At 41.4% G+C, this 72,089-nt stretch overlaps 1 protein-coding gene across 1 annotated transcript; it reads right to left on the bottom strand.

Moving 5' to 3' along the window:
* Positions 1-12,710: 12,710 nt before the first annotated feature.
* Positions 12,711-48,692, bottom strand: LOC124043836 (fidgetin-like). The gene is given in 5 exon segments (XM_046362862.1): positions 12,711-17,964; positions 17,966-18,355; positions 18,357-18,772; positions 47,694-47,728; positions 48,544-48,692. Coding segments are annotated over 4 exon segments (2,256 nt in total). The 5' UTR covers positions 47,719-47,728; positions 48,544-48,692; the 3' UTR covers positions 12,711-16,539.
* Positions 48,693-72,089: the final 23,397 nt, after the last annotated feature.

Raw genomic sequence — 72,089 nt, forward strand, 5'->3', positions numbered from 1 at the left:
GAAATCAATATTGAATTAAAACACCCGAAGCTCATGAATAACAAACTGAAAGGAAAAAAAAAAGAAAAGGTTTGAGTAGCAGGCTGCTAGTGTTGTAGGAGTATACAGTGTGCTAATGAATCTGATGTTGCATGGCAGAATTCAGTAATTGCCACACGCACAATGAGGTATTAGACAGGATGTAGCTAATGGAAAACAATCACATTTAACATGGCTGCTTGGTTCTAGCTGTTCAATAAGTGAGCAGCAGGCTAGCTTACAGCAAACAGGAGCCCGGGGATTTGCTGTGGTGCCTGGCTGCGAGGAGGTAGCAGGGTTTTAATACGATCGGACTCTAACAGACCATCTATTTACAGTGTGCTCTGGGGAGCTAATAAACAAATGTTGAGTAATTTCAGCCAGCAGTAATTACCCTTGCAGCTGACAAGGAGAGTGTGATACTTTCTCTTTCACCTCCAGCTCAGGCCAGGAGGCAGAGCTAGCACGGCCAGGCAGCAGCCTCTTCATCCTGGTCTTTCTTTCGCTGCTCCTCACATGGTCATGGCTCCTGGCCAGCAGTCACTCCTGCAGGATCACTTACAGCCTCCCTGGTGTCTCCCTCTGTACTTGTGTCAGACACAACAAGGTACCATTATGCCACGGCCACAGCCCGACATGTAACGAGCCATAATCACATTTAATTGCGTAATCTATAGAACGCAAAAGCAGTGATTCGCCATTTCTCACCATTATATACCGACGATGGGAATGTGTTGGGACCATTTAGGACCCTGCAAATGTAATTAAAGAGAGAAGAAAAAAAATGAGCGACCAAGTTTGGTCGTTCGTATGTCATTCTTGTAAGATGCCCCTCCCCCTCAAACGCATTTGCTTGCACTTGAAAGGGGGATGTGAAAATCTCTGGAGAAAGAACACCAATATTAAGTTTAGGAATCAAACAAACGCCTGAGCAGGTAAGACAGGAGACAAGGCCAAAGGCATCCTGATCCAGGAGGCTCAATCTCCCTCCTGCTGTTTGCGGTGAAATAGATTTTTATGCAGCTATGTTTCTATCGATCGTATAGTCTTTCGTCGACAGAATGGGATGTCAAAATCTCCATGTAATTGGATAGAGATAATCATTACAGAATAGACATGGAAAAAGAGAGAGAGCGAGAGAGCGAGAGAGAGAGAGAGAGAGAGAGAGAGAGAGAGAGAGAGAGAGAGAGAGAGAGAGAGAGAGAGAGAGAGAGAGAGAGAGAGAGAGAGAGAGAGAGAGAGAGAGAGACATAATGAGGGAACGAGAAAGAGAGGCCACCTGTTTCCAGCGTGAGGTACTGCATATGGCTTTGATTTAGGGATTTCCTGTTTTTATATTTGACCAGGGATCTCCCAGCCCATAGCTGACACTAAAATCATTTTTTTATAATAGAAATGATACATGTTTGAAATACACGTAATATTATGTGAGAGCAGTCATGACCTCCCGAACCATATCTCAACTATGTCTACCAGGTCAATCTGGCAAGGTTGTAGCTAGCTACCCTCTGTCTTTTTTTCTGGACAGTCTGGCACAAGGCACAAACAAAAGCCCATATCAAATACATTTTTATGTGAATAATAAGGAGTCGGAGAGATGACCTGCCCAATACGATCCTGTGACAGACGGACAGCGGGCCAGTCTGTCCCTTATCCTCTGACAAGCAGATGTCCTCTCTCTGTCCCCGAGCCGAGGGGCTGCTGACCAGGGGAGGGACCAGGGGGAGAGCAGAGCGGCTGCTGAAATGAAGAAACTTGAGAGCTCCTCAGGGGGTCGGCTGGTCATTTGATGTCCAGCACAAGGGCAGGGTGGGATGCTGAATGAGCTTATGGAGAGAGGCAGCCTCTCTCTGCAGTCTGTTACAAAGGCCTGGCAGGCAGGCAGGGAAGAGTATAAATACTCCGCACAGACAGACCATTACTGTATTTCAGAGACTTAGTGAGGGAAAAATAAGGCTTTGATAACCAGCTACATGTGAGCACAACAAAGTGGGGAATTGTACTGTACGGTATATATGTACTGTAGCCATGTCCGTGTTTTGAAACCGGTGGAAATCAATGTCAATCCGTAAGCTCCATTTCTGTTCCATTTGTTCCATCTGTTACACATTTTTTTGTAATATTGTATCATCTCTGGAGCAAAAACCGAAAACCTAGTGGTGTGCCACTACTAGTTGAAGGAAACCATTAAGTGACCTATTGCATGTATTAGAGATGTCTAATGGTGAGAACACACTGTCTTATTTAGGAGTATGAAGTATGAAATCATGCAACTGATAAATTCCTGTTCAAATACTAGAGTGAAATAACACAGCTTTGCCCGGCACAGGTTGACACAGTCACTGGCAGCCAGGCAATACAAAGATCCTTGATAGCTGCAGAGAGGCTGAGATGAGAGGCAGCTAGGCCTGCCTGCAGAGAGATCATTGATGCCTTGGTGCCGGCACCACAGCTAGCACTGAAATTAAGCACACTCAGTCCTGCAGCCTTGCACAACTTTCTCCCTCACGACAGACCCCGCGGTCAGGAGATGTTAGGCAACATTAACTGCCTGTGTCATTTCAGGAGGGTGGGGGAGAGGAGGGTTAGGGTTAGGTCTGTAGACAGAGGACTTCCACAGGGGGCTCCGGCGAGGGGAGCGACGGTGCACAAGCCATGGCTATGTGGCTTTCATCTTGGAAGAGATTTGGAGAGGGTTCAGACCACAGAGACTTTTAAATTCTCACTAATTCATCTGTGTTCCAGATTCGCTGGGCCTGGGATGACCTGCGAATGATAATGAACTCGCAAGGAGAGTGCACGGTCCCTTGCCTTTGAATGTGCTCAGAATAGCTTCAGATAATCTCTCCCTGAGAATCTGTCAGGATGAGAAGTGTCTTACTAGGGGCTGATTGCTTGTCATGAGAGAGACGTCCACTGCGTTTTCCAGATGTAACTTCTTATATGCACCCAGTTTGTCATCATAAGAAACGCATTGGACAAACTATCTGGTCTTATTGAAACAGAAAATAAAGTTTCAATATAAGTGCCAGGAAACAGATCCATCCCCACTTCGATTTCAAAATCATATTCTATGATGAATATTTATTACCTGCAAGCTGCAAGAATCCTCAATCAATATATTCTACCCACCAGCTTTAAAAAAAAAAAAGTGTTTTTTTTTGTTCTCCCTCAAAATCAACTTACATCCAAACATTATCATCACAAATGAGGGGAAGAGGTATTTGCATTTATAGATTGAAATGCCACATTTCACGTACCCTTACTCAAGCAAGAACATATCCACCCTCCTCTTCACTCCTCTCAGTTTAAGTGTGAGAATGCAGCAAAAAACCTCCACATCCAGTTTACTGATCAATAAACAGCTGAGTAGTATGGAAATATATATCCCAGTTTGGACACGTTTTTTCACAGTTGAATTCGCGAGTAAGATTTGAGTGAATGCCAGTATTAATTTGAAAAAGCATTTGTTATGTGTCTATCTAATAGCAACGTCCAAGACAGGGACACCAAAATCTGAAATGAAAAGACCTCTGTTTTGGCAATACATTAATGCCTCTGTCCTACAGTTGGGGTTCAATATCTTTTTTCTAATCCTTCATGACTTTTGTCAATAGAAATCGTAAGATAAACACGTAAATACAGTAAAGTACTTACCTTTTCTCCCTGTCACCTTTCCACTCCTGCACTGTACACTGAAATTGAGCTGGGAGGACTAGAGCTTCTCACTTCTGGGCTGGGTCTCATCTTCGGGTCAAATAGAAGTGAGCTTAATTTGTGGTTCTGCCTGGAGAATTTAAAAAAAGAAAACCTTTTTCCAGTCACGCCAAACCTAGACTCCCTGATGTCAGGCAGATGAATGAAACCAGGGTTCAAAGGCTCTATGCCTGCTTAACACTCCTCAACTGACACCTCCTTTACGTTTTCATCACAGTGATTGTATAGGAAATTGGCCAATGCACTACTGCAGGGGGCCTTACCATAACATAAACTAGTCTCCACTGGCCCTTCATTTGACAGTCTTTGAAAAAAATGACTAAAGCTCAACCATGCTTACAATATCACAAATACATTTTTTTTAAAGTGACATGAAGCTCTATGAATAAAATATGATATAATACTTTGACACACAAATATAATGATAGCAGAGTCAACAGGGTAGCCATGTTGTTGGATTCCCTACATGGGTTCTGCATAAAAAATAAAAATAAAGATTTGTTTCTGTAAATGCAGATTATTGAGACTGATTTCAACGATTACAGTAAATCAATTCACTGACAGGATCCCAATGCAGCTTTTGAAATTAGAGCAATGTATTCTAGTGATCTGGTGCTCAATTCTTTTTTCACATACTGTTGGACTTGTGTGGCTCAGACTGGCCTTGATAGAGAGCCCTGAAATTTGGACAGGAGAGAATATACAGCGTCTCTTTATTCTGTGGAAAACACACTAGACGGAGACGTGGAAGTGGCTTTAATCAATACAAATGTGACTGTGCTGAGGGATTGAGTAGAGTCAATGGTTTTATGTACCAAGAAAGCGCAGACATTGCCATAAGTAGGAGTCACAATGTGACCCTCTCAATCTCCACAGAATGATTCTGGTGTCACGGTTGGTACACCACTGTTCAAAAGTGCTATCTGATCAGCCTCCGAGACATCCCATCGAGACAGATGATTAGAGAATGCAAACGAGCCTCATAACCAATGGAAGTTGATGACTCAATACAGGATGACAGACAAGTCCATTTGAATCAGATAAAACGTTGACAGTTTTGCATCAATCATAATTGAGTTATTATTGAGCATAAAGAAAGCCGTTTGTAATGTCATTAAATCCAGATATGCTTCTCTTCACATCTGGCAGTCAGCCATGCGTGTGCAAGAGAGCGAGGGAGGGAGTAGAGGGGAGTGAGAGAGGCAACAAAGAGAAAACACTCGGGGCAATCATTCCTGGCAGTATGATGGCAGCTGCAGTGTTTTTTGTAATTTCAATATGTTTCTCTGCACCTCAAGCATGGCGCAATAACAGTTTACAGATTGCTTATGTCATCACATTTTGACAAACTTCTCAATCGGATTTGACCTTCATCGTTAGCCATCTGCTTTCCACTATTTCGTTACCCTCTGTTTTCCTTCCACTGCTATCAGATCCTTTGAGACGAACTCTGCAGTATCCCTTAACTCAAAAGTGCTTGCAAGGGATGGTCGGCACCTTTAAAAAAAGTCACTGCCTCCTATTTATAAAACATACACATAGTACTTGCCAGTTCGGAATTGAAATAAGTGCAGTTCATTATACCATAACATACAGACGCCTTCGACAGAGCATTTGCAAATGATTAGGAAGTTGAACCAACCTGAAAACCAGTTTTAATTGAACATCTCTCATTGAATAGCTCCCGATGTATCTGTCACTTAGTGTACTATCCTTTGACAAAAAAAAGTATTTTCAAAGCAACTTAATTGGATGAACCACAACAACAAATGCACTATATTATTTTCCATAAGTCTGGATGTCTGTTGGCAGGCACTCCAGTCAGCTAGGGTGCATGTGAGAAACCCACTCTTAGTGAGATTCAAGAAATCGGGGAGACTGTGCCATGAAACATCACAAAGTGTATTGTTCCACTAGCTGATGATCACAGTTAAACACAGACCCCAGGACACAGAGTCCTCCCATGCATCTGAAATGTCCTTATGATTTTCATATCCAGGTCCTGGAATTGACAGTACGTGTGACATTCGAAGCCTTAAAAATGCCATTGCAGATATGAAATCAATTTGCATTTCCCTAGTGCCTGGATAACATAGCCCCTGTCAAAAGAGCCAGCAGATCTGGTGCAGATAATGACATTAGAGAGGGGAGGCTTGCCGGTGGAAAAAGGATGAAATTGAAAGAGTGACGCTCTGTGTTTCCAATGATCGCCTTGGATACAGGATGTGTGGTTATTGGACATGTTCTCCTATGTCTTTGCTCCCCATTAGCACCACTTGTTCTCAGTCAAGGGTTAAGACAGACTAAAGAGAAGCCCGGGTCCTAGAGCCAAGAGCTGGTCAGCCACAGCCCGTGGTATTTCAGCTGGAAGGAAAATATTATATTTTGTGTAAAACTATATTTGTGATGACCTACAGTAAATAACAGCTCTGAGAATAAGTCAATTAGGGATTCCCAAATAGTAATTAAGATATTAACGAGAAATCAAGCAGTCAGAATTCCGTGCCACTCCGGTTTAACATCTTAATTTATTGTTGTTAATTAAAATGTTACTTGGATATTCAACCCTCCCCCCAAAAAAGGTAATTGCCACCAAATTAGAACATGAATATGATGTTATTACTCTGATAGCCCAAAATTAATGATTAAAACATTGCTTTTAAATAATGGCTTATTCTTGCTGACATTAATGAGGCTATTTATTGCATAGGAGCAGCAGTGCAGGTATCCTCTCTGATCACCACATCATTAAATCTCTCTTCAGAGCCACATTTCACCACAGTAAAGGGTAACTACATGACACTTTAGGCACTTTGTGGAAATGTGGAGCCAGTGAAGGATGATGATCTGGGGTATTATATAGGTGTATATAGGTATACATTTAGGCTATATCATGGCGTCCAAACCCAGAATATCCTATAAGTATAGGAAATACTGTATATAGGAAATGGCAGGTGGTGGGAGCTGACCTCTAGACATTTGCCTTTGGATGGGTATGATCACCTGCTTGTTATCGAACCAGAGAAACAGGGACATTCCCATTCCTGCAGCCAGAGAAAAAAGACTGACCCTCAGCAGAGCTTAGATCAAATCAAATCAAATTGTATTGGTCCCATACACACGGTTAGCAGATGTTATTGCGAGTGTAGCGAAATGCTTGTGCTTCTAGTTCCGCCAGTGCAGTAACATCTAACATGCAATCGAACAATTCCACAACAACTACCTAATACACACAAATCTAAGTCAAGGGATGGAATTAGAATATGTATATGTATATATTGCAAGATGCAAGATGCAATAGATGGTATAAAATACAACATATACATATGAGATGAGTATTGCAAGATATGTAAACATGATCAAAGTGCCATTATTAAAGTTAGTGTTCCATTTATCAAAGTGGCCAATGATTTCAAGTTCATATATATGCAGCAGCCTCTCTGTGCTAGTGATGGCTGTTTAACAGTCTGATGGCCTTGAGCTAGAAGCTGTTTTTCAGTCTCTCTGTCCCATATTTGATGTACCTGTACTGATCTCACCTTCTGGATGTTAGCGGGGTGAACAGGCAGTGGCTCGTGTGGTTGTTGCTCTTGATGATCTTTTTGGCCTTCCTGTGACATCAGGTGCTGTAGGTGTCCTGGAGGGCAGGTAGTTTGCCCCCGGTGATGCGTTGTGCAGTCCGCACCATCCTCTGGAGAGCCTTGCGGTTGTGGGCGGTGCAGTTGTCGTACCAGGCTGTGATACAGTCCGACAGCATGCTCTCAATTGTGCATCTGTAAAAGTTTGTGAGGGTTTTAGATGACAAGACAAATTTCTTCAGTCTCCTGAGGTTGAAGAGGCGCTGTTGGGCCTTCTTCACCACACTGTCTGTGTGGGTGGACTATTTCAGTTTGTCTGTGATGGGTACGCAGACGGTATGCCAAGGAACTTAAAACGTTATGCCTTCTCCTCTGCTGTCCCATCGATGTGGTTCAGGGGTGCTCCATCTGCTGTTTCCTGAAGTCCACGATCATCTCCTTTGTTTTGTTGACGTTGAGTGAGAGGTTGTTTTCCTGACACCACACTCCGAGTGCCCTCACCTCCTTCCTGTGGGCTGTCTCGTCGTTGTTGGTAATCAAGCCCACTACTGTTGTGTTGTCTGCAAACTTGCTGATTGAGTTGGAGGTGTGCATGGCCACGCAGTCATTGGTGAACAGGGAGTACAGAAGGGAGCTGAGCACACACCCTTGTGGAGCCCCAGTGTTGAGGATCAGCGGGGTGGAGATGTTGTTTCCTATCTTCACCATCTGGGGGCGACCCGAGTGTCACCTGTAGCTTAGATAAACTACAGGTGATACTTAAAGATTCCCCTCACTTTCCCCTATCCCGGGCTGCTAAACCTGGCTTTGCTGACCCCTGGAGCACTAGTCAGACAGTTATCCTCCTTGGTGATGGGCAGATGGAGAGGGAAAAGTTGTGGATCCTTAACTGGTTGCGGCTCAGCTGACTGTTAATTGGAGGTGGGCAGTGGCAGGCAAGTTGGAGGCTATCAAAGTCTCAAAGTCTCATCAAGACTCTGTGATTCTCTCTCCATCTAGCCTGGAGTCAGAAGAGAACCGGGCTATAGAGTTCTATAGCTCCAAGGGCTCAGCTCAACTCACATATCATACAGTAGGTGGTAGAAGCAGCTGGGCTGTATCGATTGGTTTGGGAATTGTTTGAATACATATAAATGCTGGGTTGAATTGAAAATGTGTAAATACATTATTTTCCTTTGTTGGAGTTAAGAAACAGTGAACGTGTGGCCCTTTCAAAAGTTTAGGTTTCAAATCTAATTTAACGCATTGCAAAAGGCATGTTTACTGATACCGTTATTATTAAATTATTCGTGTTTTTTTTTTTACTAAGTGATCATCCTCAGTTTTTGCTGTCTCCAAAAATGACCTCGGTATTTCTGATCACTGATGCGTTTTGTTTCTTCTCATCTGATTACTTTTTCAAATCAAGATTTGCTCTACTTGTATTGGCAAAACAAGCTTAATCTCATTCTGGTTTTAAAATCTGAGGAAATACACATATTATATTTAGGACATGTTTATATATATATATATCTGTAGGAAATGTCAGATATTATTAGCCAATAATATTAATGTACACTGAGTGAACAAAACATTAGGATCTTCTGCTCTTTCCATGACATAGACTGACCAGGTGAATCCAGGTGAAAGCTATGATCCCTTGTTGATGTCACCTGTTAAATCCACTTCAATCAGTGTAGATGAAGGGCAGGTGACGGGTTAAAGAAGGATTTTTAAGACTTGAGACTATTGACACATGGATTGTGTATGTGTGCCATTCAGAGGGTGAATGTGCAAGTCAAAGATTGAAGTGCCTTTGAACAGAGTATGGTAGTAGGTGCCAGGCGTTTAAGTCAAAAAACTGCAACGCTGCTGGGTTTTTCATGCTCTACAGTATCCTGTGTGTATCAAGAGTGGTCCACCACCCAAAGGACATCCAGTCAACTTGACACAACTGTGGGAAGCATCAGAGTCAACATGGGCCAGCATCCCTGTGGAACACTTTCGACTCCTTGTGGTCCGTGCCCCGACAAATTGAGGCTGTTGAAAGGGGGTGTAACTCAATATTAGGAAGGTGTACCTAACGTTTTGCACACTCAGTGTATACGGACTATGAAAAAACGTATAGTCTGTGTTTGTCGTGGTACAGTAGACTACTGTGTTTAATACCACCTCAATGAAAGCAAAGCTGTATAGAGTACACACACTAGGTAATCCCTAGTAAAACAAAGGGTGTTATTTTAATGCACGGTTGAGACACCGATAATGAGACAGTCTAGTTCTAATCAACCACACAGAGCTCTAAAGAGGATCGGTAATCTGTCTGCTGCACACACAACACCACTTACAATTTTCAATTAATACAAATGTAATTTTGCCTGGTCCCTTAGGATAGGGATTAAATATGACTTCAGGGCCAACTCACACACGACACCACATTGTGGACAACACTTACTACACACACACACACACAAAAACACACACAGAAAACGCAGACCCATCATTGGAACTGTCTGTACGGTTTGTTAGCACTTGAGAGATAAAACTTTACATGCTGCTCCCAATTAGCACAGCAGTGACCATGCACTGTCTCATCTGCTGAACGCTCCTCCTGAAGAGGAGCTAGTTATGTGGGGGGGGGCTCGTGAGAGTGGAAAGAGAGAGATGAGATACGGACTGTGGATGTTGGAGAGGGAGGGTGGAGAGAACTAGAGCGAGGGGGGAGCGATGAAATGGTTTAAGCATTCATTTTGAGTAGAAAGACAGGTCCTATTAACATTTAACAGCATTTGTGCAACTTGGTGCGGAGGTTATGATGCAAATGAGGAGGAATTAAAAGTGGCCAGGGGTTTGGCATTGATGGATTGCAGTCTGGCAGTGCTCACACTTCCCAGTGTCCATCAGAGACGATTACTGTGTAATTAAACCTTATTTCTGGACTCTCCAGCGCATAATTACTTTGTGAATGTAACCATCATGTAAAAGCTACCAAAATAATTTTTTGCATTTATAGTCTAGCAGTCATTTCCATGGGCTTGTGTCAGATATAGCCATCAGGCAGTGCAAAAGAACTGTCATTTTTAATAAGAGGCAAAATATTAAATGAAACAGTATGCTTATTACAAAAAAATTAGGCTTTCAAGAGTCCTTTATGTTATTTGCATAATTTATTCATCCCTCCCCCCCACACACCAAAAGCTTTAGGCAATTTCCCTCACATTTAAATAGATTGCACATTTAAGGCTACTTAAGGAAAATTATCACTTTGCATATTTTAATTGTTATGAAGGAAGTGATTTGAGAGAGGTCCGTGGCTCATCCTCTCGAGCCATGTGGTTGCTGGGCTGTCTGATTCGGCTGCTCAGCGCTGCAGCACCGAAGATAACCCCGGAGTTCACACACATCCACTTCAGTTTCATCAGAATGCAAATGAACCACTGAACACTGGGACAAGTGGATCTTTGATATTTACAAAATAGCCACTAATAACTTGAGTGTAATTTGTTTGACACAACTTTATTCCCCTCTTATCAGCATTGAGTTTCTTTCCTCATCAAATGCTCCGGTTTAAAAAGAAAAATGATGGAGGGGGGGGGGAACAAAAGAGCAGAAGGCAAAATGTCTGTTCAAATGTCTGATAAAAGGAGGTAGGTGAGATATACTGCACAGTATATGTCAAAAATGAAAACAAAAGGTTATTTAAAACAAAATAAAAAAAAGAGTGTCTACCAACATGTGAATGTGTAAACGGATCAATAATGATTGAAAGAAACCATTCATCTGATGAATGGCAACATTGGAGGTCTTGCAGCAGATGAACAGGAAACTATGTTTGCTAACCAGGTGCTAGTGTTGCATCAGACAGGGGAATGGCTCGAGAAGCACAGTGGATGACAAACAGGAGAAAGAAACGGACCATTATTTAGGTTGATTAAGTTGTGAAAAAAATTGCGATGGAAAATAATATTGACATTTTTTTAAATACTCAATTATTACTACTATAATTACTATTTGTACAGAAGAATTAACAAGCAATTGCCTAGCTACAGTATGGAGGACAATGGTCTGATCCTACATGTTTATTGTAGCAATATTGACACTTACCCATTTCAAGATAGGCAAAGTGGGAGATTCCACATTGACTTAGCTTAGCACAGTTGCCCAAGGAAAATGTGTAGCCAATAGGTTGTGACTTAACATAGAGAATGATGCATTATAAACGGGATGATCGTTTTCTCCCCAAGAAAGATCTGCAGTAGCACTGTGAGTACAGAAGCATAGGGGTTCTATGTTGTCAAATTGGAAGCTCATCTTCAAGACTTTCTTGAACCCAAAAGACAATCATGGTGGTCAACAGAACAGGTAGGTAGCAATAATTTCCCACATCATCTAGGTTAGGGATGATTCACTTTGATCGGTGTGGGGCCGCAGTACCCACATCCATACCCACGTATGTAATCAGAGCTGGCCCTAGCCTTTTTGTCCCCCCAAAATTCTTCACATTTTGCCATGGGGTGGAGAAAAGGTTTAGCAATTTTCTAACACATTTTATTTATTTTTTTACAAATGCACTAATTTTTCAATGGGGCGGGAAAGAAAATTGAGCAGTTTTACAGCTAGTTCCCTGCAATTCCACACATTTTGCCATAAGGTGGAGAGAAATGTTCAACGTTTTTAATATGATATCTGAGTGAGAGTGATTAACAAAATAAATGGGGAGATTTCCCCGATAGCTGGCTAGACTAACTTGCATAAAAAAAAAAATGTTTTAGCCGACATGGGCTAATTGAGTGACACTCATTGACTGACATAACAAGAGAAAAACTGCTGAAGCGCAACCACATTTGGAAAGGGCACCTTGTGTATTCTACTATTCTGACTCTCAAGAGTTAAGTTGAGACCCCGACGAGTAAAACCCCCCAAAATGAAGGAAGAAATGATCCGCGGGCTGCCAGTTGCCCATCCCTGATCTAGGTTATTCAGTAACATTTCACACACATTTACTACCACAATAGACCATACAACTGTCGGTAAAAGTTTGAATTCAGACTTTTATTTGAGGTATGCTTGTTCTCTCTGTCCATAATTAGTACTAAAGACATAAATTGCAAATGTCAACACACGGAAACAGCTAATACACATATTTAACTTTTTTTCCTGCTTTTGATAATCGCCATTGTTCTGATTAGGCCCAGGTTTGTTTCCTGTATAAATGGAGGAAAATCCGGTTGAAATGCGTCCATTAGCGCGGCTTGTTTTCATGTGCCCACTGCAGAAAAAAAGAGACACAGCATTACAAATGAAACAGCACGGGGCACACTTTTTCCCTTAATGTTAATTGTAAAGCAGCTTCCTACGCACATACCATCAACTATATAATGATACCATCAAAAAAAAAAATACATAGAAAATCGACGCATAAATGTGCAATTTACATAAAGAGACACAGTGTGGAGCTACGAACCGAGGGGTGTGATTGTATAATCCCTCTCCTTTCCTGTGATCATAACATTTTAATGACTGAAAAACAACACATTTGGTTAATGGAAGGATTACAATTACACAGTCGAGGCAATTTTCTATTAAGACACAGAAACCTTGAAAATAAATAGAGACGAATTGCCTCAAGAGAGCTTCGCGTGTTGTGCATTGTATGGGTGTTATACAATAAATAACTGACGTTTCCAAAATGTCATGTCTCTTGACTAACATTATCAATGTCAGAACTGAAATTGTCAACACACATCGCGAACATGGACACGTCCGCACATCTAATCAATCGAGTCTAACCAATGAGAGAGTGGAGACAAAAGAAAACACATTTGGTTTCCAGAAAAAAAAAACATCTTTATTCAATATTTTATGTTTTTTTTGTTGTTGTTGTACTGTACCTTGGAATAGATGAAAATACATTGACGTTTACTGTAGGTATGGCAATACATACACACATATAAACATGTACTGTACTGTATGTGGTGCATTTTAATATGTATATATCAATAGCAAATGTACATTGAGTACACATATGTGCAAGTTTATTTCCTGTACATATGTATGAAATGTATAAATTTGTAATTTCACATATCTAAATATGTTAACCCAACACACTTACACATTGAATTGTAAGTGCACACAAAGACACATTAACATGCGCACTACAACAGTTCACAAAATATTAAAGCAAAGTACATTCTAGTTTAAAAACGGAATTTGCATTGGAGACCCTAGAGAAAGACCTATACAGCCCACAATATACTTGCAGAAATGTGGCATTATGAGTGCCTATATATCCCATAGAAGTCAGTATCTCATGTATGCATCAGCGTCAACTTCACACTCACTAATGTGTCTTCTCAGTTCTGCTGATAATACTGTTCTGGTGTAAGGACTGTCTTTCGGAGGTAAAGCTGTTCATTTTTTGGTCCATTTCTTTTTCTTTTAGCGTTTTGTTGTTGTTGTTGTTGTTGTTGTCGCCGCCGTTGTTTTTGTTTCTTTATTTTTGTACAAATGCATGACATTCAAAAAAGACAGAACGTAAGTACTACATGTACAATATGTAGCAATGAGGTAGAAATGGTTATAAAGAACAAACGTTTAAATAGGATAACGGATAAGAACGACATAAAGATGAAGCCGACGTCTAGAGCAGCTCGGGAAACAAGAACCCACCCAGAGGGACAAGTGATACAGGCTGGAAAGCAACATTCAAGTGATTAACGTTGTCAGACGCGAAGGAGAATAGATGTGCTTATCAACCTTTTCGTAGCCAGTTCGTTGTACTTAAAGGCCTATCCTTTACATTGTTGCCCTCCAAACGAAATGACTTTGAGAAACTGTATTTGTTTGGATGTTAGTGAAGTTTTTCTTCTCATCCCTTCGTTTTTCCTGTTCTACTGCTCGTATAATTAGTGTAATGTAGTGTATTGTAATGTATAAATAACTTGTTGAACAGCTCGTTTCAATATGTTTAATTGCTTTGCCTTAAATTCATGAATAAACATGCCCTATTGGCATAAGCAAAATTGCTTAACTCGCTATTAAAGAAAGTAATTGCCAGTTTCGGTTTAAATATCTTATGTCAAAATAAAACTGTTGATTTCACTTTGGCTTCAAGTGGAGACTTGACAACAAATTGTTGTATGACAAAACAAAGCTTCAAAAGCGCATTTGGTTAACTACACTTTAACTTTAGGGGACTTTTATCCCATCTATCTATGGCAATAAAAGCCATATAGCAAAATAGGATACAAAGAACAAATGAAAGACATGTTGGGGCCCTTCATCAACGTAGGTGCTTTGTTGAAGTGCTGTTTCTTGTGCAGCCGTTATTCTTTATAATTGTGTAACTGAAAAAGCAGCTGTTGCCAGCTTAACGTTTGTCATAAGACTACACTAGAACATGAAACAGTCATAGACAGCCAGTGATTCTACAGCCTCCTGTTGCCCAGTAAGTGCCGCCATTGGAGGTGAACAATATATATGTTGTCATTGTAAACACAATAAGCTGAGTAAGAGTCAAAACAATTTAAGACGTATGTAAATATAAGACGTATGAGACACAAATTGGGAAAATATCACGTTGGAATGCGGGTGAACTAAAACGCAGTGCAGTTGCGCTGTACTGATAATACTTTCAGTGGTACTGTAGGGGGGGGGACAAAAAACAAAAAACAAATGCAAGGCTTTTTCATGCATTCATCAGGCCTTGTGTCTCCATTGCCCCTTTTCTGGCACATTACTAAACACTGATAGTTAGTAACAACATAGCTTTGCTGTAAGAAAGGACCCTAAGAACAAGGGCTTAAAGATAGGGATAACGGCCACACGTCTCCAGACCCCTTTTCAAGACCACCCTGCTCATGTTCCGAGAAATGAATACTCCATGTATATAGGTGCCTATGAATGGGGACGACACTGGCGTAACACTAACTTAAGCTGATTTTGTTGTCAGCAAGGCAGCTTTTTTGTTCCCTCAAAAGGCTTCATAGTTTAATGAGCGAAATAGGCTCTGTCATCTTGCCATACCCTCGGATTCTGCTTTCAGAGAAAACGAATAAACTGGAGGTAGAAAACATAATCCTTCGTTTTCATTCGTGATAAAATAGCAGCGGGATGGAATGAAATACCTTGGGGGAAACGGTCTGTTTCAACCTCATGAGGCTCGTTTTCAGCCTTAACACATTTCTCCGCAAGTGGCCGGACAGTTTTATCTGCAGATGAGATACAAATTTAAGCTGCTGAATAATATTCAACAAATACATATGCTATGCTTTCTCCTACAGATGGGGTTTAGCAAAAACGTACATCCTAAAATGTGTTCTCTTAATGTACTGTGGCCGGTCGATGAAGGCCAGTCGAATGTGTTGTAGTTTATCAAAGAATCGTCATTCCTCCATCTTTGCCACATATCAAATAAAACTATATTCACAATAGGATTCTTCACTTGGGAAATTGCAAAGAAAAACACGACACTTCTCCTTTTGTCTTCCAAATACTCCAGAATCACTCTGGTACATTCAATGTCATACTCATTTTTAGCCTTTCGAGGAACCGTAAACCCTCCATTTTTGATAATGCAAATTCAAACGCAAGCCAAATGTTTAGTGCTTTGAAACAATCTTTGAGGTACTGTACATATCACAATCACTTTCCTGAGTTTTCATAAAGAGAGAACATCAAAATAAATGATGTCTATAAATTAGGGTTCAGATTACCAGTAACACATGTACTTTCTACTGTCCACAGAGAGCGCAAAACAGACACAGTTGAGGAATACTGTTTCAATGGAAAAAAGCAATTTTGTAGTTTTTGTCTCATATTAAAGCTTTTTATATTAGCACATGCCATCAATGTAGATTGTGAGGCGAAGAGATAATATTATAAAATAAAAGAGCACCACTTCAGGCACTTGATAGCAACTAAATCTCCAGAACAGCAAACTGATATATACACACAGGGGTTCCATCCTGTTAAAGTCTACCCACTTGCACCTTGGTAGGCGATGCTTGGCCTCATCCGTTTCAAGCATCAAAATAATATTTCTCTATGTGTTGTGTGCAGATTGCCAGCCGTTGTGTAAAGCATGCCTCTGCTTCTCTAAGGCCTACCTTTACGCCATTACTGTACTGCAGGTGTTAAAGTCACCACGACCTGTATTATTCTCTTGTCCACTTCCTGTTTACTGAGAATTCTAAATGGTATCCTTCTGAAAGGGGTTTCCTTCCCGCGTGTTTCGAATGCTTCAGTTTCATTGACTGCAACCAAACATTTTATTCCATTCGGTGTATGTGTCCAGTTCTTTTTGTGATATGTTGGACTGGAATTTGCTAAATACATTGTCAAAGTCTTGGTAAGAGACTGGTCTCATTTGGCTGGGATGGATGGCTGAGAGGTCAGAAGCTGGGATGCCATGTATCGGTCCTACTACTGCCTCATGGCACAGCCGAGCCACGTCCAGTCCCGAAAAGCCCTCCGTCCGCTGGACCAGCAGTGACAACTCTTTGTCACTGAGGCAATAGTTGTGCTGTGAGAGCAGTTGGCTGATTATCTGGTGTCGTGCTGTGCTGTCAGGTAGGGGGATGAGAAGCCGTCTGGTGAAGTACCTCCTCAGGGACTCTTGGATCTCCTCAGGCTTGCTGGAGGAGCAGACCACCAGGACGTGATCCTCGGCTGAGGTCAGCACACTGTCCAGCTGCAGGAGGAGCTCGCTCTTGATCCTATTCACTGGGCTCTCCTCGCTGAGCTGGGCCGAAAGCAGCATGTCCACCTCACTGATGAACACCACTGAGGGCTGGCGACACCTGGCTACCAGGAAGGAGGCCTGGACAATCTTCTCTCCCTCTCCCAGCCACTTGGTCACCAGGGCTGAGCCACTGAGCCGCAGGAAGGCAGCCCCCAGCTGGCTGGCCATGCAGCGGCCCAGCAGTGTTCTGCCTGTTCCCTGAGGTCCGAAGAGAAGGAGGCTCCGAGGTAATGTGGCAAGTCCACTGAACATGTCTGGCCTCAAAATGGGCCACAGAATCTCTTCTTTGATGGCTGCTTTGGCCAGCTCCAGACCTGCAATGTCATTCCAGTCTACTGGGGGACCGGGCTGAAGGATCTCTGTGGTGACCAACTCCACGAGGTTGGCATCACTGTTCTTCAGCTGCTCCTCTGCAGTGTGGCTGGATGAGGTAGCGCTGCCAATGTCCGACCCGGCTATGGAATGGGAGAGGAGCTGTCTATGCTCTTCACTGTGCTCATTCATTATGGGGGTTCCAAACTTTCCAAAGGACTCGCCCGATCTCAGGCCTCCCACAGAGCTTTTGGTTGATCCATAGGAGGGAGGGGTTAATGCTCGGCCAGACTGACTGCAACATTTTCTTTGCTGATCTGAGGATATTGGCTGCTTCGTGTGCTTAAATGCTAAAGAAGACGGATCAGCATTCCTGTCAAATCCATTCCCTCTGCTTGAGTCTGAGATGCTGTTGTCTGGTATTCTGTACATAGGGCTTTGTGAGGAGCGCTGTTGGTTGTAGTTGAAATTACTATAGTTGGAGTCCATATCTCCATGCCCCGTCATGTAGAAAGCTTTTCTTTTCAATGAGTTGGCTGAGCTGCCATTCAAAGGTGTTGGTGCAATTGGTGCATGGTTATGGGACTGGTAGGTATAGCCAGGGAGTGTAGAGGGGGGGTAGGGGCGTGGGAGCTGCGATGCCTGATGGCAGATAGGCAGAGGGAGGTGGGGCTCCCCCAGGGCTATAGCTAGGGGCAACAGCTGTCTGTGGGGGATACCCTGTCGGAGGATAATTGTAGCTGGAGAGGTTGGGAGACCCCGCGTTGTAGCTGGGCACTAGAGTAGGGGGAGGTGGTGGGGGTGGGGGCGGGGGTTGTAGGAGACCAGCATTGTGCAATGGAGAGGGGAGGCCTGAGGCGGTCTGCCCGCTGTAACTAGAGTGCAGGTAGGAGCCATTGTAGGCCGTAGCGTATTCCTGAGAGGACAGACCAGAGTGTAGACTGGTGGCTGTGTGACTCCCACAGTTACTGCTGGAATAGCTGGGCTCGGTCAGGCTGCTGGCCCCCCCTTGGGGTGCTACCTATGCTGGCCGACACGTCTGTTGGGGGAAGGGCAGCTGTCATTCCAGATTTGCTCACAGATAAAACATCTGGAGCGCAGTTCATTGGGTAAATCCCCTCCTGCCAGGACTCACTCTCTGACTTACGTCCATTCAGGAGTCCAGGAGTGCCATCGGAATAGGAGCAGAGCAGCGCTCGCTCACTCGGACCCTCTAAAATCCCAGAGTACTTCTCTGCGTATTTCTTCAGCAGGTTGGAGGCGGTGAGTGCAGAGATGTCGTCGTTGGCCCAGGCATACTGATAGGTGCGCTGCAGGTGCCCCCGGTAGGCCTCCACTTTGTGTGCAGGAGAGCGTGTGGTGGAGGAGATATCAAAGTGCTGCTCGGCCCACTGTGCATGCTCTGGGGTCCACTGCATCTTTAGGCCTAAACACCAGACAGAAAGAGAGACGGGTCAAAAAATACCATCAGATAGTAGTTGCTATTTATTGTGAGTTTTCTTGCGTTGTCAGTATGTTGTGTCTAGAAGTTGGTACATTTAACGTGGTGGAAAAGTTGCCTTTGTAGCAATGAATGAACTGACAAATATATCCCAAATCCCAATACCATTATACAACTAACTTCCTCTACTGTAAAATAGGCACTGCTGAGCAATTACATCATGGGCAGTGTGTGGATTTGGGACCCAACACCTGGTTAGCACAGTATAATGCACCCTGCACAGAACCGAATGACATAGACATTGCAGGTCAGTCTATAATCCAACTCTCATCTAAGGCATTCCGAGACAGTTTCAAATCTGCTTGGAGGAGTGCAGCAAAGCAATCTCCCAGGCAGCGCTCTGTTGCTTTCATCACACAAACCCCACTGCCCGGCATGAATTACAACGGCCTTGTGTCTGCCTACTGCTTCCCAGTCTACATGGTGAGAGAGAAAAAAAACATGCTGTACTTGTCTTTCTCGCTTCCCAGACCATCTTTTTTCATTGCCTCCGGGGCTCAAAAGGCACCGTCGAGTTTAGTCCTAAACTCAATTTGCAAACACAAGCTGTTACGTATGCTGTCATTTTAGACTCAGCATGGGATTATCAGAGACAGATATACCTAAGAAAGAAACAGATCATTGTGTTTACAGTATTAAAAGAAACACGGATACACAGCCATACACACACACACACACACACACACACACACACACACACACACACACACACACACACACACACACACACACACACACACACACACACACACACACACACACACACACACACACACACACACACACACACACACACACACACACACACACACACATTGCTTCATCAAAGCTAATCCGACTCGAAACTCCATTAGTAAAACACAGAATCACATTGCAAAACCACCCATTCCTGCTGCATTGATCCACCACTTAGCCAGCCACACGTGCATCAGCATCCTATGAAATTGCCCAGTAGCCATCCCTACCCAAGGCTTTAGGAAACCGACAGAGAGCGTCCAGCGGCGCATTACAGCGCAGTGTTTGTCTAGTAAACAGGCGAGAATGTGGATTCCCCCATGACTCCCTCCCAGCCGCTTGCCCAGCCGCCGTACCAGGCACCAGGAGCTAATTAGCAGGATGATGCTGCGCTAATTGTGTGTTAATTTACAAGGTTTTAGTCAAAAGAGATCCATGCTATGGCTCACATGGCTGTCAGCCATCCAGGCTAATGATTAAGAAAAGGACAAGGCGGGGAGAAAAATCCCTGTCAGACTAGCTGAAACTCTATTCACAGGCAACACAACCTATAAAACAAGACACTGATCTGAGAGACACGACAAGTCAGTAGCATTTGAAACAGAGAAGAATACACCGGGCCTTCGGAAAGTATTCACACCCCTTGACTTTTCTCACATTTTGTTGTGTTACAGCCTGAATTTTAAAAGGGTTAAATTGAGATTTTTGGTCACTCGCCTACAAACAATACCCCATTGTGTCAAAGTGAAATGCTGTTTTTCAAAAAGTTACAAATAAATTCAAAATGTAAAGCTGAAATGTCTTAAGTCAGTAAGTATTCAACCTTTTTGTAATGGTAAGTTGCATGGACTCACTCTGTGTGGAATAATAGTGTTTAACATACAATTATGTGTAAGGTCTATCAGTCGAGCAGTGAATTTCAAACACAGAATCAACCACAAAGACATGCGAGGTTTTCAAATGACTCGCAAGGAAGGGCACCTATGGGTCAAAAATAAAAAGCGGACATTAAATATCCCTTTGAGGATAGTGAAGTTATTAATTACACTTCGGATGGTGTATCAATACACCCAGTCACTGCAAAGATACATGTCCTTCCTAACTCCGTTGCCGGAGAGGAAGGAAACAGCTCAGGGATTTCACAATGAGGCCAATGGTGACTTTAAAACAGTTAGAGTTCAATGGTTGTTATAGGAGAAAACTGAGGATGGATCAACAATGTAGCTACTCAACAATACTAACCTAATTGACAGAGAGAAAAAAGGAAGTCTGTAAAGAATAAAATATTCCAAAACATGCGTTATGTTTGCAACAAGGCACTAAAGTAACACTGCAGAAAATGTGTCAAAGCAATTAACTTTTTTTCCTGAATAGAAAATGCTATTTTTGGGGCAAATCCACTGGTTGAATAAGTACCTAATTGTCATACCTGAGTAAAAGTATAGATACCTCAATAGAAAGTTACTCAAGTAAAAGTGGAAGTCACACAGTAAAATACAACTTGAGTAAAAGTCTAAAAGTATTTGGTTCTAAATATGTATCAAAGGTAAAGGTAAGTCCGTCAGATCAGAGGCAGTAGGGATGACCAGGGATGTTCTCTTGATAAGTGCGTGAATTGGACACTTTTCCTGTCCTGTATAGCATTCCAAATGTAACAAGTACTTCTGGGTGTCATGGAAAATGTAGGGAGTAAAAAGTACAATATTTTCTAAAGGAATGCAGTGAAGTAAAAGTAAAAGTTGCCCAAAATATAAATGAGTAAACTACAGATACTCCAAAAAATACATCTGCTCTCTCCATGACATAGACTGACCAGGTGAATTCAGGTGACACCTATGATCCCTTATTGATGTCACTTGAGACAATTGCGACATGGGTTGTCCACGTGTGCCATTGAGAGTGTGAACGGCCAAGACGAAATATTGAAGTGCCTTTGAACGAGGTCTGATAGTAGGTGCCAGGCTAGAACTTATTACCGTACAACTGCAAAGCTGCTGGGTTTTTCACGTTCAACAGTTCCGTGTGTATCAAGAATGGTCCGCAACCCAAAGGACATCCAGCCGATGACACAACTTTCGGGAAAGACTGGAGTCGGCATGGGCAAGCATCCCTGTGGAGCGCTTTCGACACCTTGCAGAGTCCATGCCCCAAAACGTTGAGGCTGTTCTGATGGCAAAAGGGGGTGCAACTAAATATTAGGAAGGTGTTCCTAATGTTTTGTGCACTCAGTGCTGTTGGTGTTCCAGGGGACTGTTTGTACTGTAGCTGTCTTGGGAATTCAAAAAGTTACTTTCACTGATGTCAGTACCTTTAGACCTTTAGATATTTCTAGCATTACTCATCCTTTATGTTCTAGGTTATTAGACCTCTTAGTAGTACTCTTGATGCATGTGGGTGGTGAGGTTTGCAATACAAAAAAGTAAGATATTTCAAGTGGGACATTTTTTTCTGGAACAACACATTCAAGGGCCTCAAACAATATTCCGGCTCTGATTTGAACAGCTTTTGTTACATTATCAGTACACTTAACAATATAAAGTTATGGTTTTGCATAAGCAAATACATTGGCTAGAATACATATTTGGGCACCAGAGACAGTCTTCAACAATTGTTGTCACATTTAACATACATCAATGCAGTGGTGTAAGATACTTAAGTAAAAATACTTGAAAGTACTACTTACAGTTGAAGTCGGAAGTTTACATACACTTATGTTGGAGTCATTAAAACTTGTTTTTCAACCACTCCACAGATTTCTTGTTAACAAACTATGGTTTTGGCAAGTTGGTTAGTTCATCTACTTTGTGCGTGACACAAGTCATTTTGTAAGGAAGACCACGCAGCCGTCTTACTGCTAAGGAAGGAGACGTGTTCTGTCTCCAAGAGATGAACGTACTTTGGTGCAAAAAGTGCAAATCAATCCCAGAACAACAGCAAAGGACCTTGTGAAGATGCTGGAGGAAACAGGTACAAAAGTATCTATATCCACAGTAAAACGAGTCCTATATCGACATAACCTGAAAGGCCTCTCAGCAAGGAAGAAGCCATTGAGCCAAAACCGCCATAGAAAAGCCAGACTATGGTTTGCAACTGCACATGGGGACAAAGATCATACTTTTTGGAATAATGTCCTCTGGTCTGATGAAACAAAAATAGAACTGTTTTGCCATAATGACCATCATTATCTTTGGAGGAAAATGGGGGAGGATTGCAAGCCGGAGAACACCATCTCAACTGTGAAACACAGGGGTGGCAGCATCATGTTGTGGGGGTGCTTTGCTGCAGGAGGGACTGGTGCACTTCACAAAACAGATGGCATGATGAGGAAGGAAAATTATGTGGATATATTGAAGCAACATCTCAAGACATCAGTCAGGAAGATAAAGCTTGGTCGCAAATGGGTCTTCCAAATGGACAATGACCCCAAGCATACTTCCAAAGTTGTGGCAAAATGGCTTAAGGACAACAAAGCCAAGGTATTGGAGTGGCCATCACAAAGCCCTGACCTCAATCCTATAGAACATTAGTGGGCAGAGCTGGAAAAAGTGTGTGCGAGCAAGGAGGTCTACAAACCTGACTCAGTTACACCTGCTCTGTCAGGAGGAATGGGCCAAAATTCACCCAATTTATTGTGGGAAGCTTGTGGAAGGCTACCCGAAACGGTAAACAATTTAAAGGCAATGCTACACAATACTAATTAAATGTATTAAACTTCTGACCCACTGGGAAAGTGATGAAAGAAATAAAAGCTGAAATAAATCATTCTCCCTACTATTATTCCGACATTTCACGTTCTTAAAACAAAGTGGTGATCCTAACTGACCAAAGACAGGGAATTTTACTAGGATTTAATGTCAGGAATTGTGAAAAACTGAGTTTAAATGTACTTGGCTAAGGTGTATGTAAACTTCCGACTTAAACTGTAAGTAGTTTTTTGGGGTATCTGTACTTTACAATTTACATATTTTTCTAATTTCACTACATTCCTAAAGAAGATTATGTCATTTTTACTCCATACATTGTCCCTGACATTCAAAAGTACCCAAAAGTTACATGTTGAATGCTTAGCAGAACAGGAAAATGTTCTAATTCCCAGACTTATCAAGAGAACATCCCTTGTCATCCCTACTGCCGCTGATCTGACGGACTTACGAAACACATGCTCCGTTTGTAAATGATGTCTAAGTGTTCGTGTGCCCCTGGCGATCTGTAAACCCCAAAAAACAAGACAATGATGAGATCTGGTTTGCTTAATATAAGTAATATGAAATGATTCATACTTGTACTTTTACTTTCGATACGTAAGTATATTTTAGCAATGACATTTGCTTTTGATACCTAAGTATATACAAAACCAAATACTTATAGACTTTTACTCAAGTTGAATTCTACTGGGTGACTTTCACTTTTACTTTAAGGCATTTCCTATTAAGGCATCTTTACTTTGACTCAAGTATGACAATTGGGTACTTTTTCCACCACTGTATCATTGTCAATATCACCATTGTACAAATAACTGTACATAGTGCAGAAATATATTTTTCCTTGAAATCCTCTTTATAATCCAAGAGGCGCTCATATCAGATCCCTTCACATAAGTTGCTTAACGAAATGGAAAGCCAGCAAAAAAGCCAAATGATTTAAATACAGTGAACATCTACTGAACTGTGGATGAGGGCGGAGAGCCATCCCTCTCTCTGTAGAAAGGGACAGAACACTTCACTTTGAAACGTGGGTGACAAACTAGAAACAAACTTGGTTCGGTTAGAAAATTGTATCATTGCCTAGCAATGACTTTCAGTCAGGGCATATGAGGACACTTGAAAGACTTCAATCTGAACCAATAACCACATGAAATGTGATTACACACATCATGGGAGACATTAGCATGGGCAACTGTGTTTTATTTACCTAGGCAAGGCAGTTAATTAAGAACAAAGTCTTAGTTACAACGGCAGCCAACCAGGGAAGAGTGGGCTAACTGCCTTGTTCAGGCGCATAACGACAGATTTTTTACATTGTCAGCTCGGGGATTCGATCCAGCAACCTTTCGGTTAGTAAATTAACATTCCCAGGTTCATGCCTGATGTTGTCTTAGCCTATGGACATACAGTATAATTTAGATGTGCATAACGAGTTTCTACGTCCACATTGCGTTAGAACACCATCCATTATCCCGTCTTTAAAGAAATACAAATACAACAACATCCACTGCTTCCTTTCTCTGTCTTGCAATTGGTATAATTATTGACTGTTTCCGTTAGTGGAATGTTTTCAGACAGCCTGAGGGCTTAACGTTAAGCTCAACTTCCACTGATTAGCAACTCACAAAACTCTTTGTTTTAGCAGTCTCCTCTGTTGGTCAAATTTCAAGATGGCACCCTCAAAATCTCTCTGTCCCCAGTGACAGTTACATATGACGAATGTTCTATTGAATCTGACACTCGTCATGTTAATAAAAGACATCACGAAGGACAAAGCATTGATATTGCATGATGTTTAATTTCTGCTACTGTGATCATCTCCGATGAAACAGAGACACTGACCTTTTTGAGAACTATTAATCTTGGTAGCCTTGGCCATTTTTTAAGCAAACAGGACTGGATCTCCGCTTTGTCCATCCAATTTCCCAGTGCGCAAATTGGACTGCCGCTTGCACAATTCTCTATTCATTACTGGGCTGCTGAAAGGAAGCACAGAGGTGGCAGAGCGTTTTTTATTTTCCTTTTTTTTTGTGTGCGAGTTGTGTGTGTATGTGCGTAGGTGTGTGCGTGTGTGCGTGTGCGTGTGCGTGTGTGAGTGCGTGCGTGCGTGCGTGCGTGCGTGTGTGTGTGTGTGTGTGTGTGTGTGTGTGTGTGTGTGTGTGTGTGTGTGTGTGCGTGCGTGCGTGCGTGCGTGCGTGCGTGCGTGCGTGCGTGCGTGCGTGTGTGTGTGTGTGAGAGAGAGAGAAAAAGGGAGATAGGAGAATGAGAGAGAGAGGGCAATGCCTTCTAGGAGGTTCCCAAGCATAAAGAGCTGGACTCCTCTCCCTAGCTCTTTTGGGGTGGGGGAGGGCTGAGGTAACAGCTAGCTGTCGTAATTGAAACGTGGCCTAATCAGACTCATTAACATTTCCAGCAATTTGCACCACCAAAGATGCTTATTAGGTAACTGTGTTTAATAAGCCGCCCTTTAGAAAACTAACTGTAATGAGCTCTTTAAAGTCAGACTTGAGCGTGATTATGCACTGGAAGTGTTTTGCAGGGCTGAAGCAGACTGGTACATTTAGTCGTGTACAATGTCATAATTAAGCTGCACAAACTCTGCACTCCGCAGCACACAATATATAGTCACAGCTGAGGCAGTAGACACGCTGAAAAAAATATTTTATAATTACTGATCATTACAGCCCTGGGATTTTCATCTGTGGATGTAAACATAATTACGAGAGCTTTTGCTTTTATATTGCAAACACAGACCACTCGATATGACAAGCGTGCAAAATACTGTCGACAGACATTAATTACATGTATAAATAAAAACAAGCTCATTCATATTCAAATTCACTCGAGCTATTTTGAAGGGAGAGAGAATTCTAACGCAATATGTAGTAATAATCGGTATTGGCAACCGAAGCCCATTCATCTCACATGTAAAGCTAAGAACATCTAAACTCAATTTAGTGGTCCATGTGGCAGTAATTCCGACGAATCTTTAGACCGCAGGGCACCATTTAACCCCTCATTTAGTAAAGATATGCCTTCCTCAGTCCCTGTCTTTTTCATGGTTTCAACCCATCCACTTCTAACCCAGACTGCACCGCCAATGAATTTGATAGAGGAGAGTTTGCAATGTGCTCTGTCCGTTGCTGGTGCGGAGCATTTTCTGCTATCTGATGATTCAAATGAACCGTACGCTCATAACAACTAATAAACCTTTCAGGATTCAAAAGTGCAACAAACTGACTTTGTCACCTTATCTCCAGGGTATGGTCATCTAATTAAATGTTCAAACCACGATTAATCAAGTAATTCCCTTTGAATATGGTCAGAGACAGCAGTCAACATCGTAGTGGTGTTGTGGTTAATTGTGGTTACTTTCGCACCGATTAAGAGAATGGAAGCTAGTTAACAGATTCCAGACGACTCCAAGGCAATCAGGATATGAGTGTAAATCTACAGGGCACTTATCATTATTACATTAATGTAGTTGGCCTGTCAATCAAACAGTCAATTTCCTGTGACAAGGCCACTCTTTGTAATCACAGTAATATTCATGATGCCATTCTCAGAGACACAGAGGCAGGCCCGCTGTCACAGAGCTGTAATCATTTCAATCTAGTAAACACAGATGATTCCTTTCAAAGCAGCCGGCTCCTTCAGTGATACAATGTGCCTGTTCCCTTTCCCTGGAAGCAAAAGCACTCTTACCTCCAACGATATATCCCGAGGGAATAGAGGCGAGTGTCTCACTGTGGCATTTACCCTGCTAACACGTGGGCCTGCTACACTCTACAGTAAATGCAAACAGGTTTCCAAGTCTCCAGATGTACTTCCGTTGTATCCGACTTGGTATCCAACTGCTTTTGTTTACACCCAGGCTGCCATCAGGCTCAGGTGCTTATTTTCGGCGGATTGCGTTAGATGGACGACACAGGGACTTGTTGTACAGTGCTTCGGGATACGGAAATATGGGATATTACATCAATTCTGCGAAACAAATTGTCATCGTCTGTGGTTTAATTGAAATGGGTTGCCGGACAACAATGGCACCGTGGATTATTTAAGAGAGTTGATATAGCCAAACAATGAATTGTATACCTTTTTATACCAGGTGGAGACGGAAGAATGAAGTCATAAACTCAGGAGAGAAAATAGAAATGTCTAGGCTTGAATTATTATTGTGGAAATGAATCTCTCTTCAAAACAACAGATCCAGTCAGTTTCCCCCCCCACTGACATTTAATAGAGAAAAATAAAATGCCTTTCACCTCCTGCTTGGTCATTTATCAGATCAAATGTGCTCATTATTGAGCCAACAACCAAGACACAATGCACATTGTATTGTAGTAACTATAAATCATTGCAAACAGTATGTTCTGATATTAAGAGGCTGGTAAGTACAATGGATGCATCATGTTTCACAGATCACATGACCGCAGGAGTGTAATGACTATCCATTATCTTATAATTGTTGCAATAATCATTTTCAAGTGACTTATTTCAAGGTTGGTCTAGTAGAGGCTTGGGACCAAGAGGCTCCATAATTACCATCTAAAGGTCTTTACCAGATTTGAAGTCCCAAAGTGAGTCCTTTTTCACAGCAAATTTGGAACACGGAAGACATACTGTACATGTAAACTCAACTAACACAATCACCTATTGAAAATATCAATAAAATAAAACCAGATCAATGCAGATCAATGAAAACCAGCAAACTGAGACTCCCAACCAAAAAAAGGGAAGTTTAAGATCTAACAGAAACCCACGCGGGCGCGCGCACGCACGCACGCACACGTTACACAGTCCTTTTGGCTTGACTGAAAACTATAGCCACATCATAATAATTGAAACGGCTTCATGTCAAAATGTTCCATTTTCTGCAGCCTGACTTGGGGCGGTTCTTAAAAGTATCATGAGCACAAAGCAGCCTAATCCTGTGGGTAGAGACAACAGACACTGCTAGATGTCTGGAAGCTCTCTCCCTCTCCCTCTCCCTCTCCCCACTCTCTCTCCCTCTCCCTCTCTCTCTCCCTCTCTCCCTCTCTCTCCCTCTCCCCCTCTCTCTCCCTCTCCCCCTCTCTCTCCCTCTCCCCCTCTCTCTCCCTCTCTCTCCCTCTCCCTCCCTCTCTCTCTCTCTCTCTCTCTCCCCCTCTCTCTCTCTCTCTCTCTCTCTCCCTCTCCCCCTCTCTCTCTCTCCCCCTCTCTCTCTCTCTCTCTCTCTCTCTCTCTCTCTCTCTCTCTCTCTCTCTCTCTCTCTCTCTCTCCCTCTCTCTCTCTCTCTCTCTCTCTCTCTCTCTCTCTCTCTCTCTCTCTCTCTCTCTCTCTCTCTCTCTCTCTCTCTCTCTCGGACAAAAACAAGGAAACACATGCATGTATTGCGCCAATCTCCATCTCTATTCAACTCTTCTACCGTTGCATTCTCATTGGCCGATGATTCTTTTTTTTTTTGAACAAAGCTTCTTATTTCCACACTTTATATGCATGCCCATAAAGTACTGCACACATTTCAACCTCAACATCAAATGCTATACAGAAATGCTGAAGCACAGCAATGAATCATCATCATTATGCAAATCCCTACACATAATACCTCTTGTCCTGTTTTATCTGCCTGTGTAGATTGTTATAATAATTCATTTGAGTGAAACTTGCACAGGGACCCATATGATTCTCTCCACAATGGCAATCGAGTATGCCCTTAAATTAGACAATATTGTAAAGTAATTTACACAAACAAGTAAAAAGCATGTGTTAGATTTCTACTGAAAGTTGAACACATCAAAACTATAACATCAAACTATCTCCTCTGAACATTGCAGGGCAGAACCCAACCGTATTTCAACACAAGTGTACGCTTGTTGTCGCATCATGACTGAACTCTATGGAGCTAGCGCGGACTCTCAAACTCACAGATCAGTCGATACTTTTAACAAACACACGTATCAACACATTTTCATATTGTCGACAAAGGTTTACTCCTCATTGCCAAGATAAGAATACTTTCTGCACATATACCACAATTCTATGATTATATAACATGTTCAGTTTACTTTTATACTGAGCCATTGATATATTAGTGTCCCTGACTGAATAAGAAAACAACTTGAGCAACTCTCTATCCTTGGATACTATTGGGGATTCTCAGGAGAAACTTATCTTGGCTGACATCTGAACTACAGAGAGTATAATAATAACATATTGATCTGTCATTTGTAAACAAACTCACCGGAGCTTAGAGGCATCAACATGGGTTGTTCAAATGGTATGAGAGCAGAGGATGGTTCAATGTGCCAAATGTGAACAGTACTTCTACTCTGAATTGTGCAATGACGATTAGTTTCAATGTATAGGGTTTTTAAAGAAACAAGTGTCTTGTATTTGCCATGTTCTGATTAACCGTGATACAAAATCATGGGGTTGAAAGTGTTTCTGAGCTGTCATTGTTCTGTCCAAGCGATGCTCATTAAACCATGACTATTGAGGCCAAGAGACACGCAAGGCAACCTATTCCATTACAAGTCTTAAGTACAGTTAAATCCTCAGACATGCAAATCAACAGGCCTCAACACAGACACTGAGAACAATCCAATGTTCTTGTATGGAAAATAATACAATTAGGCTTTACAGTATGATACAATTCAAATGGCGAAGCTGAAGAATTATAGAATACTAGTTATTGTTTCAAATGTGCTCTGCTTAACCGTAGAGAATATCTCCCCCCCCCCCCCCCCAAAATGTAAGCAGGGGTTTTGCAAATCCCCGCAAACTCTGTTCAAGGATGGGTACTCCATCCCTCCCCAGGGATCTCTTACACACTTCAAAAGAGAGGAGCTGTGGACGGCGACCTTGCTACACTAAGGCTCATTGACCAAAATCTACACTCTCACCCACGTCCCCATTCCCAGTCCCAAAAGTCCTGTCCCCATAAGGATGTCTTCAATAAAGAGAGAGAGAAAAATGAGTAGGAGGAAAGTATTCTGGGTTGTTTAACACATCTATCACTTATCAGATTTGTACCGCATCTCAGCGGTTTAATGACACGAGGAGCCGGTCATTTGATTCACAACCCAATAGGCCGGCCCCATTGGAAATGAACACATTTCCTTGTTCACTGGTCCGATTCACTACTGTGATTACTTCACACTTCCGCCCACTAGACTTTACAACAGACTAAAACTGCTAATAATCTGATTCCTGCCAACGCAATGTTGATGTAAAACACCAATCTGCAGGAAAGAGTGTATGGATTTTTGTTTACAAGGCGCTGGGTCGACAATGATAGGTTTGACCACCACCATCCACAGACATCGACACTGCTCTGTTTCAAGGCCCCTGACTAACTCTACCGTAAGCCTAGGACGACAGGTAAAGGAAATGGGCCAGAAAGGTCTTGGCAGACTAACAAACTACTCATCTACTTGTGCTATTCAAACAGTCAAACTTGAAAAAGAATAATAATAATGAAGCTCTTCCCCAGTGTCCATATACAGTGCCTTCAGAAAGTATTCATACCCCTTGACTTATTCAACTTTTTGTTGCGTTACAAAGTGGGATTAAAATTGATTTAATTGTTACTTTTGTCAACAAACTACACAAAATACTCTGTAATGTCAAAGTGGGGGAAAAATTCTAACATTTGAAATATAAAACACGAATATATCTTGACTAGATAAGTATTCAACCCCCTGAGCCATTACATGTTAGAGTCTTTCTGGGTAAGTCTCTGAGAGCTTTCTACACCTGGATTGTGCAACATTTGACCATTATTCTTTTCAAAATTCATCAAGTTCTGTCAAATTGGTTGTTGAGCATTGCGAAACAACCGTTTGCATGTCTTGCCATAGATTTTCAAGCAGATTTAAGTTAAAACTGTATCTCGGCCACTCAGGAACATTCACTGGCTTCTTGGTAAGAAACTCCAGTGTAGATTTAGGCTTGTGTTTCAGGTTATTGTCCTGCTGAACGGTGAATTCATCTCCCAGTGTCTGGTGGAAAGTAGACTGAACCAGGTTTTCCTCTAATGTTTTTCCTGTGCTTAGTTAGCTTCATTACAGTTATTTTTTTATCCTGAAAAACTCCCCAGTCTTTATCGATTTCAAGCATACCCATAACATGATACAGCCACCACTATGCTTGAAAATATGGAGAATGGTACTCAATAATGGATTGGATTGGATTTGCCCCAAACATAACACTTTGTATTCAGGACAAAAAGTGAATTGCTTTGCCACATTTTTTTGCAGTATTAGTTTAGTGCATTGTGAAAACAGGATGCATGTTTTGGATATCTTAATTCTGTACAGGCTTCCTGTCATTTAGGTTAGTATTGTGGAGTAACTTCAATGTTGTTGATCCATCCTCAGTTTTCTCCGATCATATCCATTAAACCTTGTAACTATTTTAAAGTCACCGTTGGCCTCATGGTGAAATACCTGAGCTGTTTCATTCCTTTCCGGCAACTGAGTTAGGAAGGACACTTGGATCCAAAGTGTAATGAATAACTTCACCATGCTCAAAGGGATATGCAATGTCTCCCTTCTTTGTGAGGCATTGGAAAACCTCCCGGGCCTATGTGGTTGAATCTGTGTTTGAAATTCACTGCTCGACTGTGGGGTACAGAGATGAGGTAGTCATTCAGAAATCATCTTAAACATTAGTATTGCACACAGAGTGAGTCGATGCAACTTATTATGTGACTTGTTAAGCAAATTTGACTCTTGAACTTATTTGGCCTTGCCATAACAAAGGGGTTGAATACTTATTGACTCAAGACATTTCAGATTTTCATTCTTAATTAATTTCTAAAAAAATTGAAAAACATGATTCCACTTTGACATTATGGGGTATTGGGCCAGTGACAAGAAATCAAAATTGTATACATTTTTACATTCAAACTGTAACAGACATTTCATCAGTGGATGTCTACATTTCAGGACGTCTCCTCGCTCTAGGGCCAGCCTGGGGTGTGCGAGTTCTCTGCTAGGTGCTCTGCAAACACAAACACACTCTGAAGCAACAACCCCTGGTCAGCATCTCCCTTTCTCTGTGCTGCACAACTCCATCCACACTGTGAGGAACAAAACATTGCTAACTCACCTGTCCTCTACTAGGGGAATCGTTTTTCCGTTGTTCTCCCGAAAGTGAACTCCGCTCTTCCGCAAAGGCATCCACGTAGTTTAAGAACGCGGGAATAGATCCTATCTTCTACGAGGGGAAAATAAATCCAACATAACCAGGCCCACGAACGATACAACTCGGCACAGTTCACTTGTAGGGGGAGTCACTTCTATCAAACTCATGCAGAAATGACAGAAAGTGCATATATCAAGAGGCCTTTGTACAGACACTGATAGAGACAGGACAGCAATAAAAGTAACAATATAATGGTTGTCTTTCACACAAAAGACGACGAGGCCATTGTTTTATTCAATTACCTTCTATCTGTAGAACAATTACAGTTTTCAATAGACGACTAATTGAAACTGTTTGATTAAACGAACCAAGAAAGGAACTCTGTCTGTCGCCGTAACTAACTTTCCCTGAAGCATTCTACTGTATGGTCACTATCGACTGCCGGTGTGGAAGGAAGGTCATTTCTCCAACACAAGCCAGACAAAAGGTGAAATGAGACAACTGAAGCAATCTTAGGTCAATATGAAATAGAAATCTCTCAGCTACACTGTAATAAAGTTACTGAAGTGAAGTAGGGAAACTATAAAGGGGAACTTTTACAAGGAGAGAGCTGTCTGGGAGATTGGTTCGCCCACCGGCTCACACTGCCCAGTAAGTGCTCTGTAGCGAGGGCAGTACAGTTACACTTCCATAAAATCTGATTACTACATGTTCTATGTATCGCTCAGTTCACAGTTGTTGTTTTTTTGAAGCCTCCTATCATTTACGTAATTTTCAATCTGCTCTGGTGTTTTATTGTGGATATAGTTAAAGCCCTACCGCCGAGAATACATCACGGCTATTCAGTGGAGAGACAATGAAGTTAAAAGTGAAAGTTTCTAACAAAGCTAGTCAGAAGTTTCATGGAGAAATCATCATAGCCTCAGTAAGTCTTAGCAGTCCCATTGTGCTGGATGGTCCTTAGGACTTCCTGATTCAGACCCAATCTATTTATCTGCGTATGAGTTCTCACTGCCTGGATTCAGCTGTCATCTCAGTATTGATTGGCAACCCGAGACAAAAGACGTCTCTAAACTAATGCAATTGAGAAGACAAAAGCTGAGTTGAGCAAAGGGGAGACAACAAGCAGCTTGCAGACTGACAAACATGCAGCGATAAGCGGTATAAACAACATTTGACTTAAACGGGGCACACTGTGTGCCTCCCTTGGAACTAAATGTCGGGCCAGAAATGAATGATGCACTTCAGGGCTGTTCCTCTTCCATGACTTGTCATCGCTAGAACGCTACATTAATCAAGTGGCCAATCAATACAAATTGGGGTGTTTTTTTTGCCAAAAGCTTTCTGCAAAATCTCAAGAGAATCCAGAATATTGTAGAATTGATAGTATTATCTCAGGAACGAATGGGGGATCCTTTCAACCATGGAACTGGGATCTCTGCCCACTGGGCACAGACGTCTTTTCAACATCTAGTTTTGATTTGCATTTGGGTGAGTTGTCAACCAACGTGAATTCGACGTGAAATCAACAAACAAACAAAAATCACCATATCATTGCATATAGGTTCAAAGTTGATTGAAAAAAATGACAAAATGCCCTTTAAGTTGATGACTTTTTGCAAATCCAATCAGTTTTCCACATGAATTCAACATTATCACATTGATTTTTGGGTTAAAATGCCGTGGGAACAATGTTGTTTCAACCTGTTTTTACCCAGTGGGTGAGTTACTGTAACAGGAACCAGAGGGGCATCAACACACTAGCGTAGTACACATTTACAATACGCTTCACTGGTTAACATTGGTCATTGGTCAGCCTAATGGGCAGAAATGGAGGCCATTGGCAGTAAACTGCTGATTGGGTTGCTGGTGGTCACTGGTGGTGGATGGAGCATTGACATGGTGTCTAGTGAGGCCCAGTGCAAACCAGTGTGGGCGGTGCTGATGACAGGGAGGGGGCGGCCCGCTAAGAGGACAGTGATTTTGAGGAAATGAGCCAAGAAGCCCAGTAGAATGAATTATTCCAAAACATTCCTTTACAAATTGTGAAATGACTGAGGCGAAAGATCATTTCTAACATCCCTGCATTTGGGCTTTAAGCAGGGAATGATGGTCACCGGTGATAATTAAAAGACAAGGCAGTTGTAAAACAAATGTCTTTCTAATGTCTTATTTAACCCATTAGATATATATTGTTCCACCACACCAGAATGACCTGTTCTGATCACTACTTAAAACACAATACAAAGTGCAACAAAGAACAACGATATTCCATTAAGTAGACGCTTGATGTACAATTTTTTTTTTAGCGCAGTTTAAATAACGATTGAATCAGAATGTGCCGCATTTGCATGTTCCGCTTTCTCCCAATTAAAATCGAATTAATTAGACACAATTCTATTAAGAAACAAATCCCAATCGATATACACAACCTAGGGTCACCCACCCATTGCTCAAATGTGAATTGTCTCTTTGAATTGTGTGGAACTAAAAATAGCACAATAGCAGACTTTGGGCTTAAAATAAATAGGTTGGCATGGGTATGCTCTAAGGTGCAGGATCTCATCAGAGCTGATGGATTCCCCCCCACCCCCCCCCCCCACCGGCAGACACAGACAGTAACATCAGTTGTTTCGCTCATACAGTAAAGACACATGGGCACCTGAGTCTAAGTGAGCCTAAGCCATCATGTGGTGCAATCATATTTTAAGAGTGATCAAATGCAGAAAAAGTTCATGCAAAAAGAGAATGCTGCGCCATCCAATTAACACTGCTCCCCGGTCCCTCTCTGTCATGTCCATTTATGTTGGTTGCAACAGATGTCTCCTCATGAATTAATGGTGATTCATTCCAAACCATAATATTAAGCTGACCAGTAAAACAGCACTGGAAGTTTACCTCATTGTAAATAAGTTACTTGAGAGAGTATTGACAAAGTTAGGAACAGTTCCCCGCTGTTTCATTTGATTTAGCCACAAATACAAATGGTGACAGCAAAATTGAAGCTTGCTAGTTACTCTTTCTACAATGACGTTTGTGAGAACGGTAGTGGGCAACGAGGTTGTATTCATGGGGAAATTATGGGGTTTCGTGAGCCATTGTTTAAACTCTGCGCTCCTACATATTGCCGTCCGACGGTGGTGTATTGTTAGTGCCGTTGCTTAGTAACTGAACAGTGATTTGTGGCAGGATCTTTGTGAAACATTTGATCACCTTTCTTTCATGGAAATGTGGGTGGACGTGTTTTAATAAAGCGACAATGCACTGGGGGCCATGATACAGTATATTGTTAATGTTACTCAGTGTCTAACAACGCCCCGTAGCAATACCCATTTTCATGAGATACCATGGCCTCTCGGGCCTTATTGCTTTATCAAGAAGATTTATGTCCACTACCCCCTTCCGTATTTACCATCATCCCTGACCCAGCACTCACTGGGCAATAAACAGTCTTAAAAGCCCATCTTCTGTTGTTCAGACTGAAAACTTGTTATGGTGAGAATAGTCTGTTGTATCCTGATGACTAGCCTACAAAAAGGGCAATGTTTTACAGATACTATTTCCCTCATAACACGTTTCTGATTTATTCATTCCATTTTGGCTCTCTTGCAGCTAGTGTGCATAATGTTTAGCAAATCTGCTTTTGGCTGGTAGGCTTACGAGTCCCCTTGATGAATAGTCAACAGTAAGTCTCTACAATTCGCGAACGCTCTGCACAAGGCTATCACCGAGCTGTTCATTTGGGTATGCATGAAATAACAACAACCCACAGGGAGCATTCCAAGTTTCAAACACTCAGGTCAAATACCCGAGCAGATTCCACATGTGCAGCCTCTGGCCACTGAGGCCTGGAATCCACATCCTTTCTGGCTCGATGTGACGTTGCATGTTCTACTTCCAGAGTGAGGGTTGAAGTAAGGCTGCTGGGAGTGTAACACTGACCTTCATAACCTCTGTGACCTAGAAAAGCTGCCTGAAGGCCTACACACAAAATCTTCACTCCTTTGCAATTATTAGCAAAAAGAAACACAAGCTTCCACATGTAGTATGCCCCTTTCATGCCAAATGATTTGCATCCTTTTTTATTCATATCTTTGACTTTGTTGTCAACGTATTCCACCATGGTTGTGGAGCTTGATGTTTTGTCTCTTTAGTCCAGAACGGAGAGAGATAAGGGGAGAGAGAGGCAAACAAGCAGTCTTGTTTACTTTCAGCCCTAGTGTCCACGGACCACATGTCTCCGGTCATCTGTCACTAGTTTACATATATACAATGACACTTCCCCCTCTCTGTGGGAAGCTGTTGTCACCGCGTGGCCGGCAGCTGAGGCAGACCGGGTGCTGGTGGGGTCTCCCCCAGGTATCTCTAGGGATGAATATTAGGCCTGGGTGACAGATTGACAGGCACACACAGCCTGCCACCATACATGCCTCATCCCCTGTCCAAGCACTCACTCCTCCTACATGCAACCGCTGCCTCCCAAGGCAGAGCACATTTTGAATAAAACAGCGACTTTGCTCTAGATACATTTAGTCAGACAAAAAAAAAATCGCCCCCCCCCCTAACCTCCCATACTACATAAAACTTTTGGAGTGAATAATGGAAACAACAGGGGTGGCTGAGGGCTCTGGGGATACGGTTAAATATGTGGGCGTGCAGACTCAGTCAGGGTTTGGCATAGAGCTAAATCTACATGGGCCAAGTGTGCTGATAAAAATCTAATAAATTATAATATTTTGGATAGAAATAGTTATTGAGTAAGAACCCTCTTTGGTGACTAATTCCTGTTTTATTCCAAAAAGAATTAACACTTTTCCCCTTTGTTACATTTAAATATCACATTTCAAAACAAAGAAACCTGGGTCATACTTAGTCTTGAAAACAGTAGTGAAGTTAAGTGAGTGGTAAGTACTTGAATAATATCACCTTGGCTAAAGAGGAAGGACACTCGAGCGCCGGGACTGGAAGTGAACATTTTGATTTAGCAATACGGTATGTACTGCTGACTTTGGGGTGCCAATCACTGACAACTGGTCAGTTACAGTAATTCGATGGTTTGTCAACTAACCAGACTCAATATCATGTTCCTCCCTCAAACACAAAATATGAACAATATCAGAGAACATGAGATCAATATAATATGGGTAACCACTCTCCGAAAGGGGGCATTCGTTTGTACCGAAGTCTCCTCGGAGTCCATACTTTCCTCCAGGCACCAGCTTAACTAGAATAAAGGTCAGACCATACTAGAGAAGGATAGACCGCCAATATAGGCTTCAGCTGACTTGATTCCCTTTTCGAAACAGACAGAATTAACACAATGTTTAAGGTTTCTCAGCAAAACGTTGATTGGGTATTTCCACCTCCCTCCCCCGAGCCCAGGAATCTAAGTGAACCAGAGAGCATGGAACAGTGCTCTGTAACAGCTATTTTAGACCATGCAAAGTCAACACTACTCCCTGAGGTGATTTCCCGATAATGAACACAAAAGAGGTGTCGGCCCTCATAAAGCTCCAGGATGATGCTGAACTCTTTATGAGGACCCTTTTTTTCTCTCCCCTGGTTTAAATTAATCTAATTCCATGTGGACACTAAGAGGGAACGTCAAATAGGCCACACGCAAAACAAGCCTTTCCATGGCTATCCGTTTCCAATGGGATAGTCTGCTTGGTGGCTGAGAGAGACAAAAGGACTCATGGTATTCCAAGTAACTTTAGATATCTGATCACATATATTGGCTTTGCGTCTATACCACACCTAGTCCACACAATTTGAGCACAGGACATAGATGGGGTCAAAGGTTTCACAGTGGGGCATTATTCATTCTATGTGTACAGTATTTACAAACCGTGTTAACCAATCAGCATTCAGGATTAGACCCACCCGTTGTATAAAAACAAACATCCCTGTGCAACAGTGAGTGTTTGTATTGTGCAGGAGCTGAAATGAACTTTGTGGAAACTCATTTTAAGCTCATTTGAAACCAAACATATTGTGCCTTTGTGGCTAGAAATAGGGTCATCTTACACTATTTTCTTGGGGTGAAGAAGGTGGTTAGTAAGAGGGATGATGTTTGCAATATCCTAACCAATAAAATACATCTCCAGTCTTTTGAGGATGATCATTATACTGTTCAGTAATATATTGCTGCACCTGGTCTACCAAATAAGCAATATCAATCAACAGGCAACAAATAGGCTGCTTTTCGCATCTGCTCATGCGAAACGTTTCTGCTTTTATGAAAACAACGGAGAGCGACGCACCACTTTGTTCTCGGCGCTAATCTTTTCCGTTTCAAAACACTAACTTTAGACACAAGCATTTGCTTCATTGTGTACTTTGTTTAACTAGGCAGCCTAGTCTAAACTCGAAGAGAAAACCAGGACGTAGGAAATTTGCCTTGGAAAAAGACTAGGATGAGCCAGGGTTGTCTGCCGCTTGTCTCTCTCTAAAGTGGCGCGCTCCAGTGCAGAAGGCAGGATGAGATAATCACACTACGTAGTCTAGCCCCCACTCCCCACCCACCCACCCGCCACGGCCAGTAGCACTCACTCACCCCTGCACTGGTTGATATCATCACGTCACTGACACCGCAGACACACAGCCTGCCCGCCGCAGCCTGATGCCTTAAACCTCCATGGCAGTGTACCAGCCCCTCTCTTTCCCTCTCCTCTCTCCTCACTCGCTCTCCTCTCCTGCAGACAGGCCTCTCAGACCCATCCTCTCCCCGGCACTCAAGGTTCTCTCTGCCAGTCCATGGCACCCAGCCAACCTGTCAGCCACACAATTCCGCCGAGGATGAATGAATCACTGTGAAGTTAGCGAGCACCACTGATAGCGCGTCTCCCTATGATCATCTTCCTAATTAAGATTTGACTTCTTTTATGTGTTCTTTAGTGAAACATCAAAATATCAATTTGAGACAATTAACCAGTCAAAGTGATGACTCTATTCATCATTCCAGAAGGAATTTCCAAGACAGAAAAGCAGCTAAAACATTGGCTTTCAGATTCACGGAAACGCATGCCTAGTCTCTTGAATATTAATGTATAACTTTATTGAGACATTCATTTCAATACAGTAATTACACAATTACTGTGTCATTATGTGAATCTATTCTGGTATAGTCAGTAAGAAGCTGTACAGCTACTAACGTCTTTTGTGGCAAAATCTCTAATTAAAAGAAATCAACCTGGCATTTTACAAATTATGATTATGGAGGCTGAATTACAGCACATGCAGGCTCCTTCCATGTTCCCAATTGCAATCCAACACAAAGTTAACCAAGATGAAGAGACTAGAAAATAATATGAACTTGGAATAATACAATGCATTTCAAACACTCAAGGAGGATATTATAGTAAATAAAAGAATGTTAACTATTGCGTGATCTTAGATTTACCCTAGCTCTAAAAAGAGACAAAATGTTAATTGGAAGCTTTGACCTGAATCTTGAGTCGAGTATGTGTTCTGTTCCAGACTTGTTGAATACATGGGCTTGGAGGCTACCAAGGATGGTGGCCTCGCTCAAATGATTAGGCATGTGTTTTGTGAGAAGACAAGTGGAATTTCAATACAGTAACATATTCTCTTATCCTCTTGTGAGGTACTTCAAATGCTATAGAAAACTCTAAAAGCATTATGCAGGGAAACACCTTGAAGAAGGAAAAAAGCGCCTCACTTTTTTTCCCAAGGATGTTCAATGTTAAGCTACATACTCAAGAACAAAATGATAAACTCTAAAAAAAAATTGAAATGTCCCTAATTTTGAAAATCATTCAATTGTAGAATTTGTTGAATAGAATCCCTGAGTGCCTGAAATTTCCTGCCATTCCCATCGGCTACCTCACATGGCAAGATCGGCTTTAGGGAGCCACATCCAGTCATCTATACAAGTCCTTGCAAGAGCAACACTTTTAATACGTAAGAATGTACTGTAATTTAAAAAATATCAAACTTGTTTGAATATTTCTTGATATGATAACAATTTGACAATAATTTGCCTCGCCCAAACATGTTTAAGAGAGCACTCAGGGCCAGCTCCAGGCATGGTCTGAGTAGGGAGGTGGAAACCGAAAACTAGCTGTTATTGGCAGAGAGATTTGGATCTCTTTTTGTTATTGGTATATTACCGCATGGTGATGTCACCATGGAAAGCCAAAAAAAACTCCCACCCATGCAAACCTGCTGATTAGGTCCTATGTAGATTGTACTTTCAGCCAGCAACTATCAGGAAATAAAACTGATTGAAAACAATCTGACTTTTACAATGTTAGTCTCATCAGATGTTGTACAATATGATACAAAAATCAAATGTTGACTGCACTGGGCCTTTAAAAATATATTTCCTAGCATGGTGAGCTGTCATCAGAGGAACGGCTCCTCCTGCCATTACAGTATAACGGTATGATCCGCATGGAGCCTCTGCCTCCCTTGAACTAAAGAGGAGAAAATCTCCAATCATTATGGCCATTAGAAATCAAAAGTTTTGCATGTCTAATTAAAATGTAAACAGTGTAATGAGGACCTCAGTGATTTAGGAAAAATGTCTCTCTCACTACCACTGGGGGTATGATCATTACTGAAGCAAATCTATGAATGCATACGAATCTCCTACAAGTCCAGGTTAAAAGCATTACCGCTAACACCTAGTTTTGTACACCTGGGGATTGTCTATTCTAACCAATCCCCAATAGGCTCTGTGCTGCCTCCACTCTTTATGAGTGCAGAGAGACAGAGACAGGCTTATGTGAACGAGATGAAACAAAACCCTACATTTCATTGTTTCAAATGGCAAGAAAAGGGCTTTAACGTTACGATACATTTCAATGATTTAAATGACCCTGTATGACATACATGGCCTGAGCGAGGAATTTTGCTGTAGGAATTTTGAAATCATTTTAAGGTATTACCGGTCACTAAGTAAACTCAGCATACTGTGGAATAGTAGGATCTATATAAAAGACCAGGGCGGATGAGGTTATGCAGACTAACATGTTGGTCAGTCAAACAATTGATGTGTTAATGACTGACTGCTACCTGGTATCATGCCTAAAGGATATCATTCGTACTATTCTCTTACAGGATGTATGCATGTTACAATTCTATGTGCAAACGTTCCTCATTTGACTATTTTCTAAAGCCACTGGTTATGGTGTTAAGGGTGATGGCTAGGGTTAAGGTGAGGGTAAGGTTAGAGGTAACCTGGCTCTAAATACACTAAAACACAACAGTCAACTGCTAATCTTCAGAAAAGGTTGAATAAAACAACTGTTTGAAAAACGCTGCTCTTTCCACACAACACGTACAGTAAATGTCAAGCATATATCTAAATTGGGGTTTAAACCCAAAAGAAATGGACCCAGTGCCTTTTAAGACCAAACGAATACCACTATGAGTTTATGGAAGTAACACAATAGCCACAATAAGAAGTAGCCCACACTAAACCACATCTGTTGGATATAAAACCAGGTGTAAGTATAATGGAGTCAGTTAATGTCCAGTGTTATCCCTGTGTGAGTGTATTAAGTGTACGAAGGATCTCAATAGAAACGTTTGTCTTTAGATCCAGAAAGTGTACATGAATAAGAGAACAGGGCAGAAGGAAGGAGATGTGAAGGGTAAGCCCAAGCAACTGATAATGGACCCACATGCATTTCAGAAAATGTCTATGCTATGCTGTCAGTCAGAACAAACAAAAAACACAGTGAGCAGACATTCCCTGTGTCTAAATGAGATGGTGGAAGGGGTGGGAGGGGAGGATGTCAAGGATTCATGATCCTTCGTCTTTGCAGTAGAGCACACACGTCTCTCAGTATAGCAACAGACAGCTGTTTCCACTTTCTAATGCACCCCAACTTAGATCACTGGAGAAATTGTCAGCGCACCGAGACACACACAAAGATAACATAGCAAGCTGCCATGAGGGAGACGAAAGAGACAGAGAGAGAGAGGGAGAGGTAGAGAGAAGAGGGGGATGCTGCTCTGAGAAGAGATGGGATTTGTTCTATTTGCATGAGTCTCACTCCCTTGGGCTCTCCCTCGCTTTTCAGACGAAAAGCACGAAAGACAACACTTAACATATTTGCTTAAAGATGACAACCTTGTACTGGTTTCATTTGCACAAGGCTTTGTCTAGAATTGAGACGGGAGAGACTGAATGGGATTTGTTACAGTTGCTGACAAATGTATCTGTCAGTACGGATGAGCGTGTTATCAATTTACAACAGCCCCGCAGACCTCCCAGGGGGTGTTTACACAAGAGTTACTTAAGTTAGTCAAAGCTCACTTTAATTGTCACTATTAAAGGACAATAAAACCCTGTCAGCCTTATTCATACACACGCCATGTCACAGGAAATGGCTCTGGTCACATCTTCCACTGAAGCCAATACGAGCCCTCACTTATCATAATGCACCCTATACTGTAGCTCTCTGAGGGAGGAAGGTACACTATCTACAGACAGCGGTGAAATCCCACTGCTTCATTATGGCTCTACCAGACTGTCTGTAGTCTACGATCTCTATACTTGGTGTTAATAAGAAGCAGTAGGGCTATTTATTGTAGGACAGGGTTCCCAAGCATCTGACAAGGTGGAATGAGTGTGTTCAAAACAGCTATATTCTACAATTCAACGGCATAACTTATGAAAGTGTATGCATACAGCATTTGTATGATATATCATCATGTATGGTGTTGGTTAAGAAAATGCTAGAGTGAAAAGTATCTCAAATATTGGCTAAAACAACCAGAGGTTTATATCATAATGAGAGGGGACAGAAATGTCAATATCATAAGGCTCTGTGCCTTCTATGTTTTGTGAGGACTTGTTGCTCCAAGAAGAAGAGAATGTGGTGGTATCATATATAATAGTAATATAAAGTTCCTTCAGAAGGTTTTCATACGCCTTAACTTATTCAACATTTTGTTATGTTACAGCCAGAACTCAAAATTGATTAAATTGATTTTTTTCTCTCACCCATCTACACACAATACCCCATAATGACAAAGTGAAAACATGTTTTTAGACAGTTATGCTAATTTATTGATAATGAAATACAGAAATATCTCATTTACATAAGTATTCACATCCCTGAGTCAATACATGTTAGAATCACCTTTGTGGGTAAGTCTCTAAGAGCTTTGCACACCTGGATGGAACAATATTTCCCCATTATTATTTTCAAAAGGTTGTTGATCATTGATAGACAACTGTTTTCATATCTTGCCATAGATTTTCAAGCAGATTTAAGTCAAAACTGTAACTCGGCCACTTAGGAACATTCACTGTCTTCTTGGTTAGCAACTCCAGTGTAGATTATGGGTTTGTTTTTAGGTTATTGTACTGCTGAACGGTGAAAAGCAGACTGACGCAGGTTTTCCTCTAGGATTTTGCCTGTGCTTAGCCCCATTCTGATCATTTTTTATCCTGACATACTCCCCAGTCCTTAACAATTTCAAGTATACCCATAACATGATGCAGCCACCACTCTACTTGAACATTTGGAGAATGGTACTCAGTAATGTGTTTGTCCCAAACATACCACTTTGTATTCAGGACAATAAGTGAATTGCTTTGCTAAATTATTTTGGAGTATTACTTTAGTGCCTTGTTGCAAACAGGATGCATGTTTTGGAATATTTTATTCTGTACAGGCCTCCTACTTTTCACTCTGCGATATGTGACTTGTTAAACATAATTTTTACTCCTGAACTTACCATAACACAGGGGATTAATGCTTATTGACTAAAGACATTTCAGCTTTTCATTTTTAATTAAATTACACAAAAAAAAATCTAAAAACATAATTCCACTTTGACATTATGCGGTATTCTGTTAAGGCCAGTGACAAAATAATCTAAATGTAATACATTTTAAATTCAGGCTGTAACACAACAAAATGTAGAGAAGGTCTAGGGGTGTGAATACTTTCTGAAGGCACTGTATGCCATTTAGCAGTTGCTTTTATCCAAAGCACTACCTAGTTTCACATCTCTTTCAGCAGCAGTATGCTTAACTATAGGTATATGATTATCCAAAGCAAAACACAGCCCCACATGTATAGATTTCACATATGGGTGGATCTGGGATTTGAACCCACTATAATGGTGTTACAAGCACCATGCTCTACAAACTGAGCTACAACAGATCACCGTATTGATTAGCATCCCAATCTTGTTGAGTAGCATCCAGAATATATATCCTATGTTCTTCACTCAAGGGTTGCTGAAGAATACAATTTGAATTATACAGTACTCTAAATGGTCAAGAATACCTTTTCATGGACAATGAAAAATATAATTTCACTGGCTCAGCACCATTCTGATCAAATGTATGTACTATCAAATCAAATCAATGTTTTGTCACATGCGCCAAATACATCTGGTGTAAACTTACAGCTTCATCTGCATTAAGCCTTTTTAGGACTTCAAGGACGTTATCTAGTTTCACTCTTCTTTCATCAGCAGCATGCTTAACTGTTGCTATATGATTCGTATACATGCTGTCCAAAATCAATAGGGTTGTAAATGTCGAGAAAAGTTCAAAACAAGAAACGACGAAAATTCCTAAAATGACATACATTTGTTTAAGCGACACAGAAAACTGATGGCCATACATGTATTTAAACTATTCAGGAGTGTGTGCATGTACATTTGCATTATTTATGACAAAGTTATTAACTATATGTTTCCAAAAAAATATACACAGCAAATGTAGTTTGCCTAATTGCAACAGTTGCATACGGTATCCTTCCCAATATAAAACCCCAAATCATGAAGGGTGTCGCAAGAAAAGCGGATGCAATGAAAAACAATAAGTCTGTAGTAGAATGTAGTCACGCTGTCAAAAGCTAAGATCTATCACGCTGCAGTATTTGCTCATTAAGTACTCTGCTAATACGTCAACATGCCAGGCATCAAGGCGAAAAAGAGAGTGGTGAAAAGGGGAGTGGTCAGCATCTGTCATCAAGCGCAGGGCAAAACTCAACGAGAGGATCCATGTCAACCACAATCCGAAGTGCAACCAAATGAGAAATAAACAAGAGTTGTCGGGGCAGTCAACACACACACTGGGAGAAGCCAAAAAGGTTCAATCAGGACTAAAGAGAATCTCCTATCAGCAGCCTATGGCGCCGGTGCTATGTTAGGACATAGTAATTAATGGGACTAGGTCCTAGTAATCTATTCTTATCTATTCTATCCTCAGCTACTAATAGCCAAATGAAAGAATACTGTACTCATAACTGACATGTAAAATGTAAGATGTTCATGTGTTGAAAGGAAGCAGAAACGCTCACTCAATTCACCGTTTTTTAAACCACACAGCTACATCTTGAGAGCGAGTGCTGAATGCAAATAGTTAGTTTCACCTAAAACCATCAGGCATGTGAAAAAGCAGTGAGAAATACAACAACAAAAACACACATGTACTGTATGGCCATGTCCACTTTTATGAAAACACATTACAGCAAAACACTCCAGCATAATGGAAGTGGTTGTGGTGTACATTTTCCTGAAGAGGAATGAAAACACACTTCAGCTCTCTGTTGATGATTTAATTCCCTCTCATATAAATGCAAATGAGATGTGTGAACAAAACTATTTTGGATTACTGTATTGAGAAAACAAGTGTTCAATTTGAGGATCAAAACTTCCTACAGCTAAACCAAGAAGTTCTGAAACAGAATGTATCCTCGTGTGTCAATATTATAATGTGAAGTATGAATCTGTAGTAAATGTATTTAATACCCCCCAAACAACTGCTAAAACTTGTGGAGTGTGCTGTGGATTGCAGCGGATCGTAATATGTGCCCCTGTGGACTATAGAAATAGGTTAACCAATTCTGGTGAAGACAAATAATGTGTCAATGCTGAATGTGAATGTTATGATATTAAAATAAAGAATGAGCAAAGTTTCCCATAATGTTAAAAATGGAAAAAGGCAGCACAACACAAGACTGATTTGAGGGTTCCTAAACCTCACTTTAGAATGTGGGAGTTGTGCTGCTGATCATTGTCCTTATTGATTAACTCACACATTGGCCTACTTCACAATACACGCCTGTACCGAACGCTCACACACAAACGTTTCTTCTAATTCGAACCTTTTGCTGTCTGTGAGGCAGACCGTAGGCTAACATGTTATTTATTGGTTTTAAATAACTATCCTTTATCAACTCTCCATATCAGAAATGGCATATACAAAGTAACATCTGATTAGTAACACGTGCATAGGTCGACTGTTGACACAGCAGGTAGCCTAGCTGGTAAGAGTGTTGGGCCAGTGATCGCTGGTTCGAATCCCTGAGCTGACTAGGTGAAACATCTGTCGGGCAAGGCACTTAACCCTAATTGCTCCTGTGAATCGTTCTGGATGAGAGCGTCTGCTCAAATGTAAAAAAGTATAGATTTGATGGGCCACTTACCCCTTCAATTCACCACAAAAACAGAGTTAATAACCCAAACACTTTCATAAGCATGAATGTCTTAAATGAGGAAACAGCCCCTGGACTATGCTGGTTGCATGACCATTCAATTTGGAGCTAATGCCAGTGGTCTAATGTGTTGGTTTAATTCAATCAGAAACAGGCAAAACAGTAGAGAAAATACATTAGATCTTGTAACATACGTGGAAGAAAGACCTCATCCGGCAATCACTTTGTCTATGACATAAGAGCCGGTCTCCCACTCTCAAATACTACTTTTAAATGATGTTAATCTGAAACCCTCCCTATCATTTTGTTTATGCGGATAGGGGAAGCATTTTGCATCATGTAAAGATAAATGGTGAATTAAATATGACAATACATCAGAACATACATTTTAGGACACATGCAAAAATAGATAAGATGGAACAGTATGCGAAAACCAGGCATTTTGAATGCAAAAGACAGATAAATTACACACAAACTTCTAATTTACACAATGTGAAACTGATAATAGGCTAATATCATTATTAACAGGCTAGTTTTCAGTATTATGCTATTCCTCTACTATTGTTATTATTATCATCATTATTAGTAGTAGCATACTAGTGTAGGTTAGTTAACATTTAATTTTGAACACATACACTAAAATAACATTATAGCAGATCCCAAATGTGATCAAGTGCAACCACATGATAAACATGATATTTCTATTTCAAACTATTTCTGAAATTGCTACCTCATCCAGTGTTGAACTTTTCAACATTAAAACGAGCCATGCATACACCATAAACGCACCGGAAAATGTCTCCCAGCTATCATGTAATCAATAAGTGAAATTGTCCAACATACCATAAATACCGGTGCTAGTGATCATGTCTTCAAGCCTAAAAACAAGGGAAAAGGAAAACAGCAGAATCGGAATTTTCACGAGGAGCAATTCCAAAGGTTGCTTCTCACTTTTCCTCTCAGCTATCGAATATCACTGCCTGAAACGCGGGCCCTTTCGTCAGGTATTCATTTGAACCTACATGCATATAATTTAAAAAATAAATACAAAAACAACAGAAATCAACAAAATCTCTTGGATAGCATGCGGAGAGGAAGAACACATAACCACGAGTGTAAAGCCTATGTCAGTTCTCCTTGTTCCTTGTTGAGGCTTCGTATGATGACATAAATATATATATATTTTGTGTAACCCCATTAGAGGAAGCGATTAAAGCATCATGATGTCCCATTACTTTTAATAATAGATTACATGCAGTCAATTGTCTCCACGAAGAGCGCAATGTCAACGTACGTATTTATTAACCTCACACAAGCAGTTATCGCGGCAAGTGTGTTATCTTCAGATTATCATACATGCATTTACTTGGAAATTACTTTGAAACAATTTGTATCGCCCTCGACACAATGATTGATTCTGAAATCATTAAATGCTCAAGCGCCTGAGTGATTCTCAGCGGTGGCATAAACTTCACATCCTCGCAGTACTTCTGTATTTGGTAAATGCCTCTCTAAAATATTTTAAATACGTTATAACTGTATATGTGACTACCACGGAGATTCTAAACCTGCAATTCTGCATGACGCGTGAGAACGCTTCCATGGGCATACCGTAAAGCGCTTGCTCTTACGTAGTGCAGCCTCGCTTCTTTTTAATTGTTCATATCGAAAATAGAGACACATTAACTCTTACCTGTGTATATATGACAGTGCAGCTTCAAAGATTAGAGTAACATCGATCCACTGGATATGCTTGATGAATGGGTGTTCAGGTTAAGCGCGGCTGTTTGCGATTTGAAACCATTCCAAGTCAAATGAAGACTGACCACAGCCTCTGCCATGTTGGAATTCCAAACACTGGACAGCTGCTCTACAGAAGGCATAATGCGGCGCACTGCGCATGTATTCTAGCAGAGGTGGCAAATTCAAAGCGCTTCCAAAAACATTGACGTGACAGTATATATTGGTAGGCTGCGTTAACATTGGGTAATTGATTTGCTCTTCATTATGAACAATACATTTTCACATGAAATATACAACTTCAGTATGAAGAACGAATATATTCACCTGTATGATTAGAAATGGCTATAAAACCAAGGCTATAATGATTAGGCAATAAATAGGTATCTGAAACTAATCTGTTAGGGTAATTATATAATTACTACACACATTTCATTATAATTAAAGTTGCTGTGTACAATGTTTATTGGTGTGCAACAACACATAGGATACAGTAATGCATTGTCAAACTCGTCAAATGTATCTTTGGGGAAAATAGAGGCTGGATATTCCCTGCTTGTCTTGATTTCCGAAATGTATTCACTAAATACTTAATTCAGTATGATGTTAGTTACATTAAATGACATTGATCATTAGATCCCCAATTCCATCTCTCTTGTATCATTCCACAGCTCCTTGAAAGGAGGAGGTTGTCTCTCTAGCCCATTGGGATGGCAGGCTAGGAGTAGCCCCAGTTCGACACGTGATCTGGATCCTGGCACCCTTAGTCCCACAATGTCCTATCAAATTCATGTGCAAGGGCCTTGTCGTGATGCATTGATTTAGCCTTGAGCACTCCCCACAGACCTCCCCATGCCACTTTTAGCAGATCCTGAGTTCTTTAGAGAATTCGTACACAGAGGCAGCCCGGCCTCAGCTGCTGTGCCGCTCTGACCAATGACAGCTCCAGCTCACACACTGCAAGGTAATAACTGCACTGATTCAGCGGCGCAAAGCCAATACCTATAGCTTGCAGCCTGTGGGAAAGAATATCCTACCTTGATTGCTCTGTGTTGCTTGTCAATTTTCCAATCATTCCCTCCTTATTCCATCTCTAGATAGTTTACTGATAAAGAAACGTCTCTAGATAGTTTACTGATAAAGAAACGTCTCTAGAAAGGAGACTACAAACATTGGTCTCTGTTCATGTTCATTGCTTCAAGCTATTTAGATCCTACAAGGTGAACACAAAGGAGGAGCGAGAGTACAGACAGAACAGTAGATGTAATCAGATCAGGTACTAATCTCCTGCTTGAGATGTTTCCAGCCCTGGAATTAAGTGAGAACACGCTGCTGCTCATCAGTGCTGGGATTGCGCTACCTGAGTGTTACAATGCCCAGTTAATGCTATGGCTACCAGACTCTGTCTGCTCCCAAGAACAGCCTCTGACAATCTCATGCTTGCGTCCTCAATGGCACCCTATCACTAGGCTATATCGTGGCCGATTTTTGACCGGGCCCATAGGGCTATAGGGCTCTGGTCAAAAGTAGTGCACGATATAGGAACTAGGGTGCCATTTGGGACATCGCCTCTGTGTGCTCTAGAGGTCAGGGATAAAACAACCGCAGTGCATTTCCAGGTGTAGCCACGTCCATTGTCTCCTCCCTCATATGAGAATGTTCTGTCTGCGCCTTTTGTCCTTGTGTCAGCAGGTAGGACATTCTAAATTATTTTGCTCAGCTGCCTCCCTGAACTCTTGCTACAGCACGTAGATACACACATCATCTCGACTCCCCCACATATCAGGGATGCAGCTCATGTCTATCTGAAACCTCCTACGGTGGGTGATCAAGTTAAGAGACTTAAAGGAACATTGATCAGGAATTATTGTTTTTTTTCTCTCTCTCCCTGTTTTCACCTTTGTTCATGTGCATGACTGTTACTGTTAATCATTCATTAGGATTGACCAAATTAACATTCATTACCCTCAGAGATAATTCATTAATGGAAAAGAAATGCATCCTTCTCACAAAATACGATACACAAAACCCAGTAAATGTGGTATTATACAGTGTTTTCAACACATAGGTTGAGGAATAATGCTGTTACAATTCAGATACAATCGTATGTTATTTTACAACACATTGCATTAATGAACCACTGTAACATGATCAGCTAAAATGTTAATTGCGACATGATTCATATTGAAATAGTTCATACAAGATATGAAGTATGTACTGAAATAGTTCATATTATGTATGAAATAGTTCATACATAATATAGACAACAGGTTGCATAATACAGAATATAACAATATTATGCACTTTATATTTAACTAAACCACTACATTATGATAATCAGAGTACATTTTAGATCAATCTGAGGTTACGATCTGGGCCCACTACACCTGTAACAAGAAGTAGCTCTTTGACGCAATGAGAATGTAGTGTGGCTAGAATGTTTGCTCAAGATATGTCTCACACAGTAAAATTGTTCATCTCCTCAGGAACAAGGTTAGGGGTTTGCAGAGGCATGTGACTGGCTGTTTTTTAACCTTCTGCCTACAGCCTCTTATGTCACCTCTGATCACTTCAAAGTGGCTACTCTTGGTTTATTATTTCTGCCATGAAACACTAGCTTTGGAGAAAACCAAACAACGGCTGCTCTCAAAGAAGGAGATTGTGTCATTCGAGATATCTTTAAACAAATAGGAAATGTTTTAGCCTCGATCCCTGCTTTGTGGAATCCGATAATTGTCTCGTTCTATGTTCATTGTATTTGGACTGTTCTCTTTTATTTTGACATGCGTCATATCTGTATTTTAACGTCAATCTATTAATAGAGATGAGAAAGAATATATTATCTCATTTATCTATCAAAACACAGATGGATTAGTTTTCACTTTAAAGTCTAGACTGTATACAACATATTATGCCTTAAACTAAATATTTAGCTGCCTTTGAGCTTTTTTGGTGGGGGGGGAGTGAGGGGGAGGTAAATGTTGTTAATATCACTCTAATTGACTGCCTTCTTGTACCTCTTATACTTAGAGTAAGCACTGCGCTGTGTCATTTCAAAATGCCGTCCTCAGGTGCATCTTAACAAATAAAGCTCGTGCAAATCACCAAGGTCCATGAATAGAAATATAAAGTAACCGTGATTTGTGTGGCCCTCTGGGGGGTTGATAAGAGAGTTTGGGAGGAGGAAGTGGTTTGATAAAGACTAAAAGTCTATAGCAACCTCCACAATAAAACTCAATGGGTGCTGAAGAGTCCAGGTAGAAAATAACAGAAAAATGAAAAAAATAAATAAAAGGTTTGCTTTCTCACATTATTTCATGATGTGTAGCCAAGTCCCTTTATGGACTGGGGCTAAAATCCTAATGGGGACAAGCTTGAAGTGAATGGAGCCCATAGAGGATAAGCTACTAAATCTTGCAATAAAAGCAATGTGATTTACAGTAAATTCCACAAGGCTGACAGTGCCACAGCTAAGGGCATAAACACTCCTTTCAAAGCTGTGCTGCCACTCGGCTCTATCTGCTGTTGAACTACAGTTGCACAGCGAGCCGTGCTGCTAACCAGCAATGACGTTGATAAATAACCAGGAAGACCCACTGTTGGCTTAAAACTAGAAGTTGTTCAGTTGCAATTCTACATTTGTCCCTCTTGAATGGGTCTGGAAGTGGCTTTACCAGTAATCTGTCAGTGATTGATTGGGTCTCACCAGATCCCCACCGTGTTTTCCTCTGCAGCCTCAATGCTCAGCCACAGCAGAATGCTACAGCAGGATGGCTGTATTAGGGAAGTGCATGCCTTATTTACCTGCTACACAAGCACACTTAATTCCACTTGGGTAAATATGTGCAGGGGTGAACGCCAATAAAACAGGAAATGAGAAGTGACATGTTCTTGTTGGTGCTGAATGCATGCGCCCAGGGATAAACAAACACATTTGTATAGACCAATGACTCTAAGATGTTTAAAATAACTATTTCACCTGTCATCATCCCCGTGCAGCATTGTAATGCTGAATTGATCGTTTGTCCAGTATCACCAGCATAAAATGGATGGCATAATTTGATGGCTTTAGTTGTTGTCAAAATGGAACACAACCACATTCAATTCCCAAATATGCAGCAGTTGTTGTCAAAATGGCATTGTCTAATGGTTCGTGCACAGAACTGTTGGAATGCCTGATCTTTATGGGATATGCTTTAGGTTTATCCAACACTGCTATGTCCAATTTAGACTGGGTGCTAGATATTGATTACATTTACCAGAAGATCCATTTTAATTAAGTGAGAAGGCTGAGAAGAAAGATGGCGAATGTCTACCAGTGATTTCTTCTTATTGTTCTTTGTGCATCTTCTGAGAAATGATAGCAAACAAAGCAACACATGGAAAACACATTTCATACAGTTAGACTTTATTCTTTAATCAGGTATTTAAAACAGGCCTGGGGTAATAATCGAATTCATTTCACATGCAAAGAATATTTGAGTTATTTTTAACAGGAGGTTTGGGCATGAGCATTTCATGTATGAATTTTAATGGAGATACTTAAATGGTAATTATTCCACCCAGGCTCAAACGCAGGTAACAAATGGAATTCAATCAGTGTCCGTGCATAATGACCGTCATTATGAGAAAGAAAATAATAATGACATCCTATCTGCATTAAACCTGCAGACACTTTACACAGTGATCCTGTACCCATTATTGATCTCCATGGAGATAAGCAATTGTCACTTTTCAGCATTGTGCACCAATGTTAAATACAGCACATGTTGTTTGCTGCTGCAAACTATTCCAGTGGGCGCCACAATCCATTCAATTTACTACTTGAAATCACTGTGCTTGTTCTTCTTAATTGACATTTTTAGAAATGGCCGTCATAGTTAGCTGGTGCTCACTCTCCAAACCCCCTGTTGTTAGGTTTGAAACCAGCATACATACAAGCTCACATGAATTTCTGTTAAAAAAAAACGATCTAGTGTAAATGACAGCTGAAGTTTGTTGTAGGGACATTTGGAGTTTTACTGTGATGAGATTATACTGTTTGTGCTCGATATTCAAGTAGCTATGCTCTCGCTCCACTGCAATGCAGCCATCAGGTCCTCAATCAAATGTACACTTGAACAAAATCAGGTAATCTCCACTCCCACACCACTGTTTTAATGTTTTACCTAAGTAGTGTTTATCCAAATGATCAACTATGAATGAATCTGAATGATACAATGGTATTGGTAATGCATTCACTTATTGACATTAGTGGTTGGTTTAATAAAAAAAGCACTGCAGAGATCTGCAAAGAACAGCATGTTTCTGTATGGAATGCAGATAAGAATAGCAGTTGTGACTATACCACAAGTTGAAACTCTAGAATACTCCGCTTTTTTCGGTCCACTCCAGGGTACAGTAATCATGGATCTACTGACAGGGTAACTGCGGCAAGGTTGAGAGGAATATTACTTGGCTGGACAAAATCCCTATGGTTTACACTAGATTCAATAGCACTTCAGTTGGATGGACTCAATGAAATATCTAAGCTCTGAGGAGTAAAACTGAACTGGGTCTCGAAAGCTTCTGACAGATTTTTAAACATACACTGTAGCAGAATGCTCTCAGAGTATCAGTATAACGATATATTTGTACCATACCGTACATCTCCCATACTGTTTTGATACTGTTTTACTTTTCAGATTGTATAGCTTATAACTTGCCAAAAGCATCAGGCCTATTTAGATACTATTAGGTCTTTGTCACTGTTTCAGTGTTTTTATTTTGTCTGTTTTTTAAGTATTATTGAAACTGAAATATGTAAATATCCAGATAGTAGTTGGGATTTGAAAAATAGTATCAAACAGTATCAGTGACCATTCTGGACATCTTCTTAAAAGATATCCAATCATTCATTCACTAAGTGAATTTCACAAGCAGTAGTATGTGTCAGGTTCAACATTATAAGTTGCCAACACACACACACGGTAAACAGCTCTTATGAAGACTCAAAGATGGCCAATTGGAAAAATAATTGAATGACAATTCCAACTAGTGAGCCAAGCTTTATATACCTTCTGTTCCAGACTAGCTCCATCTGTTTGATTTTGAGAGCACTGACAAGGACATTTTCCATGGGAAGTTAAGCCCGGGAATTTTGTGAATTTTGCTTAAATTCATCAAAAAAGTTAGCTTAAAGCAGTTAACCTTTTTTTGTGGGATACACATAAGGCAATTCTAGGTCTTGTGGTATATTTTGGTTAAACTATCCCCAATTCAATGGAATTGCAACCCCTGCATGCACAGTGCACTCTTCCATCACATGTACAGCTGATTCTCAAGATCTTGAACATGAATGAGATGCTATTGAGCCCACACTACTACATGCTTTCTGGTAAGTTTTGATTACAATTCTGGGTGGGGCGAATATATTTTATATTACATACGTGATTTTTTGTTTACTAGTACATAGTAGCCTACAGAAAAGTGTGTTTAAATAATTTCTAACTTTTTAACAATTTCTGCTAGTTAGTTTTTGCTACAAAGTGGGTTTTAGCTTGCTTGAGCCTGCCAACTGAGGAGTGTTAATTCACCTGTTTCCATACATGTTTCATTTTAAAACATTTATCTTACAAAGGAGTTGTTTAATCTAACTGCTTAACTATTTACCTATACATGGATGTCTGTACTTTTTTAAACTCATTTTTTTCTAATCTTTACAGGAAAATGCCAAGGACACTATCTGATGTGTGGAGACATTTCACTGCAGCTAATGTAGAAGGAAAAGATGTGTACATTTGCAAATACTGTGCCAAATCATATGTGAAGAATGCAACAAAGATGCAGAATCATCTGGCCAAGTGCATAAAGTTCCCTCAGTGCTCACAACAAGCAACCTCTGACAAAGTGCCTCTCCTTCTATTCGAGGTGAAAATTATGAATCAAACACCTAAACAATAGCAACAGCTCATGGCCCTCCTGGAATCAGAAGTGTTTTTGACTCAAAGGAGGAACATAGTCAGAGAAATGTTGATGAAGGTCTTGCTCGAGCTGTGTATCCAACTGGTTCACCTCTGATGCTCACAGGCAATGCATATTGGAAGACATTTCTGAATGTTCTTTGCCCACCATACACCCCACCAACCAGACATGCGTTATCTACTCTTTTCCTGAATGTAGAGTTCAGAGTTAAAGTGAAGGTCAAGCAAATCATAGAGAAAGCAGACTGTATTGCAATCATCTCTGATGGGTGGTCTGTCATTAGGTGTATGTGTAGCTGGTGTATAGGAGTCAGGCGCAGGACAGCAGATATAAGTAAATAAATATATTTACTCAACATATAATAAATGTAATACAAAAACAGAGCCCACAATAACGGACATTCCTATATAGAAACAATCACTCACAAACAGACATGGGGGAACAGAGGGTTAAATAATGAACAGGTAATTGGGGGATTGAAACCAGGTGTGTAAGACAAAGACAAAACAAATGGAAAATGAAAAGTGGATCGGCGATGGCTAGAAGGCCGGTGAGGTCGACCACCGAACGCTGCCCGAACAAGGAGAGGGACCGACTTCGGCGGAAGTCGTGACATGGTCAAAAGTTTGTGGGCAAGGAATAATTAACTACATCATCTCCACCCCTCAATCAGTATTTTACAAGAGCACAGACACAAGGGACAACAGACATATTGGTCTCTACATTGCAGATGAGCTGAAGGCAATCATCAATGACCTTGGATTTATTATATATTAGAAGGTATTTGCACTGGTGACAGACAATGCTGTGAACATGAAGGCTGCTTGGTCTAAAGTGGAGGAGTCCTACCCTCAAATCACACCCATTGGCTGTGCTGCTCATGCATTGAATCTGCTCCTCAATGTCATCATGGCACTGAAAACAATGGATACACTCTACAAGAGAGCCAAGGAAATGATTAGGTATGTAAAGGGTCATCAAGTTATAGCAGCAATCTACCTCACCAAGCAAAGTGAGAAGAATAAGAGCACCACATTGAAGCTGCCCAGCAACACCCGTTGGCATGGTGTCATCATGTTTGGCAGTCTCCTGGAGGGGAAGGAGTCTCTCCAAGAAATGGCCATATCACAGTCTGCCAATATGGACAGCCCCATCAAGAGGATCCTGCTGGATGATGTATTTTGGGAGAGTGGTAAGCAGCGTGAAACTCCTGAAAATGATAGCAATAGCCATTGCACGGATTGAGGGAGACAATGCCATCCTGTCTGATGTTCGGACTCTGCTTGCAGATGTAAGATAAGAAATCTGTATCCCATCAGCAACCTGGTGGAAGGGACTTTGTAGATCTGAGGCTCTTTCCCCTGTTGCCTCCATCATCCTCCAAATCCCACCAACTTCAGCCTCCTCAGAGCACAACTGGTCCTTATTTGAGAACACACACACCAAAGCATGCAAATGGCTGACCCATACAAGGATTGGAATTGGTGGCAATCTGGGCAAATTTGAGTCTTTTTGAGCCTGACAAAGAGCCATCCTCAACAAGGTTGGAAAGTGACAGTGAAGATGAGGCCTCAGAGTCTGATGTTCAAGAGGTGGACATTGAGGAGGTCCAGGGAGAAGACATGGAAGCCTGAGAGGAAGACAACCAAAGCTTTAGTTTCTAGACTATAATTTTACTGATGTATGTTGAAAACGTTTTTGGGAGATGCGATGGATCATTGGGGATCATTGAATATTCCCTTACTTTTTTGTCCAGTGAAATCATCCCAATTGAAGAGTCAACTCATTTAATTCAAGTTCAATTCGTAACTAAATTGTTTGTTCGTAACAACATTTCTATTGGAAGGATTGAATCATTTGCAATTATGTATACTTATGATAAGGTAAATTGTTTATGTTTCTGTCTCCATATGATATTGTAAATATATCCAATGCAAAAAACATCCACATCTACCTTTTAATGATCCACCCCTTTTATTTATTTTCGCCTAAAATGACATACCCAAATCTAACTGCCTGTAGCTCAGGCCCTGAAGCAAGGATATGCATATTATTGGTACCACTTGAAAGGAAACACTTTGAAGTTTGTGGAAATGTGAAATGAATGTAGGAGAATATAACACAATAGATTTGGTAAAAGTTAATACAAAGATAAGAACAACCGTTCTTTTGTATTTCTTTAGTACCATCATCTTTAAAATGCAAGAGAAAGACCATATTGTATTATTCCAGCACAGGCGCAATTGAGATTTTGTGTAGTGTATTGGCAAAATTCTAGGCTGATCCAACGAACCATTGCATTTCTGTTCAAAATGTTGTATCAAGACTGCGCATATGTGTCTAATTTGTTTATTAATATATTTTCATGTTCAAAATTGTGCACACTCCTCAAACAATAGCAAGGCATTCTTTCACTGTGATAGCTACTGTAAACTGGTTAGATTAACAAGAATTTAAGCTTTCTGCTAATATCAGATATGTCTATGTCCAGGGAAATTGTCTTGTTACTTATAACCTCATGCTAATTACATTAGCCTACATTAGTTCTTCTGTCCGGGACACCGATCCTGAAGAAGTTAAATGGTATTAATAAATGGTATTAATATTAATTTGCATATATTTATGTTAAATCCAATATATTCCCGTTAATTCTCACGGAAAGTTTCCACCTCTGAATATTCCCCAAAATGTGCAACCCTAGCACTGACACAGTCGCTCTTGTGAGTTAAAAGGTAATGATACTATTGCATACAGTGCATTCTGAAAGTATTCAGACTCCTTCATTTTTTCTGCATTTTGTTATGTTACAGCCTTATTCTAAAATGTATCAAATATTTGTTTTCCTTCATCAACCTACACACAATACCCCACAATGAAAACACGTTTTTAGACATTTTTTGAAAATGTATAATATATATATGTATATATATATATATTGTATTCAGACCCAGAATTGAGCTCAGGTTTAATCAAGTTGTAGAAACAACTCAAGGATTATCAATGGAAACAGGATAAACCTGAGCTCAATTCTAATTCTATTGAGCTCAGGTTTATCCTGTTTCCATTGATAATCCTTGAGATGTTTCTACAACTTGATTGGAGTCCACCTGTGGTAAATTCAGTTGATTGGACATGATTTGGAAAGGCACTTACCTGTCTATATATGGTCCCACAGTTAACAGTGCATGTCATAGCAAAAACCAAGCCATTATATCGAAGGAATTGTCTGGAGAGCTCCGAGACACGATTGTGTCGAAGCACAGATCTGGGGAAGGGTACCAAAACATTTTCTGCGGCATTGATGGTCCCCAAGAACACAATGACCTCCATCACTCTTAAATGGAAGAAGATTGGAACTACCAAGACTTTTCCTAGAGCTGACCACCCGGCCAAACTGAGCAATGGGGGGAGAAGGGCCTTGGTAAGAGAAAGGCCGATACTCACTCTGACAGAGCTCCATAGTTAACTCTGTGGAGATGGGAGGACCTTCTAGAAAGACAACCATCTCTGCAGCACTCCACCAATCTCTGCAGCACTCCACCAATCCGTCTGGTCACGACGGATGCCACTCGTCAGTAAAAAGCACGTGACAGCCCACTTGGAGTATGCCAAAAGTCACCTAAAGGACTCTGACCAGGAGTCCGGTGAAACCAAGATGGAACTCTTTGGCCTGAATGCCAAGTGTCATGTCGGGAGGAAACCAGGCACCACTCATCCTCTGGCCAATACTATGGCCAATACTATCCCTACGGTGAAGCATGGTGGGGGCAGCATCATGCTGTGGGGATGTTTGTCAGCGGTACTGACTGGGAGACTAGTCAGTATTGAGTGAATGATATACAGGGCAAAGTGCAGAGAAATTCTTGATGAAAACCTGCTCCAGAGTTGTCAGGACCTCAGACCGGGGCAAAACTTTACCTTCCAACAGGACAATGACCCTAAGCACACAGTCAAGACAACACAGGAGTGGCATCGGGACAAGTCTCTGAATGTCCTTGAGTGGCCCAGCCAGGGACCGGACTTGGACCCGATCTAATATCTATGGAGAGACCTGGAAATAGCAGTGACGCTCCCCATCCAACCTGACAGAGCTTGAGAGGATCTGCAGAGAAGAATGGGAGAAACTCCCCAAATACAGGTGTGCCAAGCTACGTTGTTGGTTAGGTGTTTTAAAAGTGAGAAAAAAATGGAAAGGGAATACACAAATTATAATTAAACAAACAAGCTATCCCGAGCTGTAGAGTAAGACACTAAATAAAGTATGTTTTAAATGTCTATCTTTACAGGGATGGCACGTAAGCCATAGACCTCCACCTTGATCAGACAGATTGTACATTTAGCTTTTCTTATCTTTGCTGTGACATCAGGCCTGGCTTGAAGTCGGCGTTCCAATTGATCCCAAAGGTGTTCGTTGGGGTTGAGGTCAGGGCTCTGTGCAGACCAGTCAAGTTATTCCACACCGATCTTAACAAACCATTTCTGTACAGACCTCGCTTTGTTCACGGGGACATTGTCATGCTGAAACAGGAAAGGGCCTTCCCCAAACTGTTGCCAGAAAGTTGGAAGCACAGAATCTTCTAAAAGGCATTTCCACTGCTCCAGAGTCCAATGGCTGTGAGCTTTACACCACTCCAGCCAACTCTTGCGCATGGTGATCTTAGGCTTGTGTGCTGACGTTGCTTCCAAAGGCAGTTTGGAACTCTGTAGTGAGTGTTGCTTTTTTACGTGCTAGGCTCTTCAGTACTCGGCGGTCCCGTAATGTGAGCTTGTGTGGCCTACCATTTTGCAGCTGAGCAGTTGTTGCCCCTAGATGTTTCCACTCCATAATAAGAGCACTTACAGTTGAGCAGGGCAACTCTAGCAGGATAGAAATTTGCGAACTGACTTGTTGGAAAGGTAGCATCCTATGAAAGTGCCACATTGAAAGTCACTGAGCTCTTCAGTAAGGCCATTCTACTGCCAATGTTTGTCTATGGGATTGCATGTCGGTGTGCTCGATTTTATACACCTGCCAGCACCGGGAGTGGTTGAAATAGCCAAATCCACTTATTTGATGGGGGGTCCACATACTTTGTGTATATATATAGTGTATGTTTAATTGTTTACCTTACATGTAAATTATCAGCAGACCAACAAAATCTGAGAAATATACTGTACATACTCAGCCATCACCTTCCTCACCTTCGATGTCACAAAATGTTTTGAGAGATCAAGTTTAGACATCTTGAGTTGAGACCCTTTGAAACAGACTTTTCAAGACATCATATGACATCTTGAGATACATTACGAAGGCATGCCTTCAGACACGCTTTAGTCAGTGATTTCCACAAAATGAACGTTTTTCCCAAAGTGGAAGGACATCACTTACATATATTTTGACCTACAAAGTGTGATGTAATTTATTTAAAACTCCATAGGAGCAGGGCTGTGAAGAAGGTTACCAACGTTAACTGTTTCATGTTATTTAGGCCAACAATGGTCAGTGTTCAGAGAGACATGGTCAAAGACAGAGATGTTGAACTGCCCACTAAAATACAATTTTCTCCCGCTGTATGCCTTTTACGTTGAAGTGGATCTCCTCATTAAAACTCGTGATGCCAAGGTCATTCAATTAATGTCTGGGCCTTTCATCAGCTTTAGTAGCTCCATTGTGATGGAGCCACACTTTGCCCATCACACTAAAGTGCTCTGCCCATAATAGAAAGAAACCCACCATGATGAGTCCATGTGGTTTTTCTACTTCTCCTGCATTCAAATGATTAAAGTAACTTAATATATTCAGGCATGGGAATACTGTATGTATATGAGACATTGCTGGATGCAAGGAATTGATTGTGTTAATTTATTCATAGCATTCTTATGGACAAAGCTGGATGGCATTGACTTGAATTACTGAACAAGTTGTAGGTCTGTTATGTAATCAAATCAACATGAATGCCTTTCAGCTTAGCCACTGTGTATGGTAAACTAATTTACTTGACGAATACAAATAAAGACCAACATACTATATTTGCAAACAGTGAAGCATTATATTACACTACTCACAGTTATGATCAGAAATAGAAAGAAATATCCATAGTATTAATTCTACATAATAGTAAGGATATTGGTCTCAGAAAGCAGAAACAGAAATGTGTTATTTCTATGAATGATTTTCCAAGTATTTAGCACTATAGATGCTAAAGAAGAAATGATTCCTCAGCAAGAAATGAGGGATGTGATGTGAAGTCACATCAATACATTGACAATACATGATGATCACGTACACTACTGTTTAAAAGTTTGGGGTCACTTAGTAATGTCCTTGTTTTTGAAAGTAATACACATCTTTTGTCCATTATAAAATAACATAAGATTGATCACAAATACAGTGCAGACATTGTTAATGTTGTAAATGACTATTGTAGCTGGAACCGGCAGATTTTCTGTAATCTAATATCTACATAGGCATACAGAGGCCCATTATCAGCAACCATCACTCCAAGTTGATCGTATCCAAGTTAGCTAATCCAAGTTGATTGTATCCAAGATGGTGTGGCAGTCAGACGTGTGTTTGTCTTGTCCCATCTTGTCCCCGTGAAAATTTCCTTGTTTTTTTCTGTATATATTTTGTATATATTTGAATCTCACTTTCCATCTATGAACTGAATATACTTTCCTGAAACCCGCCTCATCCAATGTGGTATGGATCTGCTATTTTTATACTTTCGAACTGGAACCTCCATCAGAAGATAGACAGCTAACTAGCTACTAGCTAGTAGTCAGTTAGCCACTGCTAGCGGTCTTCACCATTAACTCGGACACCAGCCAGCTTCAGCTCGATCAATACCTGCCAGTCTGCACAGCGCGATATCAACCCAGAGCATATCGGACTGCTTTTTCTCTTCCACATCACCGGATTCCTGACGCAAGCTCTGGGCCTTTACACCGGGAACATCGTAGCTAGCTAGCTGCAACCGAGTGGCTACTGCTGGCTAATGCTTCTGTCCTGAAGCAAGCACTAGTTAACCTTGAGCTAGCCTCGAGCTAGGTCCATTTCCCGCCTAGCCAAAGATGTCTACCAGCTAATTCTTGGGCTACAATACCTCTTTTGCCAATTGGCCTGGACCCTTTATTGCTGACACGGAGCCCCGCCGAACCATCACGACTGCCGAAGTAATCGTCCAAGGTGGTTTCAACAGGCTTTTCCATTGCGAAGTCGCCGAAGACCCATCTGCTAGCCCCGGCCAGCTACGTTTCTGAATCACTGTGTCTCCAGCTCGCCTAGCATAGTAGCGAATACTGAACGGCTCCCTGACTCACCTATTGCCCCTCATTGGATCACTTGGCTACACATGCCTCTCCCTAATGTCAATATGCCTTGTCTACTGCTGTTTCAGTTAGTTATTATTGTTTTATTTCACAATAGAATCCCCAGCACCGCCGAACATGCCTTAGATAGCTCTTTTGTCCCACCCCCCACACATGCGGCGACCTCATGTGTGGGGGGTGGCTTAACTGGTGCCTCCAGAGACACAACCGCTCACATCATCACTCAATGCCTAGGTTTACCTCCACTGTACTCACATCCTACCATACCCTTGTCTGTACATTATGCCCTGAATCTATTCTATCATGCCCAGAAATCTGCTCTTTTTATTCCTTGTTCCCAACGCACCAGACAAACAGTTCTTATAGCCTTTAGCCGTACCCTTATCCTACTTCTCCTCTGTTCCTCTGGTGTTGTAGAGGTTAACCCAGGCCCTGTAGCCCCCAGCACCACACCTATTTCCCAACGCTCTCATTTGTTCACTTCTGTAACCATAAAAGCATTGGTTTCATGCATGTTAACGTTAGAAGCCTCCTCCCCAAGTTTGTTTTATTCACTGCTTTAGCACACTCCGCCAACCCTGATGTCCTAGCTGTGTCTGAATCCTGGCTTAGGAAGGCCACCAAAAATTCAGAAATGTCCACCCCCAACTACAACATTTTCCGACAAGATAGAGCTGCCAAAGGGGGAGGAGTTGCAATCCACTGCAGAAATAGCCTGCGGAGTTCTGTCATACTATCCAAGTCTGTGCCCAAACAATTTGAGCTTCTACTTTTAAAAATGCACCTTTCCAGAAATAAGTCTTACTATAGACACCCCTCAGCCCCCAGCTGTGTCCTGGGCACCATATGTGAATTGATTGCCCTCCATTAACCTTCAGAGTTTTTACTGTTAGGTGACCTAAACTGGGATATGCTTAACACCCTAGCCATCCTACAATCTAAGCTAGATACCATCAATCTCACATAAATTATCAAGGAACCTACCAGGTACAACCCTAAATCCGTAATCATGACTTAACTAGGCAAGTCAGTTAAGAACAAATTCTTATTTACAATGACAGCCTAGGAACAGTGGGTTAACTACCTTGTTCAGGGGAACAAAAGATCTTTACCTTGTCAGCTCAGGAATTCGATCTAGCAACCGATACACCTCTGCTGTCTTCAACCAGAATCTCAGCGATCACTCATTGCCTTCATCCGTAATGGGCACGCAGTCAAACGACCACCGCTCATCACTGTCAAACTCTCCCTAAAACACTTCAGCAGGGCAGGCCTTTCTAATCGATCTGGCCCGTGTATCCTGGAAGGATATTGACCTCATCCCGTCAGTAGAGGATGCCTGGTTGCTCTCTAAAACTGCTTTCCTCACCATCTTAAATAAGCATGCATAATTCAAAAAAATGTAAAACTAAGAATTGATATAGCCCTTGGTTCACCCCAGACTTGACTGCCCTTGACCAGCAAAAAAACATCCTGTGGCGTATTGCATTAGCATCGAATAGCCCCCGCGATATGCAACTTTTCAGGGAAGACAGGAACCAATATACACAGTCAGTTAGGAAAGCTAAGGCTAGCTGTTTAAAATATAAATTTGCATCCTTAGCACTTATCCCAAATTGTTTTGGGACACTGTAAAGTCCATGGAGAGTAAGAGCACCTCCTCCCAGCTGCCCACTGCACTGAGGCTAGGAAATATTGTCCCCGCTTCTCCTTCACCCAAATGTTCTGAAAGAGCTGCAAAATCTGGATCCCTACAAATCAGCTGGGCTAGACAATCTGGACCCTCTCTTTCTAAAATGATCTGCCAAAATTGTTGAAACCCCTATTTACTAGCCTGTTCAACCTCTCTTTCATATCGTTTGAGATCCCTAAAGATTGGGAAGCTGCCGTGGTCATCCCCCTTTTCAAAGGGGGAGACACTCTAGACCCAAACTGTTATAGACCTATATCCATCCTACCCTGCCTTTCTAAAATCCTTGAAAGCCAAGTTAACAACCCGACAATTTCGAATCCCACCGTACCTTCTCCACTATGCAATCTGGTTTCTGAGCTGGTCATGGGTGCAGCCATGCTCAAGGTCCTAAACTATATCATAACTGACATCGATAAAAGACAGTACTGTGCTGCCGTCTTCATCGACCTGGCCAAGGCTTTCGAATCTGTCAATCACCACATTCTTATCGACAGACTCAATAGCCTTGGTTTCTCAAATAACTGCCTCGCCTGGTTCACCAACTACTTCTCAGATAGAGTTCAGTGTTTCAAATCGGAGGGCCTGATGTCCGGACAGCTGGCAGTCTCTATGGGGGTGCCACAGGGTTCAATTCTCGGGCCGACTCTTTTCTCTGTATATATCAATGATGTCGCTCTTGTAGCTGGTGATTCTCCGATCCACCTCTACACAGACGACACCATTCTGTATACATCTGGCCCTTCTTTGGACACTGTGTTAACAAACCTCCAAACGTGCTTCAAAACCATACAACACTCCTTCAGGGCCCCCCAACTAATTTTAAATGCTACTAAAACTAAATGCATGCTCTTCAACCGATTGCTGCCCAGCACCCACCTGACAAGCATCCCTACTCTGGACGGTTCTGATAAGGAAATGTGTTTTAATAAATTATTAGAATGTTACAGTCCTGAAACCATAGGTCTGATACCATGTGATTGTATGAAAGTAATTTGAATCATTAGATTATTATAATACATGTGTGTAAGTGTTAGACTCATTCGATGATTATATTATAATACTGTGTGTGGTTTTAGTCAGAATCAACGTTTTGGGAACAATGTGTCTAGTGTTTTGAGAACAGACTATCTGTCTGAGCCAGATCCGGGGAGACCTTGGCTGGGACACTGAGAACTTCCCAGTCCCAGGTCTCTCCCTATCTTAGGGGAGGGTAGGAATACACTATTCTCACATACTCCCCTAGGCTCTATTGGCGGGCGGATTTGATGGTTGGTGTGGAAGTATGTGTGTCACTATAAATTGAAGGTCCTGTACTGTACACGTCAGAACGTTCCCGTGAATAAACATTTAACTTTGGTAGACTGGGCCTCTGTCTGTTTCCTTTTCTATCAGTATCTTACATATCCTGATATAACAGACTAAGGGTAACTTAATTTAATTGATAAATTAACAAGAGTATAGAATTCTCCTGACAAATTCTGACTTAGAATATGTGGACAACTACAAATACCTAGGTGTCTGGCTAGACTGAAAACTCTCCTTCCAGACTCTCATTAAGCATCTCCAATCCAAAATGAAATCTAGAATCAACTTCCTTTTTCGCAAAACAAAACCTCTTTCACTCATGCTGCCAAACATACCCTCGTAAAACTGACTATACTACCGATCCTTGACTTCGGCGAAGTCATTTACAAAATAGCCTCCAATACTCTACTCAGCAAATTGGATGTAGTCTATCGCAGGGCCATCCGTTTTGTCACCAAAGCCCCATATACTACCCACCACTGCGACCTGTATGCTCTCGTTGGCTGGCCCTAATTTCACATCCGTCGCCAAACCCACTGGCTCCAGGTCATCTATAAGTCTTTGCTAGGTAAAGCCCTGCCTTATCTCAGCTCACTGGTCACCATAGCAACGACACATGTAGCACATGCTCCAGCAGGTATATTTCACTGGTCATCCCCAAAGCCAACACCTGCTTAGGACACCTTTCCTTCCAGGTCTCTGCTGCCAATGACTGGAACGAATTGCAAAAATCACTGAAGCTGGACACATATCTCCCTTTCTAACTTTAAGCATCAGCTGTCAGAGCAGCTTATCGATCACTGTAACTGTACACAGCCCATCTGCAAATAGCCCACCCAACTACTTCATCCCCATATTGTTATTATCTTTTTATTCTCTTTTGCACCCCAGTATCTCTACTTGCACATCATCATCTGCACATCTATCACTCCAGTGTTGATGCTAAACTGTAATTATTTTGCCTCTATGGCCTATTTATTGCCTTACCTCCCTAATCTTATTACATTTGCAAACACTGTGCATAGATTTTTCTATTGTGTTATTGACTGTATGTTTGTTTATCCCATGTGTAACTCTGTGTTGTTTGAGTCACACTGCTATGCTTTATCTTGGCCAGGTCGCAGTTGTTTATGAGAACTTGTTCTCAACTGGCTTAGCTGGTAAAATAAAGGTGGGAAAAAATGTAATGGCTAATTGATCATTAGAAAATCCTTTTGCCTCCCTCTTGAAAAGCTCACTTATGACCTCCACAAGAGACAGCCCAAGTCAGCCCAAGACTCTGGTCTCCACTACTCAAATATATATATATACATATATACATATACATATGCACCAAGGACAATAAATAGATTAGGAAAAAATAAGTGTTTTTATTTGACTTTATCTTTAATTTTAATTTAATTTTAATTTTTTCAAATGTACTATTATATTTTTTGACTTTTTATTTTAATTTGTTTAAGCCTGTCACATCTGGGAATGTGGAATGTGTTTTGTTGGTTGATTGAAAAACAAGAAAACTTAATAAAACTTTAAATTGAAAAAAGGAAACCCCTTTGCAACTATTTTAGCACAGATCAAATCAAATCAAATCAAATTGTATTTGTCACATACACATGGTTAGCAGATGTTAATGCGAGTGTAGTGAAATGCTTGTGCTTCTAGTTCCGACCATGCAGTAATATCAAACAAGTAACCTAACCTAACAATTTCACAACAACTACCTTATATACATACACAAGAGTAAAGGAATGAATAAGAAAATGTACACAAAAATACATGAATGAGCGATAGCCGAACGGCATTCGCAAGATGCAGTAGATGATATAGAGTACAGTATTATATAAAGTAGCATTGTTTAAAGTGGCTAGTGATACATTTATTACATCAATTCCCATTATTAAAGTGGCTAGAGATGAGTCAGTGTGTTGGCAGCAGCCACTCAATGTTAGTGGTGGCTGTTTAACAGTCTGATGGCCTTGAGATAGAAGTTGTTTTTCAGTCTCTCGATCCCTGCTTTGATGCACCTGTATTGACCTCGCCTTCTGGATGATAGTGGGGTGAACTGGCAGTGGCTCGGGTGGTTGTTGTCCTTGATCTTTTTGGCCTTCCTGTGACATCGGGTGCTGTAGGTGTTCTGGAGGGCAGGTGGTTTGCCCCCAGTGATGCGTTGTGCAGACCTCACTACCCTCTGGAGAGCCTTACGGTTGTGTGTGGAGCAGTCACCGTATACAGCCTGACAGGATGCTCTCGATTGTGCATCTGTAAAAGTTTGAGTGTTTTTGGTGCCAAATGTCTTCAGCCTCCAGAGGTTGAAGAGGCGCTGCTGCGCCTTCTTCACCACGCTGTCTGTGTGGGTGGACCATTTCAGTTTGACTGTGATGTGTATGCCGAGGAACTTAAAACTTTGCACGTTCTCCACTACTGTCCCGTCGATGTGGATAGGGGGGTGCTCCCTCCTGTTGTTTCCTGAAGTCCACGAACATCTCCTTTGTTATGTTGACATTGAGTGTGAGCTTATTTTCACCACACTCCGAGTGCGCTCACCTCCTCCCTGTAGGCTGTCTTGTCGTTGTTGGTAATCAAGCCTACCACTGTAGTGTCGTCTGCAAACTTGATGATTGAGTTGGAGGCGTGCATGGCCACGCAGTCATGGGTGAACAGGGAGTACAGAAGAGGGCTGAGAACACACCCTTGTGGGGCCCCAGTGTTGAGGATCAGCGGGGTGGAGATGTTGCTACCTACCCTCACCATCTGGGGGTGGCCTGTCAGGAAATCCAGGACTCAGTTGCACAGGGTGGGGCCGAGACCCAGGGTCTCGAGCTTAATGATGAGTTTGGAGGGTACTATGTTGTTAAATGCAAAACTGTAGTCGATGAACAGCATTTTTACATAGGTATTCTTCTTGTCCAGATGGGTTAGGGCAGTGTGCAGTGTGATTGCGTCTTCTGTGGACCTATTGGGGCGGTAAGCAAATTGGAGTGGGTCTAGGGTGTCAGGTGGCGGTGAGATGGAGGTGAAATGGTCCTTGACTAGTCTCTCAATGCACTTCATGATGACGGAATTGAGTGCTACGGGGCGATAGTCATTTAGCTCAGTTAACTTCACTTTCTTGGGAACAGGAACAATGGTGGCCCTCTTGAAGCATGTGGGAACAGTAGACTGGGATAAGGGTGGATTGAATATGTCCGTAAACACACCAGCAAGCTGATCTGCGCATGCTCTGAGGAACGAGGCTGTGGATGCCGTCTGTCCCGGCAGCCTTGCGAGGGTTAACACGTTTAAATGTTTTACTCACGTTGGCTGCACTGAAAACTGTTGTTCTGATTAAAGATGCAATAAAACTGAAGAGGCGACTCTGGGATGCTGGCCTTCTAGGCAGAGTTCTTCTGTCCAGTGTCTGTGTTCTTTTGTCCAACTTAATCTTTTCTTTTTATTGGCCGGTCTGAGATAGGTTTTTTTCTTTGCATCTCTGCCTAGAGGGCCAGCATCCCGGAGTCGCCTCTTCACTGTTGACTATTTAATGAAGCTGCCAGTTTAGGACTTGTGAGGCATCTGTTTCTCAAACGTGATACTCTAATGGAATAGCCTTCATTTCTCAGAACAAGAATAGACTGACAAGTTTCAGAAGAAAGTTATTTGTTTCTGGCCATTTTGAGCCTGTAATCGAACCCACAAATGCTGATGCTCCAGATACTCAACTAGTCTAAAGAAGGCCAGTTGTATTGCTTCTTTAATGAGAACAACAGTTTGTAGCTGTGCTAACATACTTGCAAAATTGTTTTCTAATGATCAATTAGCCTTTTAAAATTCTAAACTTGGATTAGCTAACACAATGTGCCATTGGAACACAGGAGTGATGGTTGCTGATGATGGGCCTCTGTATGCCTATGTAGATATTCCATAAATAATCTGCGGTTTCCAGCTACAATAGTCATTTACAACATTAACAATGTTTACCCTCTATTTCTTATCAATTTGACGTTATTTTAATGGACCAAAAATGTGCTTTTCTTTAAAAAAACAGGGACATTTCTAAGTGTCCCCAAACTTTTGAACAGTAGTGTAAATGAAAAATCAAATCCACAAAAGCTGCACTGTATCAAAGTGTGACAATAATCAGAGGAGAAAGAGAAAGTGGTTTTATTGTGAAACAGTGGAGTTAGCGTCTCATTTTGCGAGGCGGCATTGCTTCTCCAAACAATCTCCAGGACTTCCTGATCAGGCCCTAATCCCCAGCTTTCACACATAACTCATTGAGAGCGATGGAGTCCTCTCTGTTTACTCACTCCAAACCAAATGATCTTTCACAAGCAGACCACTTCAGATGTGAAATGTAATTTGCCAGGGTGTTCTATCCTGAGTCTATTTCTCTGTACGCTTTACCAATTCTCAAATAGAGTTCAGTCGTTCACAGACAATGTCTGTGTGGATTGAGCTGGACTCCTCGGCCATGTGGTAAAGACCTATGGGAGAGGCATTTGAGGGAACTAAAGAAGTGCTGTGAAGCACACACGGTGCTCAATTTCATTTTGTTATATTTGCCCAAATGCATTTGTTCATTGGACAGTTGAGGAATGTCCTGAATGACTGAACAATAAAATGGAGTCTGTGTACATTGAATCAATAATTGAGTTCCAAACGAACACCAGCACCCCTATAAATATACAATAAAATAGCTCAACAGAAACACACATAACACACGCAACCACTGTAGGATGAAAAGCCAGGCACTATATGAGGACTATGTGGTCCGACGATTAAACCTTCACTAGTATGACAAACCCAAAGGCAAAATGTATTCACTGATCTACCTGATTGTATTGTCTCTCAGTAATATTCCTGTTAGACTGGAAAGATTTGGAACACTGCTGATGGCCTCGTCTTAGAAAAATATTATAGTATTGCTGCTTTGGGATGTAGTGATGATAAATTGTTGTTCTAGGGTGTCTGCATTTACTTTGTAGAGTCGTTATGAGATTATTATGGAGCAGACAAACAGCCATTAATATTCATTATAATTGCGGAACCCTGAGATGAATGCAGATTGAGTGTCTGTGGTGCCAGCAGAGAGTTGCTTTTGTTTTTAATGTATTTCTCTCTGCACCTCCAGAACAGCTGTGCTGCTACAAGTGAAAGTCTTTAAAGGAGGTGACTATTAACATTTTTACAGATTTTGTCTTCCATTTAACCCTCGACAAACTGGCAAGTAGGCCTACTGTACTGATCAATCAATGGGAACATGATGACTTCTGGATATTTTCCTTGATTTCACTCACATGACAAATGCTTTACAATGCAACGTTCAATTGTCAGCTTGGAATGCATACTTTATAATGCTTTACCTTATATCTGACATGTTATGTTATTTAGTCCAGATGCTGAGCAATAATCTACTAAGAATTCCAACACCATTTCAACTCATGAGGGTGAGCTAGCTAGCTCCATCTTTGTTTGTGGCTGGTAATTGGAGGGATGTTGAAGTGAGGAACATTGATATGTTCCCTGGTCTATCTGTGCATGTGGCTGACTGTGGAAAGGAGAAGGTCAAGGCCTGAATTGGCCCCTCTCTCTAGGGCCTCCAGCTGTAGGGACTGGAGAACACCACAAACAATTAAACATGTTGCTTTTCTGGGTAGAGCAGCCAGACTCCTGTTGGTTAAAGGAGTTTTACCTCAGCGGGATACTGTTGGTCACTCTCCTCAGCAATAATCTGCAGGTTTGAACAATCAATACAGACCCGACAGCTGCAGCTTCTATTACTGCCCGCATCTCTGGAGTGCCTGTGCATGAGGAGGAGAGCACAGAGCAGGAATCAACCCTCTTTCACCCCACCACCACCCTCCTGCCGTGCCTCGGCACTGTCCCTCAGTCACAGATATAAAGATGTTTGTCCATAAAGCAGAGGTTAGAACCAAAATTATTTTCCAATCGTTTTGTTCTGAACAGAACCAATGTTTTTTTCATTCCATTCCACTGTTCAGACTAGCAAAATAAAGTGCTGAACCGTTTCAAACCCCCCAAAAATACTGGTTTAAATTGTTCCTTTGTGTACCTTTTTAAACCTCTGGAATATACAGTACCAGCCAAACATTTGGACACACCTACTCATTCAAAGGTTTTCTTTGTTTACTTGTTTCTACAATGTAGAATAAGAGGGAAGACATCAAAACGACGAAATAACACATATGGAATCATGTAGTAACCAAAAAAACAAACCTAAATATATT

The sequence above is a fragment of the Oncorhynchus gorbuscha genome, linkage group LG09 (assembly GCF_021184085.1).
Source record: "Oncorhynchus gorbuscha isolate QuinsamMale2020 ecotype Even-year linkage group LG09, OgorEven_v1.0, whole genome shotgun sequence".
Classification (NCBI taxonomy): domain Eukaryota; kingdom Metazoa; phylum Chordata; class Actinopteri; order Salmoniformes; family Salmonidae; genus Oncorhynchus; species Oncorhynchus gorbuscha.